The sequence below is a fragment of the Poecilia latipinna genome, unplaced genomic scaffold, assembly GCF_001443285.1.
Source record: "Poecilia latipinna isolate Pla-1442-1.1 unplaced genomic scaffold, P_latipinna-1.0 Scaffold1180, whole genome shotgun sequence".
NCBI lineage: Eukaryota > Metazoa > Chordata > Actinopteri > Cyprinodontiformes > Poeciliidae > Poecilia > Poecilia latipinna.
The window spans coordinates 128158-193755 of record NW_015113796.1 but is presented as its reverse complement, the minus strand read 5'-3'; the positions used below and the strand labels follow the sequence as shown (position 1 = coordinate 193755).

Sequence of the window (65598 nt, the reverse complement as noted above, 5' to 3'; positions counted from 1 at the left end):
TAGTCTTCACGCTAATATTAGCATTTTGGCTTATGCATTAATTTCAACATACTGAATGGTACAGGTGCAGTTTAGTCAACATGTTTCTGACTCACCACAGGTTATTGACTACATTGAAGCTTTCTTTAGAATTAATGCTAAATTTTTGCATTAGAACGCTTGATTAAAAAGCGACGGGCACACTTTGGCATGCCCCTCAAAATTTCTGCGGAATTTTCTAGTTTTTTTCATTATTATTCTTCCTGCTCATGTTTAGAATCAGCTTTGTTCCTAAAAAACAAACTTTGCTGCAGTGTTTCTTGGTGTTGTACTTGTTTCTTTTTAGCTTTTTCTAGCTAACCCTTTATATTTTCAGCTGTCAAACACCTCAGCCTCTCAGTGGGGTCATAAAATTTACATGCCAGCCAACATAGCACACTAACTACAGGTGCATGAATCATTATGACTCCAGATTTAAAGTCACACCTTTGAATGTTAGGAAATACTTTCCATTTTGAGGAACTAAACACACCCCACGCCACTAATCATGACAGCAGTCTGATGCACAGTGGGCTGCTTGTTCAAGGATATCACGGCCCCCCGTCATGACACTCGTCCCCACATCCCACGCAACGACAATCACTGCAGCAGTAGAATAAAATTAACCTGCATTACAACTGTGTTCTCCGGCGATATTTGGAAAACCAAATAGAAATCTCAGACTGTACTGGAGTACTTAGAAACTTTCACTAAGACGTGGAACAATCTTAATTTTCCCAGCGTGTCTTCAGGCTGTGGCTGACGTTACCTGTAGGTTTCAGCAACACTGGAATACCCTGACAGAAAACACACTTTGAATCAAGTATGTTTGTGTCAGACTGCAGTACATGATGTTTCAGTCTAACTCTACCTGGTAAAAACATCAAAAATGCTGCTCAGATATTCAGACGCCCGACATTCCTTTAACAGGAAGAGCCAGGTGCCGCGGCGGCAGCGGCGTCTACTGATCCTGTTGGTCTCGGGGCGCCTGCCATGGCAACCAGCTGCTGCTTATGCAATTAGCACAAGAACAGAAACTGTGACACATACTATAAAAACTGCTTCTGTATGTTAATAATTGACCAACTTCCAACAAGCAGCTGGTTTATTTTTATTTTACTATCCAGTAGCTGTTAGTTATTTACCAGAATGAACAATTAAGTGACAACGCTATCATCCATTTGTTTTATTATCACTACATTTAAATATTTTTTCCGCTATCAAGCAGAAGTACTTAAGAGTCTTATGTGTGTATGGAAACATAGATGACCTAGTTTGTTGTTCTAAAACTGCATATTTTCCCCAGCAAAGCATCTGTGGTTAAAATAATTAAAGTGACGCGAAAGAGAAAGTACATGGTAGCATCCAACGCCGCCAAGTTTATGTCAGATGTCAGTAATCTGTGATTCTGTGTAGGACAGACAACTAAGAAAGAAACTCAGCTGTTTTTGGAATTTCCAATTTCAATTTAGAAAAAAAATGTGGAGTTCTGGTTGCTTTTTTTTTTTTTTTTTTTTTGCCTTCATGAATTACAAAACTAAAGCCATAGATTACATAAACTGTAAAGGTTATTTTAGTTTTTGATTCAATAAGATAAACCTGTCTAGTACAGAGATTGATTACACAGTGTGATAAAGATCAGACGAAAGATTTGGGGGGTAAAAAAAAAAAAAAAGGTGGCTGTTTAATGGTTCTAAGCTTTAATGGTTCTTAGCAGAAAGTTGAGTGGAAGGAAAAGCTGTGGTGGGAAAATGGCTCACTGTCACTGAAATAATTTTAAGCAAAGCAAACTAAAGAGTTTAGAAGAGACTCAAAATGTGTATTCAGGACAAGGTCTGCAATGGTTAAATTTATTTACTAATCCACTTGTGAACAAGAGAAAAGAAAAAAAAAAGCATCTTAGTAGGACAGGAGGAATGATAGAGGCCATTCTCTGTAGTATATGAACATATTAGTACACAATATTCTTCTCCATTACCAATAATGTATTGCTTGCCATCGAGCTATAACATTTTTTTTCATTGAATTGCTGATATTCTAATTTAGTACTATTTGACCGTTTTTCGTCGTGTTCTTTGTTTAAATTAATAATTTTAGAAACACCTGATCATGACAGTGGTGAAACCTCACATGCACAGCTGCATGAAACTGTTTTTTATTAATTAGGCAGTAGGAAAGACAGCCTCCTCTCCACTGTTTACTTAGGAAGGACCACCAAGCGTTGTTTATTACCCACACATAATGACTCCACTGATTATATGTGGGAGGCTACAAGTGGGAGTTAGTCTGAGTCTAATGAGTTTTGGCAAGCTGACCTCCTCCTGGGCTCAACGATCTGATGGCTCAATCTTTCCTGCGACACCATTACTGCTGCCTGACTAACAGGACTGAATACAAGAGCTGCACACCTCTGAGCTCAGAGGAGAACGACAACAAGGATGTGTGTGTCTTTATGTAAACTTGTTTTCATAGGAAGGTTTGACACCACCTGCGGTAGGCAAATTTACCCACTAACTCCGTAAACATCGGCTTTTAGACCAACATCTGCACTTTTTTCATTTCAGATAAACAGCAGCAGGAACTTCTATTGCTCCCAATCTCACTGTTGTTTTTGTTAAAAAAAAAAAAAAAAAAAAAAGAGAGAGAGAGAGAGAAACGCTGACAATGCAGAGATAAACAAACGCACCTTCCTCATCGATCCACTTCATGGTGAACTGCTGGTCATTGTCCATTGAGCACATGTCTCTCACCTCACCAGAAAGGCCTTCATAAGAGATGGACGGTTCAAAATGTGTGATCATGATGTCCCTGCAGGGGGAAAAAACAGAAAGAGGAAAACGTTTAAGGAGCTATGGCAATACAAAACATATGCCATCAGCTTGGGCATAAATCTCACAAATGCTGGCATTGAGAAGAAGAAAAACGGATCAGTGTTGCAGCACATTTTCAAATTAAATCATTACAGTGACACATTTAATTCTTTAAGGGAGTAAAACTCAAGTAATTTTAAGAGTTTTTTCTTTTACTGTCTTCAAAACCAAGTTTACAAAACACTTCCTTAATACTTTCAGTATCTTCCACACCTTCACATTAGTTTGCTTGAATTTTGGCCCATTCCTCCCAACAGAACTGGTGTCAGAGTTTGGTTTCTATGCCATTTACTTAGCTTAAGTCAAGTCTAGTTTATTTTTAAAGCACATTCCAGCAACAAGTTCAAAGTGCTTTATGCCATAAAAACATAATACATTAAACAACTATGAAACAACCAATAAACATTACATTTTGTCAAATGCCATCAGCAAAACCATTGCCCAAATAATATACATCAAATATTTATCAATGTTCAATTTATTATTGATGAAGGCAGCTCTGAACAGATGCTGCCTTTTTAGCCTTGATTTAAAGGAACTCAGTGTTTCGGCTGATTTGTAGTTTTGTGGAAGTTTGTTCCAGATTAGTGGAGCATAATTACGCCTTTTCAGCTCTGCACAAATAAACTTTTTAGTGGACTCTGGACCATAATTTTAGATGGTCTATTTAAATGCCTAATTTCATTATAATTATATATTTTAAAACTGTAATAGAGCAATATGCCAATAAAAACTTAAGTGGAAGAGTTTCTGTAGTATGAAGAATATTAAATCAATTGAGAAAACTTGAGGTTTAATCCATTCAATAGCTATTTATTATCCTGTCTTTCTTTCCTTGTTAATCATTTATGGACAGCCTATCTGGTTTAAAATGTCAGAACAATTAAAAAGCTGCCAACAGTTTGGATGAAATGATCAAAACCAAATAACTTATCTGGGTAAACCCAAACAATCAAAGGCCTTTTCATTTTATAGCTAGGCAATTATTTTTTTAATTTGTTGTCAGCAACACACACCGACACTAAAAAAATTAAAACACTCCATTCATCTGAGCCACATGCACTCACAAAATACAACACTTGGCTGCAAGTCTCAGACTTTGAGTGTTACAACTGCAAATTTATTCATTCGCACAGAATGACGAAAGTTCAAGAAATATCAGCAAAACAAGATCAAGGGACACAGAAACTCAAGAATGAGTGGAAGCAACACATTTATACATACGAAACCAGTTGATTTAATGTTTAATTTATGATCTTAATGGATGCAAGTCTGGAAATACAAAGATTTTCTATAATCTATTATCCCTTTCCATAGTTATCCAGATCAGAAAAATACTTCAGATTGGATATTTTTCTAGATCTAAAGGAGCTTTGGTTCAGTAACTAACTCTCCACCTCATCCTGTAAAATTTGGTGGTAACATCCTGTTTTAAATTTAAGGTTCTTCTGATGGGAAATTATCACAAAAAAGTATTTAACTAAAACTATGAGGTGTAGATCAAATACACGGAATAGGGGTTAAAAATGACAGAAACGCATCAAACTGAGTAAGAAATCATTTCTCACTTTTTTATGACAGCAAGAGTATTGATGTTATCTGACCACAGCACTGTGGGTTCCCACAGTTTACAACGGATGGGGGTGGTACGTACAAGCTTTTACACGTCTGCAGGCAACGGCGTTAAATTCAAGCAGCCGAGCGCGGGACGGCCATCAGGACAGAGATTAAAATGAGTAAAATCAGCAAACAGATGCGAATAAAAAGGGGATATTGTGTGAAATCTGTCTTGGCTTTTGTGGAATGACCACCAGGAGGAAGATCTTTACTGCCATCATCAAGACTGACAAGGGCTTTTCATCATCTTGAGAGCTTTAGAGCAGGACGGTAAAATCCAAACAATTTGTCAAGGACATGTAGAGTCCAGTGTGAGCACAGAGTATGGAAGGTCAGTAAATGGTAAATCCATGCCAGCACATAAATATACAACAGGTAGTGATTTATTTGCTTATAATCCAATTTCACATAAATGGCGAGCGTGTGAAGTAGCTTGTCTTGGTAATGCATCTTCCACACAGCAGATATTAAAACTGGCTGGCTGGCTGGAAATCACGCACGTAGAGCAAATAAAGCACTCTGAGCAATAACACGCTGACGTTAAGAGTCGGCCTAATGCTCGCCTCGCCCTCCCTCTACTTTCTCACCCGCTTCCTCTTTCCTGATGGTGTTAATCACTGCCTGGAAGGGAGGCGGAGGAAGACTGGCAACTACACACCGCCAGTCTGATCTCACCTCCAGGCCCCGAAGCTCTTTATTTTATCCTGCAGCTTTGAAGACGTCAGATGGCAGAAAGCACACCATAATCACAGAGAATGGTTCAAACACAGAGAGTGCAGATGATCTTAATAAAGCCTCCTCTGCGTCCAGTGTAACTGGACCCAAGTCTTCACTGCAGAGTTACATTTTAGCTCCTTCTAACAACTTCCTCAAACTCTGATAAGGGTCACATCTCCTGCAGGAAACTGGAACACCAAGCAGCTTCTTTTTTTCCTCAACACTAGTTTGACAGGTTGTAAAAAGCTGTTCTAAGAAAAGCAGGTTTTTAGAAAACCCAAATTGCTTAAACATATTTCATTAGTGCTCCACTAACCCAACATCAAGAAGCATTAAATTGGTTTTAAAGCTAAATTTAAGATTTCCTGTGCAACGCACCATCTTAGTCCATCATCCAAAGAAGAGATGCTAGAATAGTGCTGATCAATAAATCAATAAACAATATATATGATAATAGACATATGATCAATATCAATAGATAATACATCTGATAGAATATTCAATACATAGAAAAAAATCCAATCCAATACCACAGAGCATTCTGGGGAATGTAGGCAGAAGAAATGCTTTGGATTTTCTACATTTTTAATTATTTCTGACATGAGAAAAAGAGAATCGGACATAAATAATGAAATTAATAAATAAATCAACATAAAACAATCAAAACAGCTTAACAATGACAAAAAGAGTAATGCCAACATAGCATCCCCAAAAGGGAGCAGGAAGCTTTTGCTATCATTCCTCACACAAATGCTTTAAAATAAACAATAGCGTGGAATGAAAAATGTAGTTTAAAGAGGAAATGTCGCATCACCAAGACAAATGTGAGAACGAGGGGTGAAACAATAACAAAAACTCACAAGATGAGACACAAACAGATTTTAATAAACAAAAATTCTATATTTCTATTGATTTGGTCACAAACTCAACAAATTGACGTCTTCAGACATTAGGACAGAGCTTAGCTCATAATGTACACTGTGATTGTGACGTAGCTCAACCTACAGTCCAGCCATTGGTTGCTATAGCGATGCAAAAATTTTATATTTATTTTAATTGTACTTTTTTGTTGTTGATTGCCTTTTCAAAGACTTTAAAGTTGGTGTTTAGGTACTATGAACAGCAGTAAAACGTAAATACCTGATAAAACTTTCAAACTTCCTGCCAACTTTAAACATTTTTAAACTGAAAAACACAGTGGACCACTGGATGACTGCTTCATAATGCCCTACCACCAGACGGAGCACACTTTCTGAGGGAAACCCTGCACAAGCAGAGATGTGTGTTGAACAAATGGGATCTTTTAATTGTTGATGACTAAGAAGCAACAGCATTCCAAGTAGACGAGACATCTCTCCACTCGGCAACATCCAACTGTGCCGTTAATTTACAGAGGGAAGGAGGAGAGGGGAATAATCTGAACATCATGATTGTTGTCATGACCTAAAGAGAGATCAGGGTGACTTTCTATCTCTCTGCCAATACTGCAACGCAGAGAAAGTAACTACTATACGTGATTCATGAAAATCATACACAGAGTAGACAGAAGTTTACACAATAGGCTTCAGAAATCCTGTTCCTCATAATAATACTAAACTGTGCTAATCTGGACCGCTGGATGCTGTGGTCTCTAGGCAACAGGGGTCACCTACAGTGTTAAACAAGTGGACAAAATCTGGAGAGCAGCAGCAGCCAGAAACAATCCAGTCAGTCATGTGGACAAGGTCGCTCCTGAGAACAACGCACACATGTTCAAAACACCATTTACTTCAGTCACGACTGACAATTCGTGACTAAGCTGAACTTATTATAGTGCAGTGTTCTTCTGCTTTTAAATACAAAACAACTATATTAACAAGCAAGGGAAAGAACAAAAGCAAAAGTGAGGGACTTCTGTTCAAATGTTACAAAGCTTGTTCAGTCCATTTAGAGTGAGTGATAGGGCTGAAACGATTAACTGGATTAATTGTGATGAATCAATTATTGAAAAACTAGTCAACTAATTTAGTAATCAATTAATCATTAACTGGAGTATGCAGACTCAGAAAAGGTCATTTGCTGAAATAAAAAACATATTCAGAGCAGTAATTAAACCAAGACTGTACAAAATAATATACCTGAAATAATCATTAGTTGCTGCCCTAGTGAGAGGAACCGAGACAATCATCAATAAAAGCGTTTTCATCTCATTCCAACTTTAAAACAACATGACAAAATTGGCCGAAATAAGTGGGCCTGTTGCAATTAGTAATAAATTGCAAGATAAATTAAAACAAACTCAAACTCAAATTCCATTTGCATGATTTATCGTTTTTCTTTCGTCTCTCTCTTTCTACCAAAAAGTCAATGACAAAAGTCTTCATTCTGATCTATTGGTCTCAACTAGCCTTTATTCAAGGACAATTTTGTTTATACACACTTCTTAACTCAATTAGTTTGTTGTTTTGGTTTATTTTTATTTTGGATGTTTAAAAAGTCTTTTGGTTATAGTGTTAAATGTTCATTAGAATTTAATCTTTGAGGATGTGTTCTTGATTTGTTATGCTATTACTGCCACTATGTTACTTGAAAATGGTCTCAAAACAACAATGTTATTGTTTGTCACAAAAACCTCAGGTAAAATTGTTATCGTGACAGGCCTAGACAAGCTCCAAACAAGGTCCAAGAATGCAGAACAATCCGACATGCAGCGATGGAGCTCCACTGAAAACAAGTTGCGTTATGGGCTAATGGATGGCTGCGTGACGCTTGAGGGGGTTTTCAGAAGGAAATAGACTAGGAATACCTTTTAATTTAAACAAAGCAGTGCCTTCAAGCACTAATGCAAACAGGAGTCTTTAACAAAAAGAAAAAACTTCTCCAATAGCAGGAAAATAATTGAGTTGCTCCATCAGGCTGGTGTAATCTCTGTACCTTGGCAAGCAGCATTGCTTCACTGAGGAATTTTAAAGTTGAGCTGATGCATGAAGGGACTTGATTTGAAAGTAACAAAATGACGCGTGCGCTTTGTGCTAAGAGTCAATTGTTTTAAAACATAAATTATCTCGTTCTTCTAAAAGAGTTCTGGGTGAAGAACTTTTCAATTAGTGCGAAAGCGCAGCCTCGTAATAAACCGACTGGTGAAACAGGTGTTAATTGGACTCCATGCCTGACATGGGGTATTAACTACAGGCATTACCTAAAGTGTTTCTCCAAGAAATGGGTATTATCTTTGAGCCACTGGGGCTTCTAAAAGGCCTATCCAAGCCAGCAGCAATAAATACACAAATAACAATAAACAATAATGTTCTGCAAAGCGCCGACGCCAAGTGCATACTGCTGCCTCCAGCTGCACAAAGGGCCTGAAATGGATTTTAAAATCCTGCACCCACTGCGCACACTGCAAGCGATCACTTCTCCAAACATTTAATTCTGTTAAACAGGTTATAATGAACTCTTATTAGTTTCCAATGCACAGAAAATTTATTGTAAGGCAGCTGTGTGTCTGCAAAAGCATAACAGATTATATGGTATTTTTTTAAGCCGTCTAATCACAGCTTAAACTTCTGCATAAAGATTTTTTTTTCCAGGTTAAAACTGGAGCGTTATTCATCTATTCTGCAAGAAAAATAATTTCTATTTAGACGTACTGAAAGACTGCCGTTTTTACCTGCTTACACAGCAAGAAAGTGAAAAAAAAACCAAAATAAAAAATGTTTTGTTCAGTTTTGTCTCATCATATTGTTATCCCTTTATGAATCTTTGGATAATATGTGGAGAAAAACTAACTAAAAAACAACAGTTAGCATTATGAGAGCAAAAAGAAGATGAGTCAGTGACGGATGGAGACAACGACAACCAGACACCAACCTGCACAAGCTGGCACAAACTGGCAGTCTCAGAGAAAAAAAAACACACAGAAATATTATTCACACCCTGAGACTAATACTCCTCGACACAGCCATCCACTGGCTCATTCCTGACCTCAAAATAATAAAAAATATCCATTAAAAAATTATTTGTACCTTCCTCAATAACCAAAGACATTTATCAGTGTTACAGAACATAAACCTGTTTTATAATTGCCACTTTTTGCAGGTTTTTACTGGTATTTTTGATTATTTGTCTTGGAAGGCCTCCTAACAATGACCCTAATCTCCAGCTTCCTCCAGAGATTCTTCATTAGATAGGCCTGTTACAATAATCAATAAATCAATTAATCGCATGACAAATTAAAACAATCTCAATAATTTATATTAGCATGATTTGTCATTTTTCTCTTTTCCTATCTTTCTACCAAAAACTGGATGATAAAATCTTCGTTCTGGTGTTTTGATTTTAACTAACCCTTGTTTTTTATTAAAGACAATTTTGTTTTGTTTATTTATCTTGGATATTTAAACTCCACCGTTTAATGTTCATTATAATTTAAGGTTTACTGATTTTTGAGAATATGTTCTTGCATTCTTTTGCCATTATCATGACTCAAAACAACAATATTATCAGTTATCGCAATAACTTCTGTGACAATTTATCATCCATCTAAATGTGTTATCGTAGATTCAGTTTACGTCTCAGGCTGGGCCACTTCAAAATGTTAATGCTACTTTCAGTAAGGAAAAAAACACTTTGGTAAGGTTAAAATAAATATTTAAACCTAAATCTGCAAGGAGTATGAATAACTTGGGGCTGACCTATACATTTACATAAGAGGATATTACTGCACAGTCTTCGAAACACAAGAATAGGTTAATTTCAAGCTTAAAGCTGCCGATTATTTCCTTTAACAACATCAGTGAAATAAAACTACAAGTTTCTGACAGATTTAAAACGGGACAGAAAAATCTTCTGGCATGCTCCCCATTTTAAGACGCCTGGGGGAATGGTATTTACGATCTCTGAAATGGTTCTTTTATTGCACTGCTCATTCCTCACATTAGATGTTTTCTAACTTTAGGCTTTGTCTGAGCTAAATAAGCGATGTTATTCACCGTCACTTTATTCTTCTTCTCCCAAGACATTTTTTATCCACATTAAAGGTCACAATTATAAACAAAACAATATTAGAATATTTATTTCTAAAAATGGTCAGCGTTACGTTAACAGGACTTCCTGAATATCTTAAGATGCATGTCATATTTGGAGTGAGGGATATTTAAATTAAGATAAGTCACTTTATACCTTGGATGTGCCTAAAATAACAGATCATTTTTGTAAAATTAACTGTTTTTAGTCTGCACCTTCCATCTACATGTTTCTGCTGAGAAAAACTGAGATTCTACCAAAAACTTATAGAAGATTTAAAAAGAAAGAACACACGTATTTTCTCCATTTGTACCAGGGATGAGCTGGTTATTGGTACCAGTACAAAAACAAAGAATTTCAGTTTCAAAATCACCAATAGTCTTAACTTTTTTTTCATGAAAAACATTAGAAAATGCAGGGCTGATGAGAGTTTTCGGCTGAGCACTGAAACGCCGCCCCTCCCCTACATGTTGCTGTGCACTGCCGGTCAGCCGAGTAACACAAGACTACTATAGTTTTTCTTGTGCTTGTAAAAATGTAGATAAATTTGGGTGTCTGGAAACATTTTCAGGGTAAAAAAAAACACTCAAGATCTTGACTCTAAACTAGCGTCAGCCACCATTATGAGCCTCAAACTCCTCCTGTTAATAATTACAAAGTCTTACCAATGGCTAGATGACGTCAAATTTATGTACTGTAAAATCAAAGCCATAATTGTAATAATAATGCACATATGTAACAACCAATATATTATGTTATTTTGGCAGTACTACAAATAATTGTTGGAGTCATTCTTTTAATAAAATGGATAATGTTATATATTCATGCTTTAAATTATGAACTGGAAATTGTCAAACCAACACAGGCCTCGTTTATACATCACAATTTTATTCATGAACATTTTACCATTAAGCTTTGGTTTTATGTAGAAGAGATTATTATAAAAAGAAAAAAAGCAGTGTGACACATTTAAATAAAACATAAGCTGCGATTGTTTTGTTGTTTCAGAATACCTTCAGGTTGGTGAAAACAACTGAAATCATTTGGGTACAAAATCTAATTTGTAGGGGCATTTTGGTTAATTTTTCAAAGTAGAAATGTTGAGATCATCAACTTCTGACTAAAATAAAGATTGAATAAATATAAAAATAGGGAACATCCTATTTTAATCTCGTTTCTTAAATTTTTGTCAAGCTGGTAATACATGGAAAACCTGCCGTTTACTGAGGTGATACTATCATCAAAAGTTTGGGACAGACTGGTTTGGCACCTCACCTGTACGCTCACGCAGAACGCAATCTGAACATCTGCCTACATCTTTATATACTTCTCCGTTAATGCATCCAAAAAGAAAGACGCACAGACATTTACTAGGCTCGCAGCTATGTTCGTCGCTGGGAACATTGCTGAGATTCCTGAAGAAGGAGGTCATAAATAGTTAAGATTCCTCCCAATGATCACCGCACATTACGGCGTTCTTTAGGCGTGTCGAACACAAAAGGTCCAGCTGACCCGTAAGACATGTTTTTCAAGATTTCAGTCACTACAGAGTCAGCTGGGAGAGAGTATTTAAGAAATAACACTGTGATCAAAAATGTCACCTAAAAATACAATAATTATTTCACTGCCATTTGTAAAGCTATTGTTGAGCACTTCAAATGAGACAAAAATATGTAGGCGATGTCACTTCTGAGCTGTAAAAACATTAATTTGTTTGCTTTCATTAAATTACTCAATTATGAAACAATCAGCAACTTTGCAGCTGCCATTTGTGCTCCAATCACGTTGAATGGTAATCATGCTGAACTGGCTCCTCTCAGTTCATTTCTATAACTTAATGAAAACATACCTAGAATATATTTTTTCTTCATTCCTCCTACTGCAAAATATTCAGGTGATGTTTGGGTTCGGCTTGCCTAAAAATGAGCAGGATTTCTAAACAGTATGCATGAGGACGCACAATATATTGTAAATGTATCATTATATTTATATGCACATTGCAAATAATTTCAGCAGCATGCATTAATACATTTGATGGCATTTGTTGTTTAAAGCAGTATAAAAGACTGAAGTAAAGATGTGGTAAAGTCAGTAAAAAAAACAACAAAAAAACTACAAACTGTTTCATTGTAAACAACATTTTCTATCAGCCTTGTGATTGAGATGGAAATTATATTGTTTTAATAGTTGTTATCATTAGTGGTTTGTTTAATACGAACCTATATCAGAATGACAGTAACATTTTTACTTTAACTTGCTACAAGCCATATTGCTTTAGCAAAAATTAATAAATATTATTTTGTTTTCATAATATGGTGCAGCCTACTTGCATACCAAAAACAGCTTTACTAAGAGTGGAATAATTCGCATTTGTTTTTACCACTGTATGGCAAATCGTCTACATTTCCTTTGTTTTCCAGATTAAATTTACTAAATTTAACTGGGACCAAAATATGTAAGGACAAACTGTGTTAAATTCTTCTTTTTCGTGAAAATTATACATAGAAACCAGTGTAGCTGTTGGAACGAAAATATAAGTAAATCAACAAAAGAATAGATTAAGAGAAAGCATCGCTCCAACATGTAGATTTAAATACTGTACATTTCACACCAGCTGAATATAATGGGCTAACTTATAAATAAATAACACACAATAAAGCTTCTCTGTTTAATTACAAATTACACAAACCTTAACTTTTATTACATCTTATCGACATTTCATGATACGTCGACTTGGAAACACCGTACAAAGCTTTACCAACAAGCCAAATCCTTATCAATCTCAGCTGGAGACAGCCAACTTCAGTTAGCAACTGTTAGCAAGCCGAGCTTCAAAGCTTTGAAACTGAGTTAAAACACATATATTCCCCACTCGATTAAAGCCCCCGGATATTTAGTGTCTGGCTGACACATTCCTGACATTCCACAGAGGGACTGGCTGTGGGTTGACAGGACGCCTGGACAGTTTCAGCTGCCCAAAGTTTACCGAAACCCTCTGATAGAGGACCAACATTAGCCAGCCGTTAGCTCGTTCAGCTAATGCTAGCCAACTGATTAGCTTCCAAGTGTAAAACTTTCCGTAATTAATTTATTTAATTAGGCCCAATACACAGTGGATAGCAAGTCGAGTTCTTACCCTTTATAGTAAGCCTTGACCCGGACTTGGTGGGAATTCTCTCCGGGGTGGGACATGGTGCTGTCCCGCAACGTCGGCATCATAAGCTCCGCCGCGGACACTCAGATTCAGATTCACCGATACCTCCCTTCCCTCTTCAGCGGTGTGCACCACGCCCAGAAACACTGTGATTCAAGGGTCCCCCGACAAAAAAGGGCCCCAAATGAGTCAAAAGATAGTGAAAACAGAGGTTCCGGGGTTCCTCGGTTAAATAAAATTAACCTGTAAAGTAAAGGAAAACTTGCGGGTCCACCAAACAACTCCCTACCGCAAAGGCCTAGCGACGGACTCTACCAATAGAAGAATGTTCAGGGAAGCGAATAACCAACTTGAACACTCAAATGGACACGACACAAAAAAATAATCTAAATACTTACGCGTATCTAAAGATTAATAGTAAATAACATTTAAAAATCAGCCTATTAGAATAACATATATCGAAAATAAAACGTTACTATCCTTTTAGCATCGTTCTGACTGTACCAACTCCCGTTTTCAACAGTATGGTGCTGCCTTCGAGTTCCACACAAAAGCTCGGAAATAGTTGAAACCTGTAAGAGACGTCTCTCTTTCAGGTTCTCTGGCACGGAAATAACATAATTGACCAACAACAAAGAGGTGTGTTATTTTAAGTTTCATTTTAGAAACACCTCGCTAGATTTGGGGTGCTTTTCTAAATTGAAAGACGGAAGAGTGAAAATGGGCATTAAAATAAAATAAATAAAATGATCTTGACTGGTAGTTTTAGAAATTGTTTACATTTTTCAATGTATTTACATTTTTATTATTTCATTTAAAGGTAATATTTATATGATTGATGTAATGCACGTTCTAATGTCAAATAAACATACAAAACAATATTATTTTCCTTTCCTTAGATGTGGGAAAATAGCTGAATACTATGGCGAACAATCATTTCAGTATGTGGCAATTTTCAGGGTAAAGACCACTTTAGAATTTGGTTATTTTCTGAGATTTCAGAGTACAATTGAGCAACTATCCCAGTGTAGTATTGCAGACTACACTTGAATGTCGCACGAGTTACAACCATTGGCAGCAGAGGAGGTTGAGGATGAAATTCAGACATCCAGACCCAGTAAAACATATTTTTGAAAAACTCAAAAAAACAATTAATTACCCTAAAGAAAACAGAACTTCCTACCGGTTCTGATGGAGGGCCACCTGTTTATTACACACTGAAAATTAACCCATAAATTAATGAATATCCTGCATGAAGAGGTTCCACCCAGATAATATATTTTATAAGGAGATTTACGCTTTATGTACATGGACTGAAGAGAAAATAAGCATAAATAGTGTCTTCATAGGTCTGCCTAAAAAAAATCAGTCAGCTGGAGCTGATCCAGATCGCTGCTGCTCACTAAAACCAGGAATTTAGAGAACATCATCCCAGCTCTACACCCTGGCTCCCTGTAGCTCAGTTGTTACTTTATAAATCACTTAAAATAAATCGTTGTCGCTCTACCAGCCTTCCAGATCACTCAGGTCTTCTGGACCTGCTCCATTCTGCGTCCCAAGAACCAGAACCAGCCATAGAGAAGAAGCAATCAGCTTCTATGCACCACAAATCTGGAACAAATTTCCAGAAAACTGCAGAACAGCTAAAACACTGAGTCTAATAACCCACCTGTTTAGAGTTGCTTTTGACTAATAACTATTGATCAATATATTTGATGTGTTTATGCTTGATAATTTTGATTAAATGTAATTTTGGTTGTTTCATAATTGGTCAATGTATTATATTTTTATGACATAAAGCACTTTGAACTGCCTTGTTGCTGAAACGTGTTATACTAATAAACTTGACTTCACTCCAAGTTCGCAGAGAGGGAAGACTTCATCTATTTGTCTCTTGACAAGGCTATCTAGATATGCAAATTTTCGAGACAAATGTTTATTATGTGCTAATAGAGCTAAGTATGGTGGACGACTTATGAGGCTGTGGGTTTTTTCTCTTTCAAAGGCTTAGGGAACTTGTTAGGACACAAAATACCATGGATAATTAAATACCAAGGCATTTTAGAGGAAACATTTAAAGCTTTTTTTTTTTTTACCATAAAACCTGAAAATGGGTCATTATTGGGTCTTTTAGAACAATAAGAATACAAACAAAAGGCCAGTGAATACAGAAAATGGTTACAAAATGACTCTTCTTCCATGAGTGTCTTGATTCCCAGATGTAAATGTGATGGAAAACCTGTACGGTGAGCAGAAGAACAAGAAAAATATAAGGGACGTATGGGAGAGATTATGCAATTTCCCTGTTGGCAGAAGAGAAAAGGTTGCGATAATTGTTGGATCAGTGACTTCGTAGAGATGAATCATTTCTTAAAGTGAGAAAGTATTCCCTGTGATCAACAGAAATATCTCAAATTTTCAGTGTGAGATTATTGCAAAGCTACAAAAGATGAATTTATTTCCAAGCATTTTGCGTATTTTTTTGCCATTAGGTGTATAAACAAAGAATTGTTTCTGTGAGGGGAACAAGGCTAATTAGTGAATGCCGTATAGCTGATGGTTCTGGAGTTCACTCAGATTTGTTGACTCGAAGCACAACTGGAGAAAGAGAGACTTGGAGAGCTGACTCATGACCTACCAGAGGCGCATTGCTAAAAGCAGTGACCTGCGTCAGAGTTGGTGGAAAACGTCACCCACTCACAGTTTTCCACTCACACTTTCGTCCAGGCTTCAGAAAGTCTTTGAGATGCTCAGATTGTCTGTTTGCTGCTCTTTCTTGCAGAAAAATGAAACACCTGAGAGCTGTCAGGCTGCATGAAGTTAGTGTCCGCTCCCTCATTTCTGGTTTCTGTTTAATATTTTTGCTGTTTCCACTCAGGTTCATTGTTCACTGCACTCAAGTGTCTCACAGTGTTGAGATTTCGTTTTTGGGGCTGCAACACAAGCCACATTTCAGTCTATTTCATGCAAGTAAAGGTGTTTTAAAATTAATTTTAATGAAAAAAAAAATGCAAGAGAGAGCAAAATTATTACAAGATAAAGACAAAATGTATTATGACTGATGTCACAGTGTTATTGGTGAATGAATGAATGAATGAATGAATGAATGAATGAATGAATTAATTAATTAATTAATTAATACATTTGAAAGCTCATTTAAATTTGCTGCATATCCACTTTTATGCTAACTTCCTCTTGATATTTTACCATTTGGTGGAAAAATACAACATATATGTGTTCACATGTATCACATTTATTTACTTACATATCAACAGAAAATAAATTATTTGATAAAATATCTATTTAAGGGTTTATACCCTTTCTCTTTCTGTCTTCAGACAAACAAGTCTTGTGTAAAAATTTCAGACTTATTATTTTTATTAAAGCAGTTTTGTGATTAGTTATTAATTTGTTCAAAAACTATTCTCTGAAAGATTACTTGGATCATTTAGAAAAAAAGAAAAAGTTGTCATGCAAGTTTATAAATTATTTTATTCTGATTTTTTTGTGGTGGTTTATTTGTCATCAGCTCATTTTTAAAATTAATCAAGAATGCTAAAATATTTACTACCAACAGTAATAAAAAAAAGTCTAAATTATTTTAATTTTGTTCTTGATTTTTTTATTGTTAATGTGACATCTATATTTTGACTTAAATGTTTTTTAATTACTATATTTTCTTATTTTTATCAGTATTAATGTCTCCTTTATTTAAAAACAAATCTGTCACTTGTATTTCAGTAATTAACCACTAGAGGGCACTGTTTAAAGTTTAAAGTAAAAACAGTTCAGTCTGCATTGATCTCCGGTTTGTGGTTGGATTTTTATTCATGTTTATTCCTATTTTTCATCATATAAACTGATGATTTTTTACAGTTATTGTTAAACACTATGGAAATCTACCAAACAGACTGTAGATGGTAAATAAGAACACAACGTGATAAATCTTGAAAAAATATTTTGAAAAGAATTTCTACTTACTATATATTCCTGACAATGTATTGCAAAAAATGTGGAAGATAACTTGAGATAAAATCTCTTTTCAGGGGAAAACCTGTCCAGGACACACTCCAGAGTGCAGGATACAAAATAAAAAAACTACTATTTAAACATCATGAATTTCACTTACACACAATGCAAATAAGAATAGAGCATAAGGTTAAGACTTAAATTAATTTAAAAGGGGACTAAGAGTATAAATAAAATTTTTCAGTTGTCAAGAAGTTTTAAATTCATTGAGGGGAAATGACTTTTGCAAATTGTGCAAAAGAAAAAGTTTTTTAAGTTCTGAACAAATCTTAGGGACACTGAAAGTGGATGTGATGAGCAGGTATCGTTCTGACCTTTTTGGATTTATGAGGCTGTATTAGTCTAAATTACAGTATCTTCACCATATAGATGGAACTTTACATTTAGCAAATTTCTTTCCAAGTCCATCCATCTTCTTTACACTCTTGTCCCTCAGTGGGGTCGGGAAGGTTGCTGGTGCCTCTCCAGCTATTTCTTTCCAAGTCATTTATAAAAATTATAAAAGGAGCAAGAAAAAATTAGCAATTTTTTTCATTTTTATTCTCCACTTTGTGCTGATTTATGACAAACACTAAGAAAATACCTGAGAGAAGTTGGCCCAACTTCATCAAATCAGACAAAAAGGGTGTCAAACATTTGTGTGACACTTGTGTAGCAAATATTTTCATTTTGCCGGTATCATTTTAAAGACATAAAGAAATGTTTCCAGAGGTCATAAAAGGTCAACGAGCCCCCCTCCCCCACTCACCTACGTTTGTGCAGCAAAATGTTTTGTTTATACTGCTTTGGCTTTGATGATATTAATAAAAGTTTAAAGGCCAAATGTCAACCAGCTCCCCTACTTTTACAAAATCAAGATGACCTTTAAATTTTCATTAATATCTTCAAAGCCAAAGCAGGACAAACAAAAAATTTGCTGCACAAACATTTGACGTCATTTTGTCTGATTTGAAGAAGGCGAAGGGACCAACTTCACTCACGTTAACAAAATTCATTAAGTTTGTAATCATAACAAAATCTGAAAAAGCTCACACTGCATGAACATGCTGTGTGTGCAAATCCTGGACTCACTAATGAGGACAGGATGTTTACTGCCCAAATCTGTATAGATATTTTTTGTTGATTTTTTTTGCAGTTACATTAAAATGACTCCCACACAGAAACAATATGCTGAAGTTTCTTTATTTGAAACAGTTCCCAGAAAGACTTACAGATCAGGATACAGATTAAAATAGATTCTGAAACTGCTTTATAAGTGCAAATGAGTACATTTCTCTACTGAAAAATACTACAGACGACAGAACACCATTCCTGCACAGGGAATGTGGTAGCTGGATGTGAAACTCGTCGATGGAATGTCTGAAGTGTGCCGTGACGATCGCAAAGTTACACCGAATGTACAGACAGAAGGTTTCCATGCACGCCGTTTGGTCTACAAGACTACTGTGCAAAACATGTTGCATTTTAAGACTATCAGTATTTCTGTAAATGTGAGACTGAAATGATTGAGCTGATGGCAGCTGAATGCTCACGATGAGGTTGATCTGTTTTCAGGCACTGCAAAGGCTGAGTCATACATTCTCAAAATCAGGTAATGCTTTATTTTAGTAGTTACTGTAAATTCAAACCTATATTAAGTTATTCTCCTGCTCAAATAAATGACTTGGCACCAATGAGATGTAGAACAGTTTCAATAGCTAGCAGGTGATCCAATTTAAATGACATGTAAAATAAAGCGCTACCCTAAAGCTCTATATTCTGTGCTGAGGCTTTAAATTTATTGCATCGACACTCAGTCCAGACATGCATGTAACTGCATGAATAAATACACCTGAATCCATCAGAAATCTGATAATATCACATGTATTGTGAAGCTCAACGGGAACAGAAAGCGTTAAATTGAAAGCTAGTCTTTAAAATGACAAACCAGGCTACAAATACTCAAAGGAATGGGAGTCATTTCCTTCCTCGCCAACATGGTTTGAAATGACAGCAAAGTACATTAAAATATCTAGAAATCATAAATTAATGTATATATATATATAAAAAAAAAAAGAACTGAGCCTTCTTCTGCAGAAGCGGCTTCAACATGTTTGCCTCTTAGATTCTCATCCTTCCCTATGGGATGAAAATGGTGGAAGATTTTCCCGATATGCAGCGGCGGCAGCAGCAAAGCGCTTGGAGACAACACTTATCTCCTCCGAGAACAAGCAGAGCAGAAGGGCGGGACGAAGCTTTAGAGAGAAAACGTCTTGGCTGGATGGCGGCTCGGCTCAGGGGACGCTGCCGGATCCGAGAGCGTCCTTCTCTGCAGACATGGACCTGAGCAGCTCCTCCACCCAGCGGACCTCCGAGGCCACCTGCTCGGCCAGCGCGTCGTAGCGGTTCTCCAGACGCCCAAACTTGCGCTTCAGGTTGTTTGCCGACTGCATGGTGAGCCGGGCGTCCTCCTGGCACTTCCTGCGCTGAGTCTGGGAGCGCTGCAGCTCCTGGCGGATGTGGCTGAGGTCGGCAGAGATGCTCTGGTTCTCCTCCTTGTACCAGCCCTCCTTCTCCTCGTAGATGGACAGCAGCGCTGCCACGTCCTCCTGGCAGGAGCGCTGGTTGCGCTCCAGCTCTTTCAGGCCCTCCTCTGCGGCGGCGATCTCCTCCAGCACCTGGGAGAAGCGCTCAAAGTTCACGTAGGTGTTGTTGGGAGGCATGCTGGAGTGCGACTTGATGGTGTACTCCTTCAGCCGAGTGGTCTTCAGGCGACGGCGCTCCGTTTTGTGATCCCGATCCTCCTGGCGCACATTTCGCCTCTTGATAACCTGAAGAAATCAAAGATCGGAAACTGAGAAGACGCTCCACAGATGTTACGACAGAATGCTTTGCCAGACTAAAACCTCCAGAATCCTCAAATCATCTCTAAGGAATAAACTGAAAAGGTTAAAGATGATCTATTATCCTTCCCCGTTAGGATAAATCGATGTCCATTAAATTTTTGCATAAAATCATTCTTAGGTGATGAGATTTTAGTATGATTAGTTCTGCCTATTTTGACCTGTTTTAGGGTCTCTTGTCACTTTAAATCCACATAAGCTGCTGCTGGCAACGCCTCAAATCACTATTATGCTTGCATGTAAAAAAGGCTGCAAAAAGATGCAAAATCATACAACCGTGCATCTTTGAAAAGCAGAAGTAGAGCCTCCTGCACAACCACCAAGAACGCAGCAAGTGGTTTCTGGATGGTAAGTCGACAACAAAACAGCAGCAGCCATTATTACAGCAGTGAAACCAGCTGACCAAATGTGCTGCAACTCTGCTTGGGTTGCTAGGTAAGAGGATGGTCTCGGCTGGGGTTGCTAGGTAACAGGATGGCCTCGGGTGGGGTTGCTGGTGACGGCACAGTGCCTGTCAAATGTGACACCACGTTGAAACAGCTAATTTTCCGGAAACCAAGAAAACATTAACTTATTGATAAACAACAGCTGGCAGTTTTATTTAAGTTTTTTTTTCTTTTTTGCTTGTGCTGTTTGCAGAAGCAGGAGAGACCCAAATGGACGTACAAAATGTGCAAAATGAGGACTTAGCATAAAATCACATTGCTAAGAGATCACGTTTAAATACAGAATCTAGAAATGTCAACAGAGATAAACACGTACTACATAACCGCATAGCTAGACGGACAAAAAGATGGAAGAATAACTGGATCACTGGTTACTTAGGATAACAGATAAAGAAATGGACTAATGCACTGACAGAAGGATGAGTAGATAAATGGATGGAGGAAAGAAGGCATAAAGGACTGATCAATAATGGACAGAGACAGACTAATTGGTAATTATATTATTGGTTGCATGGATAACAGATTGATGGATGATAACAGGAAGAAAGGATACATTTATAGATGAATAACAGACAAATTAATGGACTTATTAATGGATGGAATGGTGGGTAACAACAACTCTCTCTCTAATTTCTTAATCTATCCAGACTTGGAAAACATTTCCTGAATTTTCCAGCTGGAGTGAAAACCCCGAGATAAACTCCCTGGACTTTAAATGAGACTCCAAACATCCCATAAACAGTTTCTGTACAATCTGCTCACCTGAGGAGAAAATTAAGAAACTACAACAACAATAAAAGCATAAAAAAACCTGATTAAACAAGTCAGTAGATCTACTAAGCACCATCCCTAAGTTTTAATGAGAACAGTGAAATAATTAATAATTAAAATGCCAACCTTAATCCAGGGATGCTCCAGACTGTCATCAATTGTCATTCTCTTCCTACACAAACAGAAATCATTCATCAAGTCACCATTTCTTCTAAACTAAAATCCAGTAACTTAAGCAATGTGAATCCATGAGTTTTATTTATCTTATTACTTTGGGTCTTTGACCAGCAGGCGGCGTATGAAGTCCTTGGCCAACTCGCTGGTGTTGCTGAAATATTCCTCGTCAAAGTCGTAGTTGACAGCCGAGATGTTGGTCAGAGTCTCCTGCTTGGTCTCGCCGAGGAATGGCGACGCTCCGCTCAGTCTGGCAGACAAAACGTTTCCCGTCAGCGCTCACTTTAGAAATGATTCGACCGAATGCTATGATGAGAAACTTTACTCACAGAATGTATGTGATCACTCCGATGCTCCTGCAAGCAGGAAGAGATGAGTAAAGATAAATGGCAGGTTGGTAAACATCTCTAGATGAGGAGAGGGAAAAAAAAAAAAACGATTCCTCACCACATGTCTGCCTCCAGGCCGAGCGGCTCGTAGTTGACTATTTCTGGTGCTGTAAAAAGCATGAAAGAATGAAAGCTTTAATTCAAACCAGATGTGATTTGAAGCCAAACATTTTCCACTTACGAGGTTTAAACTCGGAGTGCAGCTGTGAGGCCTTACCGACAAACTCCGGAGTCCCAAAGATGTTCTTGAACTCGTTTCCAGCTTTGATCTGGTGAGCGATCCCAAAATCAATCAGCTTAATCCGGGGGTTGGGAACGTTCTTATCCAGCAGCATAATATTCTCAGGCTGAAGGATTGAAAAAAGAAAAGGATTTTTACTTTTAGGTGACCTATTATGTTTCCTTGTTAGGATAGGCCTGTAGGATATACAGAACATGTTCATTACATCTTTTTGCACAAAATAATTCTTAGATAAGGTTTTAGTTGCTCAGTCCTGCCTATTTCAGAATGGGATGTTCCACCACGTCTTGTCGCTTTAAATCCATATGAGCTGCTGCTGGCCACGATCCTCAATTGAATGTTTACTCTCACATGTGAAAATGGCTGCAAACGGATGCACAATTATACAACTATACACCTTTGAAAAGCACAAGTGGAGCATCCTGCACAATCAATAAGAATGCAGTGAATGGCTTCTGGATGGCAAGTCAGCAACAAAACACTTGTCTTTTCCAATCAGCCATCAGGTAAAACCAGCTGACCAAATGTACTAGAGCTCAGCTTGGGTTGCTAGGTGACGGGCTGGGGTTTGGCTGGGGTTGCTAGGTAATGGTGCAGTGCCTGTAGTATGTGACTTAACAATCGAAACACCAAAAATCAAACTTATTGCCAGAAAATGGCTGGTTGTTATTTTTAAGTGCGAGAATTAAAGCAATGCAGATATTTTTTTTCTTTTAAACAGAAAAAGTAATATAAACACACAATGACAATGATATTTCCAAATATAAAACACATTTCATCACTACTAATTTGGTTAAAAGTGGCAAAAATTATTTTTAGGTCTAGTTTCCATAATTTTTCCACTAAAGTGGATAAACGACCTGCTTAATGGATGAAAGGAAGAATAGAGGGATTGACAGGTTAAGATCTGCTGACTTGAATCCAATGATTTATTTTCTTTCCCAGACTACAAAGGAGCTACGAAACGCATTGGGAAGGCAGAAACATCACTACAGGGCTAGCTAGGAATTTTATTTATTTATTTTTTTTTAAACTCTTCACACTTTCACTCTACAGTATAATTTCCAGTATTACTTTTGAGCCTAGTTTCATTTCTTTCATGGAAAACTACCAGGGTTAACAAATGAAGCCCTCAGCAGCCTTTAATCTCCCACCAGTTCCCCTCGGATGGCTGACCTTCAGGTCGAAGTGAGCGATGCGCTTGGAGTGGAGGTAGTGGACGCCGTCCAGGATCTGCTTGAGGAACTGCGTGGCCTCCTCCTCGGTCAGAGACTCCTTCTCGGCCAGGAAGTCGAACAGCTCCCCGCCGGACACCAGCTCCAGGATCAGGATCACGTCCGTCTTGTTCTCGAAGATGTCGTGCAGCGTGATGATGTTGCTGTGCTGGATCTCCCGCAGGATGTTGACCTCGCGCTCAATCTCCTCGCGGCTCACCCCACGCCGGCTGGACGACAGGCGCCGCTTCTTGATGAACTTGGCCGCGTATTCGACGCCCGTGCTCTTCTCCTTGCACTTCCGGACGATGGCGAACTGTCCACTGGAGAGAGAGAGAGAGAGAGAGAGATTATGATTTAAAAAATCATATTCTTTGCTAATATTTTAGGTAACTGTATGGTTGTAACATCATGGCAAATATTGTTTAGGACAAACATTCTTATTTACAATAATCTTCTTCATAATGCCACTTACTTAAAAAGTGTGATTTATGTCAGTAAACTGCACAGTAAGTAGATTTAATCATATTTTATAATTTATTGATGCTTTCATGGAACAAACAGTGGAGAAAATGGCAAAAATATCATTTTCTATCATACTGCCAGTTTTGTTTTTTTATTTACCTTCAATAACTAAAATTAATCATAACAATAAATCAAAATCCATATCATAAGACATTTTTCATTATATGATACATGCACATTCCACAGTATCTGTCATAATAACCAATTAATCAATCAATCGTTTGATAAGCTAAAATTAGTTCAATAATTTCCATTCAGATGATTAATATTTTTCTGAAGATTTACAGAGACTTCATAAATGGTTTTGTTTACAGTTTCGGTTGTGTGTTTTTATTTCCTTTCCATTTATATTTTTTGTGCTTTATTTAGTACGTTTTAAATCTCTTCCTGTTCCAGTGTTAAGTGTTACTTGTAAAATTAAAGTTTATTGATCTTGCATATTTCAATTTTCTATATCAAAACAACAAATATTATTGTTTATTGAAATAATCACAGGGACATTTACTGGCCTATACCTCCACTAATATTTGATTAAACGATCTTCAGGAACCACAAGCTCAGTTTACAATCTTTGGGGATTATTTTGGCTGGATTTGTCGTCCATTGCCCCACAGGAAAGGGAAGAGTTCCTTTAAACAGTTAAACAAGCCATTTTCACACAAATGTTCAATCAGGTTGATGTCAAGAGAGTTAGGGGGGGAGGCCGTTCAAGAAGCTTCAGATTAACATTTCAAACACAGTTTGATGTGGAACATTTAACTATGTGTAGTTTCCAACATCTGCCAGGTCAAAGGAAACTGGTTGGGATGTTTGGGATCAAACCAGTTTCCACAAACATGGAGATGCAGGAATGCCACAGATGCTGTCTGGAGTGAAGCCAGTTTAAAATCAACATAGACCAACATTAAATACTTATTTATGCACCCAACTGATGCAAGCTGTAATCAGTGCAAACTGAAAAAGCCACTTTAATTATACAGCTGAGGAAGATTTAAGTGCTTCATTAAATGCCGATGCTAATGCAAATAATGAATATTTGAATATTGATTAAGCCTGTACCTTACTGAAACTCTAAATGTAAATTATACTAACAGATATTTTCTTAAAAGAGTGAGAGACTCCTTTTCAGACAGACAGAAATCTTGCAAACAAAGCTTAATATCAGCGTCATTTCAGGACAAGTCCATCACTAAAGAACCATTTTAATTGCACTTCAAAACAACTACATGGAGTGAAATGTTATTTATAAAGAAGAAAATCTAAGTGAAACCAAAGTGGAAACATAACAGCAGGATCCGTCCCTGTAGGATTGTTAATTCACATTTGTTTCAGGAAACAAAAACACTGACACTGTCCCGATGTTTAGAAACACTCCACCACAGCAGAAGCGGAAAGGGACAGCGAGAGCCACTGACGTCACAGTTTTTGCTGCATTACTGCAGAAAGAGATTAGCCAAGGCGGGAAGGTGGGTCAATCTCTTTATAAAAAAAAAAAAAAGATGACTCGTCTTTAAAAGTGTCCAGTGCAGCATAAAAGTGCATTAAATTATATTTTATGTTGCTGATGCAAACTTGTTATGATCTCAGTTTTTTTTTTTTTTTTTTTGGCAGCCTGGAGTTCATACCTGACAGATCAATAAACTGTGTGGTCCAGATACGCTCATAATTACAAGAAATAGATCACTGGATTTTAGCTATACAGCTGAGGAAGCCTTATTAGAGTTTCATAAAGTGCTTTGCATGCATTTTGCCTGGCACTAAAGGGCCACTGTACTGAAATTAAACACCTGAAAAACATGTTTCTGTCAAGTGGGAATGGTTCCTACCTGCCCAGCTCCTCTCCCATCTCGTAGTAGAGCTCAACATCTTCCTGCCTGAAGCCAGCCATGGTGCTGACGACGCTAACGGTGAGGGGAAAAGGTTCTGCAGGTGTCCTGCAAAGTAAAAAGAAAGTTAACTATACAGATCAGTCAATGAAAAAAAAATAAAATAAGAAATAAGGGTTGCATACATATAGATGCATCACACAATTAAATAGAATATTAGATGTTTTATTAATAAAAAGGATTCATAATAGACATGCTTTGCTGTCTATTATGGGAAGTCAGATGTTCTTTGAAAGTCCTTAATCAACAAAAAGGTGCATGCTAATAAAGCTGACTCTTCACAAAGCGCTGCATCTTAGTATAATGATGGAAAGTTGAGTGGAAGGAAAAAGTTGCTTTATGTCCCTCTTGAAGTTCCATAGCCATACCTGCTGTGGCTTTTACATAGAAAAACAGCATGGATGGCAAACTTCATAATTTGCTCAAAGCACCAATATATAGATTAATCACCACGGTATCACTGTGCTTGATTGGCCAAAAAAACTTGCCTGACTCAATTCAAATAGGAAATATTTAGAATATTGTCAAAAAAAAAAAGTTAACACTTTCAGCAATACAATTTTAAGAAATAACATTGTGTACTGAATCCATCCAATATGAATTTTCCTTTTTGAATTTAAATACTAAAATGGATTCAAATTATCGCTGGTTCTCTAAAAGCAAAACATTCCCTTATTTTTTTTAGATAGTAACCCGAGTTATAAAGCAGCATAAGAGTTTCCTGCCAGAATGGACGTTCAGCTGCTCTCCTTGCCCTGCCTCCTGTCCTCCTTATTTGGTTGTAGTGAAAACACAGCTTTAGTTTTCAGACACTTTGGGGCTGATGTCAGACCTCTGCATACCAGTCTTACTTAGATCACCTCCTGCTCCTGCTTCAGCAAACTGACTCAATTAAAGGGCCCGGAGCAACTTCACAAAGAGATGTTTTACCTCTTAGTTCTTCACGCTGCACAAAATATACCTAAGTTTAAAGGTTTTTATGAATGACACAATTTCTGATTAACGTTTTTGTTACGGTTTAAAAAAAAAACCGGGCTTTTCCTGAGAAATACAACCGATAAAACAACCTAACGACAAACGTGTTACAGATTACACGAATCAAACTGAAAACCACACATATCCCGTTATTTTATTCATGATTGAAGGAGTTTCAACGCATTAACAAGAAGAAACAAAACGAATCCTGACAACGGAAGACGGCTAGCTATAGCTCGGTACATAACCTAGCGTTAAACGCCGGCTGTCGTTGTTTTATTAATTTAAACCTCACAAACCAAACTACGAAAACTCAAATTATGGCAGCAAAATACACAGCCAGTCAGATTAAAAGAGAAAACATTACAGCAATGGATACTCACCGTACGGTTCGCTACAACTACTGCATTCCTCATCCAACTAGCTGAGTGGATCTCCTGGTTTATCATCTTATTGACGTCAAGACAGAGAACTTCCGGCGTCTAACTTCAAAGTAAAAGTTTTTCAGAGAATTTCATAGATTTTTTATTTCATTAATTTAAAAATGAGAAGGTGTTTAACATTAAAATAAGATACAAAAATGAGAGTATACCAAGATAAACTGAAAAAGTAATAAAAAAAGTTAAAATAAAAAACAAATAAAACAAGAAATTGCTTTGCAAATATCAAGGGGTAAGTGCCAAAATTTAAAATAAATATGCATTTTAGTTATATTTCTATATGTGTTAATTTAAATGACAAATGCATTTATTATATCAACTAAATTCAAAATATTTGTTTACAATAATGTCTAAAATACAGTTAAGTAATCAAATGTGAAAACCATTAAGAAGAATTTGAATTCACCGTATTTCAAAAGATTATATAATCATTTAGACATTTATTAAACTATTATAACTGGTTGGGATGGTAACTATAAATTTCTTGCGTGACGGATATAAGTAGCGTGAATTTATACAATGAATTCATATGATTTATTAAACAGTCAGATTTTTTTAAAGTCACTGACAACCTCTTATTGTTAAGTTTGAAATTCTTCAGGTTCCGCTAATGATGGCTGACTTGACACAGGTAAAATATACACCAGAAGGAAGGACATATGGAATGACATCAGGATGAAAGGCTACTGCATCATGTCTGAATAACAAGAACGAGCACGCAACAACAAAGATTATAGAGGGGTCCTGCTATGAGCTGCGCATGTGAAATACCAATGACATTGCAGAATAGATGAGGGAGAATTACAGCTGCCTGTCTTTTCTTTTTAACTTATTCAGTCTTATGGAGTTCTGTTTAGCTTTGTAGTCGTACCGATAAAACGGTAATTGAACAGTATGAAACGCGGGCTCTTAATCCTGTTAATAAATGCAAACCCCCCTTCTCAACTAAAAAGTATCGTCAAAAGTTGAAAAATGTGTTCCCTGACCGGGAATCGAACCCGGGCCGCGGCGGTGAGAGCGCCGAATCCTAACCACTAGACCACCAGGGAAGATGACAACTGCGACGCAAGAGCAGAAATTGAAAATGGTAACACAACACATTAGTGTGATGTTTCATTTCTATTTATGTTTTGGGGGAAAAAAATAACCCACAGACTGTTCCATATTATATTTCCGTTGTAAAAGCTATATTTTACTTTATTTTAATCTAATCCAATCAGAATTGAGCTCTTGATTGCCTCCAGATGAAACCAGCCAATGAAATAATGACTAACAGTGTAAAGGGCGTGGCTTTTCCCAACAGCATCTGAGAGATCGAGCTGAGCGGTTGGTCGGTTGATGGGTTAAACAACAACAAGCTCGGCGATATGAGGGTTCCCGGAGTACTGATTTGGGCCGCTTTCCTCATCCAGAGGGTGAGAGTGATTAAATTTGTTTCACCAAAAACGGTATATTTGTACAAGCAAGTCTTCTAGTTGACACAGTCGGGGAGCTGTACTGTAATCGATTTTTTCTGCATTAGCCTTAATGCTATGTGAACGTTAGCTTGCGGAGATCACCGTGGGCCCTTGAAACCCACAGATCACCGGTGGATAGGACATTATAATAAAGGAGGGTCGCTGCTGATTCAAAGCATCTCTGAAACCAACACAAGCACAGAATAATCCGGAAGCGAATAGAGATTTATTTGCTAATAATCTACAACGTGCCGTTGGTTTTAAAAATGGCAGCGGGTCTGAAATCTGAGCCGAAAGGAGTAAAATATATTCAGATGGCTTGCGTTGCCTCTAGAAAACAACTATAAAACCAACTCGACCCAGGTTAGAAAACAGTCGTGGTAAACTTTTAATTACTCTTTCCGAATCAGATTTAAACGCTTTTCTCTCTTTTTTTTTGCACTTCTCTTTTTGTGTCTCAGTCATAGGTTATTTGAAGTTATGTTAAATTAAAATTAACATGAATCTTATATTGTTAGAAAATGTCTTAGTTATACAGTAAAAACGAAACTACAAAATGGAAAATTGGGTTAAGAGGAGCATAAAACCCTGTTAAGGTAAGGTAAGGTAATTTTATTTATATAGCACATTTTCGGCAACAAGGCAATTCAAAACGATTTACGTGAGTTTATTTGTGTCATAATTTCTCAGTTTATTCCTTCTATCTCTTATGACCAAAATGAAACAATGTTTTTCTGCCTACAGGTGGTGGGAGAGTATGGCATGGCCCATTTCAGTGATGCGGGCAAAAGCAATGGGAAGGACTACTGCATATTCTTCAAGTCCCAGTGGGCACGTCTACCTCAGGACCTTAATAAAGCAGTAAGTATCCTGGTGACACAACATTCTTTTGAAAAACTACTCATGCATACCATTTGTACTTCACATTTTGACATGTCACAACCACAAACTTCAATGTATGCTGTGTGATGGAGCAATACGAATTGGTGCAGGATTGTGAAGTTGAGGAAGAGAAATCTAAATAGTGTGGCCAGCAGTTTTATTCACAGGCCTTCACTCTGAAATAGTATCCTCTGGATAAATAAAATCCAGTGCAACCAAAAGTCAAAATCAGTAAACCAACTTTTGAAAAATGTTATCTCCGTATTTAGTGAAATGCCTTCAATAGCTTGTTAGAGAACATGGAGGACAAGCATTTTTTGTCCTCCATGACAAAAAATGCAGAGTTGCGTTAGAAAATATCTCATTCACATATCACATTACTCATATAAGCAACCAAGAATGGAAACTAATCCTCAAACTGAACACACCATTTCCACAGTAAAACATGGTTGTGGCAGTATCATGCTGTGGGGTTGCTTTCTTTCCACATTGAAGCTGTTCAGAGTAAATTAATGGAGCTAAATGCAGAATAATCTTGGAAAATCCTTGTTAGAAACTGCAAAAGACTTGAGAGAAAAGTTCAAGGTCTATGAAAACCTTTGCAAAACATCGTATTTACTGTGTGCTTCTGTTACATTGTAGTAACAAAAGTTACATTTACGGTGTAGACATTGGAAATTTCTGAGATTCCAGCAAAGAACTTGCAGAAAACCTCTAAATCCAAAATAAAGACAGACATTTGTGCTTTTCTGTCCTGTTAAGAAATAACTTCATTTTTGGCTTGTAAGATTATCTGTAGTTTCCAAATCAATGAAGCCATAAGCTTGACGCTCTGCGTGTTTCCTGTTCTGTCCACCTGACGACAAAAAAAAGAAAACCCTGGCTGGATCCTCTTGACAAAGTTCAACTGTTTACTTCAAAAATAAACACAATACAGATATAACTTATTTACAAAAACAATAAATTAAAGTAATAATATAAATGAGGTAAAAAGAAACTGCTTAACTCTCTGATGAGCAATTTCATGTGCAAATTTACAATTTACTCATGAAATATTTTTATATATTTTTTTAGAATAAAATTGAACAGCAGCTTTCTCACGTATGAAATAAGAGTTTTTTTTTTTTTTTCCACTCCAGTTTTGTTTTAATCGCTCCGATCTTTCTCCACCACAGTCCCATCTTCAGATCTATGACTTGACGTCGTCGGTCCTTTGCTCGCCCTCCGAGGTCCCAGAGGGGGGCTTTCCAAACCGCATCCCCATGGTGATGAGGGGCAACTGCACCTTCTATGAGAAGGTCCGCCTGGCCCAGATCAATGGCGCCAAGGGCATCCTGATCGTCAGCAAAGACAGGCTGGTAAGATGTTCACTTACAGTCACAGTGTATTGAGCAGATTCCAGTTCACTTTATTGATCGTGTGTGTGTGTGTGTGTGTTTCACTTTATTGATCGTGTGTGTGTGTGTGTTTCACTTTATTGATCGTGTGTGTGTGTGTTTCACAGACTCCACCAGCAGGAAACGAGAACCAGTACGAGGAGATAGACATTCCTGTAGCTCTGCTGAGCTACACTGATATGCTGGACATAAGCAAGGTGAGGATTTTCTTGATGACAAATATTTCAGGGTGTTTACAGGTGCTTGAATTTCAAATAAAGTGTTTGCAACATTTGGAAAGAAAGTGCTTGATGATCTTTCTGCAGAGTTTTGAAATAAAGTTGTAATAAACTTTCATGTGAAAAGACGCCTTGCATAAAGTCAAGTGTTTATTTATGTTGAGCGGGAAGGTTTTTTACCTTAACACAAACCAATTTGTTCAATGTAGTGAATATTTATTATTCCTAATGAGGTTTTGATCTGTGTAATTGCAATAAAGGATTTCTTATATTTTGTACATTAATGTTTTTGAGATTGTTTTGTTCCCAGACCAGTCAGTCGTATAAGGTGTGTGAGACATTTTGTTATATTTTAGTTCACTTTGTATGTAGAATACTAAGACAAGACATTATTAAAAACAGAATAAATGATGTCATAAAAGTGAATTAAAACCAAAGCTGTATCTCTAAAGTGTGAGGTTGGAAATGTTTGAAAATTTAACCTTGAAGATGGTTGGAAAATGCTTTACCCTTAGATTTAAAATATTTAGTCACCCAGGCTGATCTCATTGTTTGTAACTCGTCCAGACTTTCGGTCAGGGGAGGCTTGTTGCCATGTATGCTCCCAATGAGCCGGTGTTGGACTACAACATGGTGATAATCTTCCTGATGGCGGTGGGGACCGTGGCCGTCGGAGCCTACTGGGCCGGCAGCAGAGATCGCAAGAAGTAAGTGGGAATCCCCCCCTCCGCCCTTCAGAGTGAGCAGAAATATTTTTGCAAATACGAAATAGTAAAAAATGCAACCTGTGTAGTTTATCTGAAGCTGTTTATCGGGTCAGATGGGGGTCTCTGACGCTCGAAACGTTTCATAAAATGGATGATCAGGAGCAGTAAACGTCGACTCGGTTCGAGACTCTTCAGCCTCTGATCTTATTTTCAGGCGTTACATGAAGCATAAGCGCGACGACGGCGCGGAGAAGCAGGACGAGGAGACGGTGGACGTCACCCCCATCATGATCTGTGTGTTCGTCTTCATGTGCTGCAACATGCTGGTGCTGCTCTACTTCTTCTACGACCACCTTGGTACGCCACACAAACATGGGAATTCAGAGAGAGTGCAAAGAGATGAATCATCTCAACGCTCCTAGAAAGTAAATTTGAGTTAATTTTCTGCCGTTGATGTCTGGTTGTTCAGCCATTTGGGTCATCGCCATCTTCTGTGTGGCCTCCTCCGTCGGCCTCTACAGCTGCCTGTGGCCTTTCGTCAGGAGGATTCCTTTCTGCAAGTGCAGGTGAGGCTGCAGCTGAGGTTATACTGATGATTAAAAATGCTCCTCATTCGAAATAAAATGCATCTATAATCTGTTAGAATAACATTTCTAATTGCACTAGAGTCACATTTTGTTCCACTAAAACCACAAGTTTCAGAATATTTTTGTTTAGATTTGGTGTGATGGACCAACACAGAGCGGTGGAAGGAATATGATGAGTCATGGTTTTGATTCTTTTTAGAAATTAAAATCTGAAAAGTGTGGCATGTATTTGTGCTGTTCAGTCGCTATGAGTCAGCACATTTTTACTTCAGTTACAGCTGCCGGTCGGTAAGATTCTTGACCTTTCTTTACAAAATAACTATCTGACGATGAGTATAATTCTTAATATTTTTTTCACAGATTCTTTGGATTTGACTATGCCATCACTAAGCTTTTACTTTTCCAGCCTCCAGCAGGTTTTCTCCTTGCTCTGTGTTCAGCTCTATCAATCCTTCTTGCTGAAGAAATGGATTTGAGCTGTCAAAATCCATTCCTCCAAAATGTATCTTATATTGAATGAACTTCTTAAATTTTGTGGTTGTGATGGGACAAAATGTCTCTCCAGTAATTAGAAGTATGTAGTCTTGCAAATTATGGGTGGGATTTGTAAAGAGAAACAGATGCTAGCATGAGTTGTGAAACGTAAACGGTTAAGACAGAGAAACAAACAAATCCTGCGGCGACGGTGATCGTTAGCGGGAGGCTAACCGATGTCTAAATTATGGAAAACAGGATCCCAGAGAACAACTGGCCGTACCTGCACAAGCGTCCGCAGATCCGCGCACTGCTGCTGTCGGCCATCTGCGCCAGCATCAGCATCGTCTGGATGGTGTTTCGCAACGAAGACCAGTGAGTCTGAAGCCAGCAGATGTGCTTCCTGTTTGACAAATGAGGGGAAAACATGGGGCTGGGCGATATGACTGAAAATCTGATTTCTTTTTATGTAATATATATATATATATATATATATATATATATATATGCCAGATCCTATATTAACTTTTTTTTTTCTTGCTTTCATTTCTAAAAGAGAAATTACAAATGACAGAAAATATTTTCAAATTGTGGCTTTTATTTAAGTCGTCTCTGCTGTGAGTTGTTTGACAGAGTGTTAGGGACAGATTATAGATGTTCAACTACGATAATCTACTCATAATAGCAGAATAAAAATGCAATTTTACCAGAAAAATATTCAAATTAATAGAAAAAAAAAATGTTGCTTTAATGAGAAAAAAAAAAAGCTTAATTACCACGATCTCAAATTACCAGCTCAGTTTGTCTGGTTCTTTATAACTGTTTCAAATACAAATTCCTGTTACTGATAATATTTTCATGCTGATATATTAAAAGATTTAGTATTTCTATTGAGTATGCAGTATTATTTGTAAAACTTATGCACACTGCAAAAACACAATTTTACCAAGTACTTTTTAGTCTAGTTTCTAGTGCAAATATTTTAATTAAGTCTTAGTTGAAATATACTAACTTACAAGTAATTTTGAAGCAAGATATAGAAGAATGTTCTAAATAAATAATTCCTTAATATTGGTGAAAAGTTGGCAGTTTATCACTTATAGCAAGACATTTTTCTGTTATAAGTGAAAAAAATCTGCCAGTGAAACTAGAGATTTTTCATCAAGATTAAGAAATTATTTAAAATATTCTTCTATATCTTGCTGAAAAGTAACTTGTAATTTAGTTTTGTCTTATTTTAAGCGTGAGAAAATATTTGCTCTAGAAGTATAAATGGTAAGATTTGGTGTTTTTGCATTGCAAAATTTCTCAATTTAATTTTTCTGTTTTTCATGTTAGTTTTCATAATATTATGAACTTATTCTGGCAATTAAAAAAAATACAAAAATCATAACCTTGCACTAATGCTTTCAAAGTCAAGAAATAGAAGCTGTAAAACACGCTTGTCAAACAAAATGGCGGGCCATAAGCGGGCTGACATCATTATGAATTATGGAAACACAAGGACTTTTAATGATTGAGGGAAAAAAATCCACATTTTCAATAAAACCAAAATTCAACAAATCAGTTTTACCGATTTATCACCCAGCCCTAGAAAAACCAGAGTTTCTGCTTTTCTAATAAATTCTTAATAAAGTGGAGACACGTCGGTCGGCTGTGTTGTTGTTTGTTTTGGCGCCGCGGGCTGATGGCGGCTCCTCTCTGCTGTGCCCTCCAGGTGGGCCTGGGTGCTGCAGGACACGCTGGGCATCACCTTCTGTCTCTACATGCTCAAAACTGTCCGGCTGCCCACGTTCAAGGTGACGGATCGGAACCGTTCACAACGGCTCAGCCGCCTGAATAAAGTCATAAATTTAACCCGTTTCTTTCTCTCCGGCAGGCTTGCACTTTACTGCTGTCGGTTCTGTTTGTTTACGACGTTTTCTTCGTATTTATTACGCCCCATTTCACGAAGGTACGGTGACTCTCGGCTGGAGTGAAAACAAACCGAGTCGTAGTTTTCTGTCTGATTGTCCTCCTGTGCGTTGTTTTTCACAGAACGGGGAGAGCATAATGGTGGAGGTCGCGGCTGGCCCCTCGGACTCCGCTCCTCATGAAAAGGTGAGCGCTCTGATGATGCTGCTCTTCTGGGTTTCAGCGGCGAAGCGAACACTGACTCTGTTTGTGTCTTCAGCTGCCCATGGTGCTCAAAGTGCCCAGGTTAAACTTCTCTCCTCTGGCTCTTTGTGACCGGCCCTTCTCCCTCCTGGGCTTTGGGGATATCTTGGTGCCAGGTGACATTTTTAAAATGTTTTTGCTCACGTTTTGTTGGTTAGCTTCAACCTGACGTGGAGACGGCTCTTCTGTTCCCCTCTCAGGTCTCCTGGTGGCGTACTGTCACAGATTTGACATTTTAACCCAGTCCTCCAGGATCTACTTTGTGGCCTGTACCATTGGTAAGTTCGTCTGCTTGGATTATGATGGGATGGTAAAGAAAAAACATTTATTTCATAGTCTGCAATAAGATATTAGGATGAAATGAACGCAGACCTAAACCTACTACATTTCCGTTTTGTTCAGATCCACATTCTTTTAATTTTCTCACACGACAACCACAAAGTTTAAAGCATCTTAATGGGATTTAATGAGATCGACACAAAACAAAGAAACAGCATAGTTATGACGTTGTTATCCAGGGATCGTATGGTGATTTAAAATGCTTTAATTTCATTTGTGTGTTAAAGTTTGGAAAGTGCCTGATATTCAACCTGCACAGTTTAATAATGAAGTACAATCTAATGTTTGATTAAAAGCCTAAATTTGGGAAAACATTATTTTCAGTTGACATAATAAAAAGACACATTTCTCAGTCTGAAGGTAAATCAGATAAATCTTTTCTTATTTTAGGTTAGTTAGAATTACCAAAATTATCTCTATTTGCTAAATGCAAGAAAACATAGCAATAATATTTTCAGGGATTTTTTTTCTGTAACTTTATTTGTTTAATGTGTTTAAACATTCAGTTTGGTCATAATTTACTAGGATTGTTCCAACATAATAAATATTTTCTATTCCTAATGACTCAATGATTTATTAATCTGTGTAATTGAAATAAAGATTCTTATATTTTATACATTTTTTGTTAATTTAGGGTTTTATTTTCAGTCCAGTCAGATGTAAGGTATGTGAGAGAGACCTACCTCTCGCATACAGTCTACCTCGTCCCTGCTGTATAAGTAATACTTTATTTGACGTGCATAAGGCTGACATGACGCCATCAATGGATTCAGCTTCTATGCACCACAAATTTGGAATAAACTTCCAGAAAGCTGCAAAACAGCTGAAACACTGAGAGCTTTTACAGCTAGACTAAAATCCCAGCCGTCCAGAGTTGCTTTTGAAACAATCAATGAAACATTAATCAATAATCTGATGTGTAACAATGACAAAATGTAAAGTTTCAGTTGCTGACTTTGTACTTTTATGATGTGAAGCACTTTGAGATGCCTTTTTGGTGAAATGTGTTGTACAAATAAACTTGATTAGTTAACATGAAGGAGTCTTTATAAATGTTTGACTGTTTTAAACCCTTTAAAGCAAAGTTGCGTTAAAAGTGTCATTATTTACCGAACGTCACTTCCTGACCGTCATAAACATTCACAAAGACTCCTTCATGTTCATGACTTGGTCATGTTAGTCTTATGCACACAAAACATTATTAATAACAGTAATAAATGTTTTGTTTTCATCTCCATTGCATGATGCTGGAAAAGTTACCTTGAAAATGCTTGGAGATTTCTTGAGCTTTACTGCTGGAAACCCTGTAAAGAACGATTATTTTGGTTTTGAGCCGTTTTTCTCCACAGCGTCTGTACAGAACCGTTACTAAAAGCCAGATTTTTCTCTCCTCTCCCGTCAGCGTACGGCATCGGCCTGCTGATCACGTTCGTGGCTCTGGCCCTGATGCAGATGGGCCAGCCGGCGCTGCTCTACCTGGTGCCTTGCACGCTGCTCACCAGCCTCGCCGTGGCGCTGTGGCGCAGGGAGCTGCGCCAGTTCTGGACTGGAAGTGGATTTGTGGTGAATACCAGTTTGATATGACTGCCTACTGCGGAAGAACAAAAAGACTAATTAAAGAGAGAGAGCGACAAAAGACAATTAAAAAAAAAAAAGCGACAACCAAAAAACATTCCACTTTAAAAAAGAAAAGCCATGCAGAGTGAAGTAGAATTTCAAGTTGAGTAACACCAGCCACTCCAACGTCATCTTTCTGTTTCGCTGTCCCTCCCCTGGCCTTTAACTGACTGTGGGTGTGCTGTAGTCAGCTGTCTGTGAATGTCACTGCAGGTATCTGGGCTTGGCTCTTTACTTTTAATTAAATCATGCTTACCTTACCTAAAGTCCCTTCCTGTTGTGTTGATTTTTCTCAGCAGCTGAGCCTTTACTTTCTGTTGAAGCGAGTGATCATGCAGCAGATCATGATCCTGAAATAACCTGGCATGTTTATCTCAGTGAAACTCATGATCTCCGTGGGATTTCTGCTTTTCAGTCAACAGCAATGCCTCTGACTACAGTTTAACCTCAGAAGAGCTCCAGAAATTTGGCATTTTATTGTGCCAGAGGGATTACTGTGAATGTTTTTCTGTTTACCTTCAGGTCCTCTGTATCTGTTCTCATTGCATAATTTTTTTTTTGTCTAATAACTTTTCAGATGCCTTCTTTTACACACATTTTCTTTTCTGTCCCCCTCTAGCCTCCCATAGTCCTCGCACCGATCAACCCCACAATGACCGCCGAGCCGCAGATGGAGGGACTCCCGTCCAAAGCGGAGCAGCAAACCCCGGAATCCACCGTCGAGAGCGAAGAGACGCCCGACGCCGAGGAAACGCCCGACGCCGAGGAAACGCCCGATGCCGAGGAAACGCCCTCGACGCTGGAGACGAGCGACGAGAAAATCAGCAACTAGTACATTTTTAGCTGCACTAAATATTGATTTGTTGTTTTTTCCTGGGGTTTCTCAGTGGAGATCCAAGGTTCTCTTGATACAAAAAGGGAAGAACTGTTCGGTTCAAATGTATTGAGACAGAGAAAAGTGAAGATTTGTTTAAACTGCTGGTAAAGATGTGTGAAAAAAACACCTTAAAATAAGTTCAGCTTTTATTGCAGCAGCATGGATGAGAAAAATGAATAATTTTTTACCAAAATTATCCTTGAAACTGTTGATGACAATGGTGGAGATTTTTTTTTTTTCCAGTTTAACAAATTTTAATAGAAAATGTCAACAAGCTTCCCAGGATTTTTGCAGGAGAAAAAAAGCCCAGAGCATCACAGATTCTCCACCGTGCTTAACAATATTTCATTTTTACTTTTGATTATAACTCGTATTTCCTGTGGCTTTGTTTCCATAAGCTTCTGAAATGTCACAAGATTTGTTTCCATACAAATCACCAAGATCAAGACCAACAATTATTTATTTTTTTTCTCCACTAAAAAAAAATGCACTTCAATTAAAGGTTGGATTTATAAAAAATTAAATCTAGACTAGATCATACATATGCAATACAAGTTCATTTTAGTTTATTTTAGCGGTTTTGTCCACATCTGTAATGAAAGAAAATTCTAATGTAAACTCAGCTCACTCTGATCAAAGCGTTTTCTCTCTTATTGATGCTAAAAGATCGGCGACATTAGCAGCAGCTTACAGTCAACTTGGAAATCATGGATTCAACATATGTGTGTTTCGACGGGGAATAGTTTGCAGATGTTCACGTGAACATCTCCAAACTTGGATAATTTGATGAAATAAGAAAATAAATCTCAGCTTCTCAACTGTGAAAATTTAAATCTGTAAACGGATTTTTTTATTTTATGTTTTAAAGAAAAAAGAATCTTGTAAATAATCTCCTGTCGCTGTCGTCTCTAATTTCTGTAAAATGCCCCTAACAGATGAAGTGTGGCTGTAAAGATCAACTCTGAATGTTTGGGTGTCTCTTAAACCGACACCATCGCCAAACTCAAGAAGAACCCAAATGGCTTTTCTGTACTGCAAACAGGTTTAACTGGGCCTTACTGGTCTAATCAATGTGTTGTTAAAAAAAGATGTCCTAATGAAGACAGAGCTGATGTTTCCGTTTTGAAAGGTTGCTGGTTCTGAAACTTGATTGTTTCCTGTTGCATTATAAACTGCAGTAACGACAAACCCTTTAAAACTGAACCCAGAGTTAACAGTTTTGTTTTGTTGTTTTTTTTACATATATTTCTTAAAACTTTTATTTTTTTTTCCTTTTTATCATATTTTGTAACGTTTTATTTTGCATGCTATGGTTTTTAATTGTACATTTTCTATCAAACTATCATAGGACGGTACAAAATGTCGCTCACTGACTGCTGCAGTTTTTTCATGTCTTAAGATTTGGCCTTATTGTGTTGGTGGCGCAGAGGAATGTGTCTCATGGAAAAACTGCTTTATGAAAACAATACTGGACTCTAAACGTGCTGCAGTTTATTGGACAGGAGTGACCAGCTGTGTTAAAACTCATTTCATGCATTTGCACTTTTTTTTTTTTTTTTGCTCATGTATGTTTTTAGCTATTATGATAAAGGATTTTTGGATGTGGAAACTAATAGTGAAACGTGTTCAGTGTTCCCCCTACTCCTGACCTGAGGTCGTAACAAACGGCAGATCTCAGCAGTCAGAGAGGATAAGCTGGTTAATCACAGAATAACCACCAAGTGTGTGTGTCGGTGTGTGAGGCTGAGTTGTGTGGAGGTGAAAATATATTTCATGTGGGCAGCTGAGATGTCAGATTTACAGGACATGAATCACCAGTATACTTTCTGTTGTCACCAAGTGGTTTTTAATGCTTCCGAGCGATAATTATAATAAAAAAAATGTATTTAATGTTTGTTTCTTTGTTTTCCTACATTAATGTTGTCAGTATCTGTATATTGCCTTCAAAAAGGACATTTTAAATTGTCATGTTACCTCAAAAATTATTGTATATTGTTGGGAGTTTATATAGACTACAACAATAAATGTTTCAGAAAGAAAATCCTTTACAAGTAAAAGTCTGTAAATGTGCCAATGCATTTGTTTGGGTCAGAAACACATTTGACTGCAAATTTTTGGACGTGTGTCTCCAGCAGCTTCTCAGTTGGACTTTGACTGGACCACTCCAGCACATCAATACGTGATCTCTGGACAAAATGAATAACATCCCGTTGACACAAATCTTCCATCTGAGCTGTGGATCTCTGCAGCTCCTCCAGAGTCACCATGTTCGAATTAAAGTCGCTGCAGTGAATAATTAGAGCCATCTTTATCCCAACCTGATAGTTTAGGTACATTGTGATTTTATTAGCTGTTGGTATGATTGCAGTTGTGTCTTAATCTTTCCAGTTTTGATTGATTAAATAGTTTTTATAAGGTGATTAAACGCAAGATTCTGTTGTATAACCTAAAAAGATCAGGTTCCTTGATCTTTAATCTTTGGATTTATACAGAGATGAAATCCCACAGAGGTAAATTATGTTCACACTGCAGCCTGGAGTGACCCAATTTCAATTTATTCGGTCAAATAGGATTTTTTTTTTTTTTTTGCCGTGGCCATTCACACTTCCAAATAAATGTGACCTGTATGTGTTCTCCAGTGTGAACTGCAAACGAACTGAAAGTGTCCTGCATGCGCAGTAAAGGGCGCAATAACGTCACACATAGAGGGCGTGCTCAGTGTTTTGCCAACCGCCATAAAAAGTAGTGCTCAGTGTTAGCAAAGTGGATGCTAACGGTGGAGCATAACTTACAATTCTGAAATTGTTGTCCGACCGGAGCCAGCACTTTAGTAACGTAGTCCTCGCTATCGTCCGCCATGGTTGTTGTTCTTCTTTCCGCTTGCGCGTATCAGGACGCAGAATAGTGACGTTTGTCGAGTATTAATGACGTTCAGGTCGGATGAACGTGACTTGGCCGATCAGATTCGGGACACATTTGAAAAGATAAGAATCGGGCCTGGGTCGCTTTCGCAAAAAATCCAACCCGTATTGTGCAGACTGTCATGAAAAGATCAGATACAGATCACATTAAGGCCACAAAAAAAAAAAGAAGAAAGAATTGGGTCACTTTGGGCTGCAGTGTGAAGGCAACCTTAGACTCTTCAGAATCATATTGAAAATGTAAAACCATGCTTCATTTTCTCTATTCAGCTGGACCGATCGCATAAAATCCCAATAAAATACATCAATTATTTTTATTATTTGGTGGTAACGTGACAGAATGAACATATTTATGCTGACGTGACAGAATGAACATATTTATGCTGTGTGGATTTAGACGCCTGTGGTTTCTGGGGCTGAATGAGTCTTTTCATGTGCAGAGATGGACAGCAGCCTGACAATGAGTCTCTTGTGACTTCAGCAGTTCCTCAAAGAGAACAGAGGGAGTATCTATTTACTCTGGATCGCTTGTCTGATTCACTGGCACACTCCTTCACAGAGTGCACACTCCGCCAACACAAGTATAAATATTTCAGCTGTGGGATTTTTAAACCATTTTACCTTTACAGGTTCTCCAAGCGCTGATGTCCAGCACCTTCTTCCAACTGGGCAACAATTCAGGCTTTGAATGCAGAATCTGCAAAAGAACAAACTGACAGAGGAACAGCTGACGGAGCAACAAATGGAGGGTTTGATTAGTAAGAATAAATAGATGGATAACTGTGAAATATAGAGGAAATATAGAGGAATAATGAGCAATGGTGCGTTCACCATTGCTCAAACGTGTTTTGAGCATCAGGTGCTTCTGGTTTACATTCAACGTTTATGTGGAGCGTCGGACACACCCGACACTTAAAACGGTTCAAATCATTAGATGCTCGAAACGCACTGCAACCGCCTTCGACGTGAATCCACGCAGACTTTGAACGTAAATTAGACGCCCCTCAAATTGCGTTTGGTGTGAACGCAGCATAAATAGGATGTTGGGAAAACAGTGTCTTCAGTCAGAGGCTTCTTCAAATTTGCTGTAATGCAGACTGCTACAAAATATCTTACCCACCAACAGCCATCAATAACTTGAATAATTTGAATTAATAGGTTACGACATTTAATTTCTCTTTTGGATCAATAAAATATTCTTGAATTGAATGTATGCAAGAATAAAGGGATGATAGAAGAAAAAACTGTTGAATAATCACTGGATGAATGGATGATTATTGAATAAATAATATAATACAACCACAAGTGTTCCATTAAATTACATAAAAGTTCAATAACGGTAACGCATAAAGTCTACTTTTGATTTCCCTGCACTTCTGACGGTTTAAATAAAATGAAAAAGGAAAATGTGAGCTTGGCCTCATTGTGGAAGACGAAAAGGTGCATAAAATATCAAAATAATGCATCATGAAAGCAGCTTCACATTGATTTGAGTTCTTAATTTAAAATGTTTTAATTGCATGCCGTTCAGTTGACGTTTGACCATTTTTACACAAAACCAGTTCATGTTTACAAAGTTTCAACCAGGAACAACATGATGATACCAAAACATGATCAGGCTGTCAGAGGCAGAATTGTTATGAACTCAAACGCGTTTGTCGGAAACTTTAAATATCTGTCAATACTGTGTGAAAACTCAGTCTGCACAAACTGCTTCCATCTACATGGATTGTTCATTTTCAAGAACAAGTCGGACCAATTTGTACACAAACTGAGAAGCAGAAGCCTGAAGATCTTTGTATTTACAGACGTAAACTTGTTGAACCAAAGTTGTACACACATTATTACAGCTGTTAAAGTTAAAGCTTAAGAGTTTAATTAAAATAAAAATAAACTTTGGGTCAGAGTCTTTGTGTATTAAAATAATCATTTAAAATATATATATTTTTCATAATTACAAAAAGCCAAACTTTTTGGATTTTTTTTTTTTTTTTGGCAAAAGTGCAACTCTTCGAGGATTTCTCATCTGGATTAAAAATCTCTTCCTGCTGCTCACATCCAAACTCCTCCGTTAAACAACGATAACCTTTTCTTGTTCTGTCGTATTTATGTCTGTCGGGAAGGGAGGAGGCCGCGGTGGAAGAGAACCAACGTTGTTCCACTTCGGTGCGATGAACGACTGAGACGGCTTCACGTTCTGGGAAGCCGTTCTGGGAAGCCGACCAGATCCTGAAGGTGGTGACCAGGATCTGGGCTTCAGGTCACCAGATCCTGGTGTCCTGAAGGTGTCTGAGGGAGGAGGGGAGAAAAGCTTTAAAATACTTCCCTGCAGCATACAAAACATGAAATTACATCCACTAATGTAGTTACTGCTCAAGTTAAACTGGTGATTTATACTTCATTACAATAAATTATATTGTTAAAGCTACTTAAAGTCAACAAGGTGGCATCTCCTTTAAAGGCAGGATATTAGATTTATTTATGACAGAATTTATAAAACTGTGCATCATTACGTTTGTACTTTTGGCAAAGTAAGATAAAGCTCTCGAGTGCAGCGTTACCAAGCAAATTTGTAATTCAGTACATTTGTGTCTGTGTATGTTTTAAGTCAGTTCAGAACTGTTTTTCTGTATCGGATCGTATCGGCCGATGTAAACTTCAGATATCTGTATCGGTATTGAAAGTGAAAAAAGTGGATTGGTGCATCCATGAAGGTAATCGGATAACAAAGAACTAAAAAAAATGATATTAATGTTAGAGAAAATCTACAAAAATGACATCAGAAGTTGTGGCAAAGCTGATATTTTTGGAAAAATTTCTAACATTTTGGAAAAGTTTCTCTAGGTTCATACCTGCACTTAAGACTCTTTTTGGACTTGCGCTCATTTGGGCTTTAAGACTGCCACTGTCTTTCCCCATCACCCGGATCGGGATCACCTGGGTTACATCTATATTGGCTGGAGGAAGAAAACAAACAAGAATGATGTTGTTCAATAGACAGAAAGTATCTGCAGCTTATAGACTGCTAATAACACACAATAAACATTTAAAACGACTAACCCAAATGAATAATTTGGGGTTTCTGACCTGCACTGTGGGCTCTCTTGTGGGAGCGCTTTGACTTGGTTTTCTCCTTCTTTTTGGGTTCGGCCGCCAGCTTCCTGGGAATCTTCTGCTGCACCTCCACAGGGGTCTGCACCTGGTTGGTGGTGCTCATCAACTGAACCGGCAGCATCTGCCTGCTCATTCTGATGCTGGTGCTCCGGGGAGGAACCCGCGGAGGAGATTCTGCCGGGTCAGGAGAGTTACTAGTAAAGACCAGTGGATTGGGAACTGGGGTCAGAGTCCCTGCTCCGTTTACTATGCTGCTCCTGAATGATGGGGCAGTGGAGAGCGCCGGAGACTGGGAAAAGAAAGGACAATGTGAGGAAGATGTTAAAATCATGAAGAACACAACCAGAGTTGAGTAGTAACTAGTTACATTTACTTGAGTAACGTTTGGGAAAAAGTGTACTTTGAGGAGTATTTTTACTGCGGTGTACTTTTTACCTTTACTTCAATAATTGTATTATGAAGTTTCACCACTCTTGAGTAAAATTTCTGGACACTGAGAGAAACTTCACTGAATGAAGAAAAAGATTCTCCAGACTTAAACACACTGACAGCCGGTTTTAAAGATTTACATCAAAAGAAATTGATTGGGAAATGTATTTCTTTTGCCTGATTTTGTCATTTTGTAATTATGTCATTTATATAAATTATTTTCATACCAACATTCCCAAATAACTTTATATTTTGATCTGTCTGACGTTGTAACTCTTAAATATGAAATGATTTGATCAGTTACTCAGTACTTGAGTCGCCTTCTTACCAAATACTTTTTACTCTTACTTGAGTCATTTCTTGGATGGATACTCTTAACTTTTACTTGAGTAAAAATATGTTGAAGTAGTGATACTTTTACTTGAGTACAAATCTTGAGTATATTTACATGAGATGAATGATGGATGTGATTTTCTCTTTTATTCTCACCCATGTCGGATCGTCATAATGGTTGACAAGCTTTGCCTTCATCTTTTCCAAACGTTCCTTTTCCCGTTCAATCATCTCCCTCTCCCTGTCCAGTTTCTGTGTGGTCTCCCTCAGATTCTCCAGGTCCTGTTGGTACGTCTCCTGACTCTGCTTCAGGTTCAGCTCTTTTTCTTTTAGTTCCTCCTCCTTCTTCCTGCACTCCTCCTCCCGCTGCTGCATCTTGGCGTTCTGACTTTCCATCAGCAACTGCTGCTTCTGTCTCTCTTTCTCCCAGCGCTGCTGCTCTGCTCGATGCTGGTTCTGCTGCTTGTGCAGCTTAGCCAGCTCTGCTCTCTGCTTCTCCAAGTTGCGCTCTTTCTCCTTCTCAAGCAGCGCGTTGGTGTTGCTGCGGACGGGCAGCTTGCTCTTTGACTGGGAGAGATTCTGCAGTTCGATCCTGCTGTCCTGCTGGGCGATGACGGCCTGCACGAATCAAAGCGCTGATATTTTATTTGCAATAGAAATATAACGACGTTTTTAAACTGTACATGATTCCATTTGTGGCCTTGTGAGGTTCGACTTGCCTGTAAGCTGCAGAGCTTCTGCGCCAGCGACTGAACGCTATCGAGCACCTGCAAAGCAGCAGTGAGACTTTTGTTTATGAACGCAGTCACATCTCCTAAACTCTTCACAATCCTACTTCTATTGCCACTCTATGTGACAGATTAACACAAAGTTGTGAAGTGAAATTGTAGTGATGCATGTGTGGCAAAGTTTTGTACTTTGCTCTTTTATTCAGATTTCTCTTAAAAACCAACGAGAAAAAGAAAAACAAAAACAAGCGTAACCAGTGGAATCAGAGAAATAAGCAAGAGGATCGTAGTATGATTTGAAGAAATAAATTGATAAATATCTATTATAATAAGTTTGTTGTCAATTTTGTAGAACTGCCATTTTATTTCAAATTTTAGGTTTAAAAATAAATAAAAAAAAAACATGAAACCTTTACAAAAAGAGTAATATTATGAAAACCGATGTAAAAAAAACAAAACAAAAACTTTCCAACCTAAAGACAAAAAAAATAGGTTTAATAAATATTACTTGTACTTTTAGTGTCATTTTGTTGGGGAAATTCAATAAAATAATTACATTAAAATATCTATATTTACAAAAAAATGATTTCTTTTTTTGTCACTTTAAGCAAATTTATTAACTCCTGTGGGACGTCGAGAGAGAGAGAAACCTTAATATTTGAAACTTAATGTTCAAAGAAGCTCTTCCTTTAATATGAAATCTGTAATTTCGATACAATATTTTCCACAAAGTGGAAGCAGATGGACAGGACTTTTACTTTTATTATTTGTAAAAGAAAACAGATGTAAATATATATGTTCTTTCACTTTATAATTTTCCAAAACTTTTTGTTGGTTTTTCACATTAAACTGCCAGTAAAAATACTAAAAAGAGAAACTTTAAAAGGTATGGCAACAATTGCAAGGCATGTTTGTGAAATCCAATTTGGAAAATGTGTTAAAAATGGATCAGATGGTGTGTGTGTGTGTTTCATTCTATTATAGTATTTTGTAACCTGTCAACATTAAAGGGGACATTTATATTTGAGCCGTACACCGTCCCTTTTTAAATACAGTTTATTATTGCCATCATGGTGGAGTTACCGCTGTCCCAGGGAATCCACCGAAGGCTGAACCACAGAGCAGCTTTGGGTGGGATCCACTTTCATCATCATCATCATCATCATCATCATCATCAGTCTGGAACAGAACAGAGGAAATGTATAAAAACTGAACGTCCAGTTTAGATCTTTTACATGCGTCCCACTTACAGACTTCCCCAGGTCTTCAGAGATCGACATGTTCTTGAGCAGAAGGTCACAGCTGCTGTATCTGCGTGGCACCTTCTCAGCTGCATCTTCGTCTGACAAAACGTTACAACAAAATAATCAATTGAAAAAGAAAAACTCCTGTGATTTTTGAGATCTTAAGAGAGAGAGAGAGAGAGAGAGAGATCTTAAGGAATAAATCAGTCAATGATTTAATTTCTCCAGCCAGAGCTACTTTGGGATGCGGAGCAATGACAGAAATAAGAAAATCCTCAAAAGAAGAAGTCAGCGGTATGATAAAGTATCTAAATGCACATTTTCAAGGTGTGTTTCAGCACATATGTCCAATTTTTTCTGTTTTAGGTCAGAAATATTAAATACATTATTTGCATTTGCTAAGTGCCACAGAAAGGTGTGAAGATGTTTTAAATAATATTTTATTTTCAGAAGTTTACAAACTAAAATCTTTATGTAATTTATTAAAACCCAGATTGTAACATCGTGGCATTATAACTGGTGGACATATTTCAGGCTTTAACATCATAGAAACATAAAAATAAATGAGATGTGACATCAAAAACAGAGACATGTCCTGAATTTTGGCAAAAAGCATAAACATTTCAATCTGATCTAAACTTAGAAAAAAATTATAGATTATAATAAACATCTAGCTTCAAGTGAGAAGGTCTATCCTTACTAAAAACAAACTTACATTTCATGCTTTTAGCTATCAGATTATCCAGAGAGCCTTTGAAGGTCTGTGCCCTCCTGACACTTTGCTGTGTCTCAATTTCCCCCTCAGGAGCGGCTGGATGTTTAATCATCATAAAGAGCAGGTTCTGTAACTTTTCCACTGCAGACAAAAGAAAAACCAACAAACAAACATTATTTAATCTCTCTACTTGAAGAGACGACTTTAACTGTAGTTTTTCTGGTCTTACCCTCTTCGATGGCCCCATTCAACAAGGGCTCCCCCTGCTGGAGGTCAGAAGCATCGCCTCGCAGCAGCAGCCCGTTGTAAAGGCTTTTCTGACCCAACACGTCATGATAAAGTTCAGCAAAAATTTCCTGTTTCTTTTCCAGACTTTTCTTTATCTGCTCGTCTCTTTTCTGCAACTTATCTGAAAAGTAGAGCCAAACAGATCCATCTTTAATTCACCAAATGTAAACACAAAGTAATACAGATTTCTTACTATTTAGGTAAAAAGCAAAAATAGAAAAACTGCTTGGATTTTTTTTTTTTCAGATATTTACCATTTTAATATTCTTTGCCAAAGTTAACCAGGTATTTGGGTTACAGGTAGGATCTGTGTAATCTAAATTCAGGGGTATTACCTTGATACTGCTGCAGTTTAGTAACCATTTCTTTGTGCACTTCATTGTCTCTGCAACTGAAACACAAACATTTCACCGATAGACTTTATTTCAAAGCGACAAAGAAGCAATAGTCATCTTTCCAAACAGAGATGCTTTAACTTTTATCTGATGAAGTTATATTCTATTTATTAATTATTCTTTAACAATTCAGCATCTTAAGATCTACTTCTGTCCCTCTCACCTTTCTGCCATGTCGTGTATGAGGTCCATCCAGGTTTTGCACTCCTCTTTGGAGCTCGTGTAGAGCTCGTACATTTCTGGCGAGCCGGAGGGACACGCACAGATGACGTACATGGCTCTTTCCTCCATGGCCACTACCCTCACAATCACTCCCTGCAGGTAGATGACTGGCGGTTTGCTATCCTGCAAGAGACGACGATAATGTCCTCTGTTTGCATTGGGATGTAGCCTTCTTTATAACAACTCAGATCCGACATGTGGCACAGATTTAATAGACTCCAGCTTGGTTTTTAAAAATGCTGTCATTGTGACTTTACATCTGCTCAAATTAAGGTTTTAATGTGCAGTGAAAAAGTATTTGACCCCTTATAGATTCCTTCATTCTTGTTTTTCATTTTACCAGTGGTGAGCACAACTCTGACAATCCACCGACATTTTTCTTTTTGGTTTAATGCTTTAGCATTTTTGCTAACGTTAAAACTTTAATTTTTCTGGATGTCTGCTAATTCTACAGCGCTAATTTACTAAGCAATTCCTAAGATTGCCTCAGATAGGCAATCTTAGGATGACAGATAGTTGTGATATTTTTGCTTTCTGTGAATAGTTTTGGACTCACCATGGCAGCAAATACAAGCTTCTGATCTTTTTCCTGTAGCAGAAGCAGCATATCTGACAGCAGCACAGCATGAATTTCTGCAGGGGAAAAGAGAACAGCATGGAAATTTAAAAAGACACAGACAGTGCTGCAATTGGAGACAAGTTTCAGGAATGAATTCTTTACATTTTACACACTCATTTGAATGTTATCTAGCAGAAAAACAAACATTGTACCTGGTCATAGACAGCAGCATACTGACCAGTAAACTGAAAGTTTAAAATAAACACCTTTTCATACAAACACACGTCTTTTACTTCTAAGACGGAGGCCAGAGTCCATCACAAACCTTTTTGTTTACCGGACAACTTCCAGGTCAGGGGTCCTTCATGCACCAGCGTCCTGTTGCCGTGCCTCAGGTCGTCTCTCCAGAACCAGCGGCCATCTTTCAGCTTGGCCTGAGTCTTTTGCTCCAGTCGATTGATGATCTCTCTGAGGCGAGCGGTCTTCCCACATTCACTCAGCTGGGTGTTCACCTGGGAGATGGTGTGCTTGATCAGCTCCAGAGCTTTCTCCAGCTGCCTGTGCTCATGTGTGTCAGCTGTGAGAAGCAGTACAAAATAAATTACCAACCGATTAAGAGAAAAAAATATTTTCAAAACCGAAGCACCAATAAGAATTGTGTGGTTAATTTCTTATCGCTGGAATTTTTGATGCTTGAAAAGACAAATACCAGGATTTGGCCAATTCTGACTTCTCTTTAGGGGCTAAACTGAAGGAATATAAGTGAAACAGAAGTGAAAATAGTTTTCTTAGGCTTTCCGGCCACAGGTGGTCATTAAATTAGACAGTTCCCTTCAACCTCTGTGGTTATCATGACTTCATTTTAAGCACCTTGCCAATACTGGTAATGTCTAATTTTGAGCATGTATCACTCTGTAACAGCATCTACACCCAAGAGTGTTGTTAGTGAGACCTGGCAATGCTTGCGCTGCATTCAAGTTACATTCAGAACAGGGAAATTCTGACTTCCCAGTTGGAAAAAAAATCAACTGGAACGCCCTACGAAGTCAGATTTCCCACCAAAAAACTGGGAGTAACTCCGACTACCTCCAGTTGCGACTTGTTAGGAAGCTTCTTGGTTAGACAGCAGTAAGTTATGGTGGAAACATGTTTATTTTACAAGACACACATGTAAGAGTAGCGCCTGCAACTCTAAACTGAACACCATTAAAGGTGGTGTTTGCTTACAGAAAGTAAAGGTTAAAACGATTATAAGAGGTATTCCAAACAATGTTTATGTGCGTCGCCATGTTGAAATGCCGACTTTGAAATGAGAACGTATAAGTATAATTTCCAAGTATTGGATCTATAAAACAATGCATGCAAAGGTCCGATGGAGCAGAATTTTGACCATTTCCTGTTTACATTTCTCAGTGAAACTCTGGTTTTTACCAGAACTGAAAGAAGGTAGCAGATAAATGGATCGGGGAGGGATCCTTTACCGTCTGTGTTCTGGATGATTCGCTCCAACAGAACCGGATATTTTGTGATGCGTTGAGTCACCAGCAAGAAACATTCAGGAATCGTTAATCTTCGCGCCAGAGGCAGCTGATCGATTTTCTGTAAACAGCAAAAAGTGTTTTGTTTTTAAACCAACTTCATAAAATGTAATATCTTATACAGTATTTATTATTACTTAAACTTGCCAACATCTCCATACGCTTGTTGATTGGTGAAGACTTTGCTGAATTTAAACATCATAGATGTATTTTGGTTAAGTCTATGCTTAATATAAGTTGTTTAAAATCTGTATTTTTCTTTCCCAAATTCAGCTCAACCTCTGCAGACTCTCCACTGACAAACCGGCTACATTTCAGACAGAAATAAATAATAAAATCACAGTTTTAATATTGAAGAAGCCGTTTGGATGACAGGTCTTTGTTTTTTAAATAAAGACTGCATATAGTGTCAAATACTCACTCTAATCAAAATTTGCAGCGTCTTGTTGCTCTGCATTTGCTCCTTGTAGTAGCTGACAGCTTCGCTGTGATGGCTGCAAAAGTCGCCGTAACCCGTCGCCATCTGTATTCCCAGATTACCTGAAAACTGACACCAAAAACGAGAGCTTACCGATTCCGTCTTAATCTCTGGGTTTATGGGAAATTAAAAAAAACAAAATATCACATAGAAACCCCTCAGAAACATATTTTATTTATGCCTGAACAAAACGTAGTTCACACATTTTCACCTGCCACTCAGTCAAATCACACAGTCTGCAGTAGGCAGAACAAACAGCCACTTGAAATGTAAAGTCTACCAGCAAAATGTTATGATTTGCTCTTCGTCTTAGTGATGAAGCTCAGAAATGAGGCCAGTTTTAATGTTTTATTCACAGGTAAAACCCTGGCAAGATGACCAAAAGACGAGGATGTGCTTATCTTTGAGTGAACTAAGCTGCTCTCAGCATTTGACTTTTAGATCAAAGTCAGAAATTCAGTTAAATATCAAAGTCACAAACTTGAAAACTTGCTTGTATTTTACAGAAAATCTACAGAAAAAACCCAGAGGCTTCTATTATTACTACATTATTTTGTCGAAAGCTGAAAACTGTGATCAAAAACAAAATGCAATCGATTTCACAGCTTTCATATAGAGTAGGGAAGCACGATATTCGGACGATATCAGTTGTAAAATTTAATATCAGAAAAATTTTCCGTCAAAATAATTCACTAATACAAAAGGTGTAGATTTTACATGATAAACCAGCGTCAGTGATGCCTGCAGCACAGCGTCATAAGAAGCTGATAAGTACTGAAGGTTTTCATCAATTTGAGTTTAGTTTTATGAAGATTTACCAGTTTGCACTGTTTGAATCTTGTCATTATCTTAGAGAGAGCAGATGTTATGAATAAATTTGACATTAAACATAATACAAGTTGAAAGGGTCACATAATTTTTAGCTTCCGTATTTGCATTTGGCAGAAGGTTAAAATGACAAAGATAATGCAGCATATTAACTCCACAGTAGAGAAACCATATAGTTTCAGTAAGTAGGTATAGGAAAAAAATATCGATAATACTGTTATTGGTTATCAGCCAAATGAGTTTTAGTATATCAGCATATCGGATATCAACCAAAAATCCAATATTGTGCATACAGCCTGTAAAGGTTCCCTACATGTTCAGATTTAACCATGGCCCATGATTAACAAATGGGAAACTCAAAAATTTGGCTTAAAAAAAGCATCAACTGTGAATTAATTTAAGGCAACAACCCAAAGACCTTATGTCAGATCATAGAAAATCAACAAAGGTTCTCATGTTGGTGTGTTAAAGGCACATCTCAAACCCACTGCGGCAAGATATCAAACAGAACTGAGAGCCTCCACCCGTTCTGGGTGTAACAAAGATGGCTGAAGGCGGCATGATCATCTGTTCATCAGGTTAGATGCAAGTGTAACATTTAGTCATTGTCCTGTTCAGGAAGGAGGAGCCATGTTTTCTGTCTTGTTTGTGAACAACCTACAGTGAGAAATTATTTTATAAGCTGCAAAACAGAAAGAAAGACGCATGGAGAGAAAGAAAAATATGAAATCTTGGGCTGTTCTGAGATAGCTAGCAGAGAGTAAATCAACCATAAAAATCTGGTCAGTGCATTTTTAGTTGTTTTTAACTTTTGTAAAAAATTAACAACATAAAACATAAAAAGACTGAATTGTATGCAATTATTCCAGCATTCTGGAGCGAACCCACCCGCACGGCACCATCTGCACTTTTATCTTATAAACATCACATGAACAGAAACATAAGGGTGGAAATGTGTAGGTGAGTAGAAACAGCATGAAGCAGACAAAGAATAAACACAATATATTTATACAAATCACAGCTAATAGACCAAACTCCCTGACAGATTTTGTTATTTTCTTAAAGAAATTTCCATGACGGTTATTCAGGACCGCTCCTTTGCCCTACCTGATCGATGAGGACATCCGCCAGCTCTGTGATGTAGTAGTTATTTGGATTGTCCTCATCCCGACTCTCATCTCTCCGGGATTTGAGGGACTTGAGGAAGACATAGTGGAGGCTGAGCAGAACCTCCAGGCTGGGGAAGAGCTTCTCCAGGTTGATGATGGATTGGAACTTCTTCAGCTCATACATGTAGATGTGGAGGAGGATTTTCAAGGTTCGCACATGGTTCATCTCAGTCTGGATCAACTCTAGGGAATTGACAAGGGTTTTGACATTAAGCAGCTGATGTTTGCTCAATATTTAGCCTGAAACTTGGGGTAGAGGAGGCAGAAATGTTTCTATATAAACACATCGTCTAGAACAACACGACTCTTACAAATGCAAGACGATTTTAGGGTAATGTAATGAGGCAGTTAGTTTGACAGATGACTCCTTTCCAGGAAGAGTAAGACACACCCCAGTTCATACGTTTTCAACGTCTCTTTCAGCATACCGTAGATTACGTCCTGCCTTTTGACAGCCTCTTTGTTCAGAGACATCAGGTAGTTCTGGTCCACAGCCGAGCTCCAGGACTCCGCCTCCAGACCGCGGGAGTCGCTCTCCAGATCAGCTCGCAGCTCAGCATAATGGGAGTCTGCTGACACACACCGACAGGACCCAGACAGGGATAGTTCACACACTCTGTTCAGGCAGCAGGGATTTCAGTTGTTTTAAAGAACTTATGAATGTACAACTTCTGCAAGTTGGCATCTATTAAAAAAATAAAATAAAATTCCATAAAAGAAAAAAAAAACTGACAAAAAACTTTGACTTTTATCAGGAGATAAATGTTTATCTCCTGAAATAAAATTCACAAAATTTCTACAGAAATTTAAAGCAAAATTCAGTTTCTTTAAGCTTGATGACGAACAGTTATGCCAAAGAAAAAAAAAGGGAAGAAAACTACATTTTTTTAAAGGACAATGTAAAACTTTTTTGGTAACACTTTATTGACGGGGCGTGCATAAGACTGACATAACACTGTCATAAACATGTCATAACGACATGGAGGAGTCTTTATGAACGTTTATAATAGTTGTCATGAAGTGTCATTCAGTAAATAATGACACTTTTAAAGCAAAGTTGCTCTAGAAGTTGCATAAAAAGTGTAAACTTTGCATTAAAGGTGTCATTATTACCGAATGACACTTCATGATAACAGTCAGACATTTATAAAGACTCCTTCATGTTCATGGCTGTTGTTATGACATGTTTATGAAGGTGGCATCTCAGTCTTATGCACACCCCTTCAAATAAAGTGTTACCATTTATTTTTATTTTTTTTAGGTTTGAAGGAATATAAATCCACACCGTCATAAAATCTCTTAATAAAGAGGACAATGCCATTTTTCAGCTTGAGAGAGCACAAATTCATGTCTAAAGAAAACAGAAGCTGAATGAGGCGAGACAATTTACATGTTTTGTTAAGGTGATAAAACTATTTAATAACATTTTTAAATTGCAATCTATTATAGGGTAAATATTTCATTACGTTTGCCACATCATGATATTTAAAACTAACAATTCTCTGATTAAATCAAAACAATACAGAAATCACTTTTTTAAATTCTTCCCATCTTTGTCTTGCATTATAAACTATTTCCATAAAGGCTCCATAACTCTTAACCTTCATCTGTTACCAACTGACCTTCTGGGTTGATTGGCTCAGCCAATAACGCAGATTCATCAGCGAAAGGCTTCACCCGCTGGCCTTCAGTCTCATCCATCTGCGCCCGGCTGGGTCTAGATGGCATGCGATGATAAAAGGCTCACCAGGTAAATAAAAACATGCCAGCACAAAAACAGAATACCTCAATACTGCTGCAACTAGTGAAACATGTTGCAGCAGTTTCAACATGCTGCAACATGTTGCAGCATGTTGCAGCATGTTGCAACATGTTGCTCGAGCACTTTGCTCAGTGTCGAGCAAAGTAAAATCCATCAAGTGGAACAAAGCTGACTAAAATTCAGATGTTTCGGATGACACATCCACCCGGCCCGGAATACACATGGAAAAACCCGAGGCGCTGAATCTTTACGGGAAGTTGTTGAGTTTCTGATGAAGATTTTTTTTTTATTTTTAAACCAACCTCACGCTTGCTGGTCTGTATGAAGAGGACTCTGGTGAAGAGTTGGACGTTTGGGGAGGAAAACTGCCTGTCCAGCCATTAGAAGGCGACGGACAGAAACTCTCTGCAGAGCTGAGAGCCAGAACAGCAAACAGAGACAAAAAAAAACAAACTGTGAGAAGCAGAGCAACACAGGGAAAAAAGATAAACACCGAAAGTAAACTGGTGAGACATTCACTTAAAAACATGAAAAAAAAAAATCCATGTTGATATTAATCAATGCTTATATAACCTGTCTCAACAATAACTGCCGTTATTGGTGTCATTATATTTTCTGAACTATTCACTTTTAAAAAAAAAAATGTGTTTAAAGGAGTAAAACTTATTTTCCTGACTTGTGACACTTTAAACAGATAAACTATCTGAGCCAAGGAAGAGGGAGTGTAAGCAGAGAGTGAAACAAGCTGCAGCAGAAAGAATCATGGGAAGGAAACTGGTTTGACAGACTGTGACACCACAAGTCAGAACAGCTGAAAGGGAAAAATACAACTAAGGGCAAAGCTGACCTGTGGTAGCAAGCTGGGAGCTGAACAATTAGACAAATATGTTCTAGACTCAAAGTGAGAAAACTCCAATATTATTTAAATTTAAACTAAAATCTCTGCAAAAAGGTGCAAAAATAAAAAAAAGAAACATGAATTATTAGTAGTTCATTGTTGCTTTAAGCCAATTTGAATGACTCACCCTTCTCATGAGAAAGTTTTCTTTTTCTTCTGTTTCCACAGTTAAGCTGAAAAAAAAAAGGAATGAAAAACATGAAATAAAGAGTCCATCCATATGAGGGATGTTAAAATGCCGATGAATCTGATTCAACAGTAGCAAAGCATGGAACAAACAAAAACAAACAAATATAATTTATGTTGTAAGCTTCCTCTTATCGAAGAGCTTATTCAGGAAAGCAGTAGCTGTTTAAAGTTAGACACACCTAGAATAAACACCGACGTTTGACCAAAGAAATTGAGGAACGCAAACTATTGGTCACCAGTCCAGGACATTGTTCATCAGGCTTTTTCTGAAACATTTTTCAGGCGCCACCATTCTGACCGTTTAAACACCAACAAGAACTGGACTTTTTCAGCTTTAAGAAAACAACAACAAACACTTTCCTACACATTGGCACTGCACAAAAGAAAGAGCTCTCTCTTGTAAATGAGATCTTCAATCTCACTGGGACAAGCTGTACCAATAAAGCTTAAATAACAAAATAAATAAATGATTGGTTTAAAGGTGCAGAGTATTAGGCGCTTAATTTACTCAGAAGTTGAAAGTTAAAGGTTAAAAGTTAGAAGGTTTATCACCAAACTCCCAAATTCAATCCGATATGGCGGCCTTGCATTGGCAACTTGGGGCTAGTTTAAGTAAAACAAAAAACTTTGGACAATTTGCCCCTTATATCTCCCACACATGCACAAAGTACTTTAAAGCCTTTTTGAAAATGTTTCAAAGGTGTTTCAAGGTAAACAAAAGCAAACCGCGAAATACATTATTACCTCGATCTACCAAAAACAATTAGCTTGCTCACAGACAAAGTGCTTGAAAACAGTATTTGACTCTTTTTTTGTCAAACTTAATGTCCAGGATCAAACTAATTTCAACATAAGGCAAAGGTCCATACTTTGACTAGGCCATTCCTGTTTGCGGCAGAACAATTCATCCATTAAATTACAGGGAGTTTTCAGGTTCTGGAGGAAGCCAAGCCATCCCAAACCATCACATTACCCCCACTGTGATAAAAACAACAACAAAAAAAAAAAAACAGATTATTTAGACAATTATTTTAGGAAGATGGTGGTATTAAAGTTTTGAGGATCTGGAACATTTATGCGAGACAAATACAGAATAAATATAAGCTTAGATACTTCAATCCTATCGTTTTTTTAAAGGAGCTGGAACATCGTTAATTTGGTTGTGATGTTGTTCCCAGATGATTCCCAGTTTTATGGTTTTCAGATTGTTCTGGGTGACCTTCGAATTACTTTTTGTTGAGATGTTTCTGAGGAAGTAAAAATCAATTTGCTTTATCAACTGATTGTCAAAGCAGTTGGTGGCATTTGTCCACATTTACCTTGAAATTAATTGATTTAGATTTATTCTAAAGACAACTGAGGGTAGCCAAAGTATCACTAGTGTTACCTGTGGCTCAGTGTGAGAACCAGTGTGTTTGCAGAACATTATTTAAAGAATCCTGCCATTAAAATTGTGGTCAACAGCAAACAAATTAGAAATATAATCTACCAGAACCTTTATATCAAACCGTGCTGATAAAGGCTTCAATAAGGTCTTCAAAGTAAAAGCAAACCCTAAGACTGTTTTATAATCGTTTGAAGAAGTCCTGCCCTCCAACAGCAAAGCAATGATCCGTGTCCAGATGCTGAGCGCAGTTCATGCATACATGAGGGTTTTCTCAGGGTTAGATTACAAATATAATATTACACATACTGTGAAGGAACCACACATCTTCATATTTCTAAGTGCCAGAGCCCGTTTTCCTCTAGTATCATTTTCCTTTCTTTAAAAAGCATCCCTCCAAGCTTCATGCTAAGTCATTCTCCACAATGTGGTTGTTTCCAGTCCCTTGTTGTTTCTGACAGCCACACCTGCTACGATTCACCCAAACTGGGCGGAGAAAGAGTCAAGAAGCATGAATTACAGGTCATACCCTGCAAGAGAAAAACTAGACCAGCGAGTCGGCCAAGTCTGCTGCAGAGGACGGACGGATGGAGAAAGGAAAAAACAACAAAACAAAGTACGCTACTAGCACGAAAGCAGTTCCACTGTCAATGGTCATAATCATAGTATTCCCACACGAATTACTGCATGAAAGTGAATCGGTAACAGGTGTCATCATGTCCTGTCATAGGGACACAAATAGGAGAAAGACAGCAATAACAGCAAAACAAAAAGATGCACCCACTACATGACATAACTCCAGGCTGTTTACATTGCTGCTCTTTGATGTCAACCTAAATTGTGAGGAGAAATGTTCATTTGTAGTTTTCCATTGACGTCTCAAAGAGTTTGCAGAACAATGTGCATATTCTATTTTGGTTTTCTTATTAAACATCCCAAAGTGTGCATGCAAAGTTTACTCATGTTGCACCAAAACATTATGAAACCAATGGCTCAGCAGTTATACATTGCACTTTTCCTGCTGCTTTCGCCTTTAACAGCCTTGACCACAGTTAGTTTACTTATTAACCTCAAGATAAATGGATGAACACATGCTGCAATCTTTGGCTTTAAATGTGGTAGACTCGTAAAGTCACTGAGCATCTGTCAGTGTCCAAAAGTAAAGAAATCTATTCACAACTCCTCATCCTAAAGTCGTAGGGAACTTTTGAATAAACGTTTGAGATTGACTGGAAAATGCAATATCTCACACAGAGACCCAGAAAACTTGCTAAGCCTGGAGGTTGGGCGGTAGGGCAGTCATTCATCCAGCAGCCCATCATGTTTTTCAGTTAGAAAATGTTTACAGTTGACAGGAAATTTTAAAAATATTACTTGATTTTTATGTGCTATTGAAAGATTGGAAGATTAATATGTGAATACCAACAATAAAGTGTTAAATAATGTAAACATTTTAAAAGTATTTAAGTAAATAAGCAATGCTTAGCCTGGTGGGGGCACAAGTAAAGCCTGGTGGCCTGCCAGGCTTATAAAACACTGGGGGAAACCATGGGTACCGACACAAATTTAATAACAGACAAGATGAAAATGAAGGCTTGTTTGAAAAGGTGGTTAATTCATTTGTTTTTCCATCAGTTTGTCTTGTTCAGACTTATGAAGCAGCTGCAGCCTGAGGCTGTCTAATTAGATCACATGGCTAACAATCAGGAATACACAAAATATTCATCAGTACTGAAAAATAAACTTTAATAGAAAAAGAATCCAACACGAGACTTTAGAAATCTAAACAACAGTTAGATTAGCGTTAATCAGAATAACAAAACAAAACCAACTGTGGAGGAAAATAACACCAGCTGAAGCGGAAGAGGCAAAACTCTGACATACTTTCTTCTTGTGCAGCAGCAGTACTACGAACCAACACAGAAACATGCCAAATTTTACGGAACCAATACGGCGAACAATAGCTGTCAATACTACGACAGGTATGCAAAGCCGTAATTGGATCCCTTTGTAGTGGCTTGTGGTAAAAGAGCTGCGTCTCAAACACACAGCCGTGACATTGCCCTTTCTGACTTCCAGAGATATGATCCTGTTTATAATTTTAACACTAAATGCTGGCAGATGGCGGCCATGTTGGATTCTCGGCCCATGGTTGGGGAGGAGCTTCCAGATTTTCCAGTCAGTTGACTTAAAGATAGCAATCCAAAGTTTCAAGTTCAAACTGAACACGGCATCGTTTGGCTGGGAATTTGTAACTCTGATCAGAGTAAAGTGTCAGACACAACTTAACTGTTGAAGCAGAAAAGACCAGGCGCATTACTCTGAGCATAAACAATTCAAACTAATATTTCTCAGTATTTTATGAGTTCAAATCCAAACAATGTGTTTGAGAATCTGACCTTGACTTAATGACTGAACTTTCTTTGACCTTGAAGATGATATGGATTTGAAAGATTAATAAAAGTACAACTTCCCAACTTCTAATGAACTAAAATATGTTTTCATCTTATACAAAAATGAGATCATTATAAAATCAAAGTCTAGCGTTTGAATTACACATCACAGCAAAAGGTAACACAGGGCCTAGCTAAAGTATTCCTTCAATTTTTTCACATTTTGTCACATTGCAACCACAAACTATGTCTGAAAAGGAAAGCAGGTGATATTTATACAAGTTTTCTAATCATTTTACAACTTTTACACATGTTGTGCATTTGTACTGTATTGTACAATGCAACTGCTATTACAGCTGCAACTCAGTTGGAGTATATCTGTACCAGCTTTCCATATCTTGACATCTTTCTCTTTGACAAAGGAAACAGAAATTTATCTGGATTTAGGTCTGGACTTTGACTGGACCATCATAACGCCCGAATCCACCTTGATCTAAACCATGCACTGTTGTTGCTATGATTATAACTGCCTTTGCAATTTTGCATTAATTTTCAAGGTCAAGATTAACTCTCCATCGGATGCTGGAAGCTCGAAACATTTTCTTTTAATCTTAAACCAACTTTGATTTGCTTCTTAACTTCATCTCTAGTGTTTCTTTCCTGAAACTTATGAAGGACTGATTCTGTTGCAACGACTAATAAATAAATACATAAATAAATGAAGACATAACTTAAGAATTAAATAAAAACCATGAGGAAATAAAAATCTACTGTGATTGGTCAACAAACCAGTCAGCTCCCAAGAATTCACACAAACTTCCTGTATAAATAAATAAATGTGTAAATAAACATGGAAACAAGTTATTACAACATATACACCTACAATTATTTCCTTATTTATTTATTGTTGATTTTAGCAGGATCAATCCACCAGAGTAAACAAATAGTTGCTGTGGATTTTATTTTTTTTTCCATGCACCGAAAATAATTCAGAAATAAATCCAACTGAATACAATACGTTTATAAAACTTTAAACTATATTTATTTATTTTAGCAAGAAAATATAAACACACTTATTCTGTAATGATGTTGAACATGTGCAACAACAACAGAGGGAATGGGAAACGGCAGGACGAGATTACTAAGCGCTGCACTGGAATGGGAATGCTAGGAATGCCAAGGTGAGGGTATCTGACCTGGATTCATAACATTTCCCATCGACTGAGTGTCAGATGAGCTCGGCGGAGGCAGGTGATCTGAAGCATGAGAGTGAGAAACGGGAGTGGCAGAAGGTGATACTAGCAAACCCGTAGCGTGGCCCAACGGCTTCCCAACGGTTAAAGGCTAACTTTACAAAATCTGACACGCAACGGTGAAAATAAATTGAGTTTGATTAAATTATTAAATAACTCCAGCTCATTTCGAGTTTGGGTAAACAATAAAAAAATAAAAATAAAAATAATGAAAATCACTCGATTTTATCTGTGTTTTTTAACTGAAAACACACAAGTGACGTTACGTTTTTTTTTTGTTTAAAAATAAAATCTGCTAGCTTCGTTTGTCAGCGCTAGCTACCTACAATCTGTTTTCCTCCTACAACGTTTTAACACAAAAGCAGTCACTTTACCTGGAGGCAGGAAAAGCATGCAGTAGGAGGAGGACGCGTCGAAGGCGAAACGCAACTTTCTGTTTACTTCCAGGCGAAGGTTAAGTTAATAGATCTCTTTACAGATCCAACTAAACAGAAAGGAAGAAATAGTAAAGATGTCTTCGGAGGAACAAGTGCACAAATCATTAAAAAAACGGTAGGTTGGACGATGAAGGGAGTGTTTTAAAAGAAATCCCAGCCTCCTCTCCTCTCTAGTCCGTCCTTTTTCCAAACACTCGTTAGGGGCAGTGAACGCAGCACCTATGTTTGTCGAACAGCGCTCTTTACATGGAGCTATGGCAAGACGATTGTCTATTTACTCAATATTCTTGATTTTGGGTGTCAACCAATTAACCGCAATTAAATCAGCATTACATACTAATTTTTACATTTAAAAACCTAAAAAAGTACTGAAAGCATCGTATCGTTTACTTTATATTCAATTTATTTGTATTTTTTTTTATTTTCCCAGGTATCTCAAAACACTTGAAGTTAAATGATACAATTTGATGCAAAAAAATCTTTATTTATCCTAAATAAAAAGATAAAATAAAATAAAAGGGCAAAATAAACATTGCCGTAACTCATGTCATCCATGTTTCTTCAAAAAGGGAATTGCTACGCAGTGGGCAAGACGGAACACCGGTAGCAGTCAATCTCGCAACACATCTGAAGAAGCCTCTGACTGAAAAATCTTATTTAAGCCTTTGATATGCTAATTAGCTGCTCCAAATTGTTGCCACGGCTAAATTGTAATGCATGTTCATCATATGACATCCAAAATTTGCAAGGTTATTTAAAAATTAAGTTAATCAAAACAACCTGATTAGCCTTATAAGCACAAGGACAATACCATAATCAAAATTGCATCCAAATAAACAATGTATTGAATAATTTAGAACATCAAGAAAAGTCCAGCTAGTACTAAAGATATATTTTAAAGACTAATAAGCTAATGGATTGGATTTCGACCAGTGCAGAGCTTGTTCAGGAATGTCATGCTATGGGACCTTGTTAGAATCTACTGTGAAGAAATAGATGTGTTTTTTTTTTTTGTTATGAAAAATCAGCATTCCTTTGTGTAGAAAACTCCAGCAATTAGCATTATGCTAAACACATTATACTAAGTCCGGGGTAGCTTTGGATAAGTGACAATGTTCTTCAGAAATACTAAAAAATTGAACCCAAAATTAGGTCCTAATTAAAGAGGGGTTCACTTTTATGCAAAATTTACTGTTTGTGTTTCACTGCGCTATGCTTTGCTAAAATTTGGAATGGTAAAATCTGCTGTTAATGAAAAACAGTGGATTTTTGTGTACGTGTCACTTCTATCTTCATCATATTCAAGACCGTGTTTATTTACGTTTTAAACAGCAGGTGGCACTGTTACACTTCTTAAAGCATTTCATTCAAATCTCAAGTTCATCAATTCAATACGGGATTCTTATTAAACTCCTGAGTCCTCCTGCGTGTTTTACCATGTGCTATTGTTTACTTTTTATAATTACTTTACTGTTTTTTTTCTTAAAAATTAAGGAAATTAAAAGAAAATGTAAGTTATTAAGGCCAGTTCAAAGTCCTACCAGGAGTGACTAACCAAGAAATTAGGAATTACCCCCCCAGTCTGACCTCTTGCCAAATATCATGAAAGTATGAGCCCTTTAAGAGCCTTCATGATCTTGGTTTGGGCCAAATTGAAAATGAATTTGACAGCCCTGATACAGGTGGTTGTTTTACATAAATAATGGATGAAAAAGTACTAGTTATGAAGTTACATAATCCAACAGCAAAACAAGACATTATGGTTTATAATATGGGGGGGAAAAAAATCTTTCCACTGGGAAATTATTTCACTTATAAGAATTATTGATTTAAAACAAGCTCATATATCGTGCTGAAAAGTTATTTTTTCATGAAATTTCACCAAAAAGTACTTGGTAAGATTTTGTGTTTTTTGCAGAGTAGGTTAATTGGTTTCTCTAAATTGTCCTTTAGATGAGTGTGTGTGAATGGCTGCTTTGTGCGTCTCTGTGTTGCCATGGCAACCTGACCATAGTGTGTCCTGCTTCTCCTAGAGATATGAACCAGCTGTTATGGACAATGGATGATGGCTGCTTCTTTTTGACTGGAAGTAACATTAACGTCCTAGATAAGGGCAGCTAGAATCAATCTCAAATAAAACCAGAAATAAAATCATAAAAGCCCCGGGATTAATAATAACAACACACAGGATTTCCACCGGTGTATTATAAGCCTGGCGGGCCACCAGGCTTTACTTGTGCCCCCACCAGGCTTAGCATTGCTTATTTATTTAGGTCTTTTTAAAATGTTTGCATTTTTAAAGATTTTATAGTTTGGTGTTCAGGTATTAATCTTCCAATCTTTTAATAACACATAATTATCAAGTGATATTTTCAAATTTCCTATTCAAATTAAACATTTTTAACTCAAAAACACAACGGGGCTGCTGGATGAATGACTGCCAGGCTTAGCAAGTCTTCTTGAAGTAATAAGGTAAAACCAGCCAATCACATATATTTTGTAAAAAGTTGTGTAGCAAATTAACTCAGTCTCAACAGGTATGCAAAGAAGAAAAAAAAAATGCACATTTGTCACAAATGCACCTTGCTGCATTATTTACAGCACTATTTTTATTTTGATCTTGATAAGATGGGCAGACATTTTAAAGCTGGAGACACCAAACACTCCTCCTCCTGGGCATCACACTGTAAAAAGACCAAGTGCTGTTGGTTGATCACAAGTCAGAAAAAAAAAGCAAATTAGTAAATGACTTTCTGGATTAGAAAAAAAAACAACAAAAGAGACTAACATGTAAAAACATTATCTAACCGGAAATACCTCAAGAATGACAACATATCTATGTACAAAAACATCAATATAAGATTTATATATATATATATATTTATATTTCTTAACTTCTATACCCACTAAAATATACCAACAAAGCAGCTATTGGTAAATCTGACGAACCTGTTTGCCAACATGTCTCTGAAAAAAAAAAAACTGTTTAAATATCCTTCAGCTGTAGATGTGAAAACTCAAATACATGAAAGAAGGGGAAAAAAGGGAGGGAAAACAGAAATAAAAGACATGTAAATAAATAAAAAACAAAACAGAACCCAAAAGAAGTCCTGTGTTTTTATCCTGTGTGCCATTTTTGGAATACTGCAGTGTGAGGAGGTAAGCCACTTCAGCCAGCTTCTCTAGTGGATCAGTTTGTTCCAGGATGGATCATCGTTTGGACCATCCAGTAGTCTCTTTTGTTTCATTTTCAGTTCGTCATCCACATGCATTCAAAGACTCCGTTCCATGACAACCGATGTAGGCCACAGACAAAAAGAGAAGGGCACTTTTTATTCCCCAAAACGAAGCAACCCGGGGGACAGACTGAGGGGCGAAGAGGGACGCGGCCTGGACGAAAAGGAGGGACAGTGGGTTTAGCAGCCTTCTTGTTTGTCAAGAGTTTGTTTCACAGTTGAATCCAAAATCCACCCAGTCGAGCACAACATTGGCAATATATATATATATCTATGTACAGTATATAAAGTACAATCTTGAACAACAGAGAGAAGCAGGAGGTTCGTCCTTAAATACAAAAAGTGTCTTGTGGCGTCCGCGTGTGGACTCGCTGTAGTGTGTGTTTGTGGCATCTGGAGAGAAAAATAAAGTCCTGAGATGTGTGTTGAGGGGTTTCTGAGGACAAAGTGATCAAAGTGTGATCTATCTATATGTATATATATAAAATGAGAACAAAAATAGATTTTATTCTGTAGCGTGGACGTGGTTGTCGAGGGATGTGTTAGGATGGGCTGGACCGCGGCAGCGCTAGTATCCGTCCGTTGGTTTTGCCCCCGTTCATGTGCGTGAAGGGGATGTGGTGCTCCTCGTAGCTGCCCCTCAGGCCCACGGAGGACGCCTCGTCCCTGTCCGAGCACTGCTCCCTCTGGGAGTACGACGACGGGTCCAGGGGGATGCTCTCCATGTTCTCCATGTCCAGGTCGAAGTCCTCGCTCTCTGGCAGCTTGTTGTCCTCGCTGTAGAAGAAGGAGACTTCCCGGAACGAGGGGTGCAGGTCGTCCTTCAGCATCTCGATGATCTCCTGGAAGGTCGGACGCATCTTCGGGTTGTACTGCCAGCACATCTGCATCAGGTTGTGTCTGCGGGACGAGACGGGGAGAGTGAGACCTCACTGATGTTTTACCCTCTATGATCCAAGTTTCAAATCTCCACCTGGATATTTTTGCTTATTTTAATTGTTCTTTAAATGTCCTGAGTAAA

General features: G+C 37.6%; 4 protein-coding genes and 1 non-coding gene across 9 annotated transcripts in view; 1 reads left to right on the top strand and 4 right to left on the bottom strand.

The window, feature by feature from the left end:
• Positions 1-18573: 18573 nt before the first annotated feature.
• Positions 18574-27383, bottom strand: dapk3 (death-associated protein kinase 3). Of its 2 annotated transcripts, XM_015053456.1 has the most exons (10): positions 27296-27358; positions 26663-26707; positions 25878-25985; positions 23489-23849; positions 22289-22418; positions 22130-22178; positions 22012-22038; positions 21780-21932; positions 21635-21680; positions 18574-20219 (listed from the first exon to the last, which is right to left on the bottom strand). In XM_015053456.1, the coding sequence occupies exons 3-10, from the start codon at positions 25937-25939 to the stop codon at positions 19683-19685; spliced, it is 1365 nt and encodes a 454-aa protein (XP_014908942.1). In that variant the 5' UTR covers positions 25940-25985; positions 26663-26707; positions 27296-27358; the 3' UTR covers positions 18574-19682. The 2 variants fall into 2 exon arrangements, with proteins under 2 accessions (XP_014908942.1, XP_014908941.1); XM_015053455.1 differs by lacking the exon at positions 26663-26707 and having other exon boundaries at positions 27296-27383.
• Positions 27384-28329: 946 nt separating this feature from the next.
• Positions 28330-28401, bottom strand: trnae-cuc (transfer RNA glutamic acid (anticodon CUC)). Its single transcript has one exon. It is a non-coding gene; the product is annotated as a tRNA-Glu (tRNA).
• A 247-nt stretch (positions 28402-28648) lies between these two features.
• sppl2 (signal peptide peptidase-like 2) lies at positions 28649-40101 on the top strand. Of its 3 annotated transcripts, none has more exons than XM_015053452.1 (16): positions 28649-28767; positions 29554-29670; positions 30867-31049; positions 31196-31285; positions 31874-32013; positions 32228-32370; positions 32483-32579; positions 33333-33449; positions 34792-34873; positions 34954-35028; positions 35112-35174; positions 35248-35347; positions 35432-35509; positions 36973-37133; positions 37807-37946; positions 37983-40101. In XM_015053452.1, the coding sequence occupies exons 1-16, from the start codon at positions 28720-28722 to the stop codon at positions 38017-38019; spliced, it is 1671 nt and encodes a 556-aa protein (XP_014908938.1). In that variant the 5' UTR covers positions 28649-28719; the 3' UTR covers positions 38020-40101. The 3 variants fall into 3 exon arrangements, with proteins under 3 accessions (XP_014908938.1, XP_014908939.1, XP_014908937.1); XM_015053453.1 differs by having other exon boundaries at positions 37807-37920; positions 37957-40100; XM_015053451.1 differs by having other exon boundaries at positions 37807-40100.
• A 2372-nt stretch (positions 40102-42473) lies between these two features.
• On the bottom strand, positions 42474-61601 carry LOC106960375 (rho guanine nucleotide exchange factor 18-like). Of its 2 annotated transcripts, XM_015053450.1 has the most exons (22): positions 61279-61601; positions 55813-55858; positions 55090-55200; positions 54648-54742; positions 53454-53594; positions 52964-53208; positions 50972-51097; positions 50494-50611; positions 49338-49589; positions 49010-49086; positions 48395-48576; positions 48172-48227; positions 47778-47957; positions 47549-47689; positions 46840-46931; positions 46673-46768; positions 45581-45628; positions 45018-45479; positions 44073-44388; positions 43838-43942; positions 43251-43274; positions 42474-43187 (listed from the first exon to the last, which is right to left on the bottom strand). In XM_015053450.1, exons 4-22 carry the CDS (start codon positions 54724-54726, stop codon positions 43057-43059), a joined length of 2871 nt encoding a protein of 956 aa, XP_014908936.1. In that variant the 5' UTR covers positions 54727-54742; positions 55090-55200; positions 55813-55858; positions 61279-61601; the 3' UTR covers positions 42474-43056. The 2 variants fall into 2 exon arrangements, with proteins under 2 accessions (XP_014908936.1, XP_014908935.1); XM_015053449.1 differs by having other exon boundaries at positions 42474-43274.
• A 2317-nt stretch (positions 61602-63918) lies between these two features.
• Positions 63919-65598, bottom strand: part of insra (insulin receptor a) — a 76869-nt gene continuing 75189 nt past the window's right edge. Inside the window, exon 21 of the mRNA XM_015053448.1 lies at positions 63919-65477. Coding sequence (XP_014908934.1) covers positions 65120-65477 — 358 coding nt within the window. The 3' untranslated portion in view covers positions 63919-65119. The remainder of the gene's footprint in view (positions 65478-65598) is intronic.

Excerpts from the sequence above, each read along its gene's own strand:
- dapk3 (XM_015053455.1), bottom strand. The coding sequence starts at position 25,939 with ATGGCTGGCTTCAGGCAGGAAGATGTTGAGCTCTACTACGAGATGGGA. Across the intron at positions 22,419-23,488 it reads TCGCTCACTTCGACCTGAAG|CCTGAGAATATTATGCTGCT; the intron begins GTCAGCCATCCG and ends TCAATCCTTCAG. Across the intron at positions 21,681-21,779 it reads CTGCTGGTCAAAGACCCAAA|GAAGAGAATGACAATTGATG; the intron begins GTAATAAGATAA and ends CTGTTTGTGTAG.
- sppl2 (XM_015053451.1), top strand. The coding sequence starts at position 28,720 with ATGAGGGTTCCCGGAGTACTGATTTGGGCCGCTTTCCTCATCCAGAGG. Across the intron at positions 35,029-35,111 it reads TTACGCCCCATTTCACGAAG|AACGGGGAGAGCATAATGGT; the intron begins GTACGGTGACTC and ends TGTTTTTCACAG. Across the intron at positions 37,134-37,806 it reads GGACTGGAAGTGGATTTGTG|CCTCCCATAGTCCTCGCACC; the intron begins GTGAATACCAGT and ends GTCCCCCTCTAG.
- LOC106960375 (XM_015053449.1), bottom strand. The coding sequence starts at position 54,726 with ATGGATGAGACTGAAGGCCAGCGGGTGAAGCCTTTCGCTGATGAATCT. Across the intron at positions 50,612-50,971 it reads CGCTGCAAATTTTGATTAGA|AAAATCGATCAGCTGCCTCT; the intron begins GTGAGTATTTGA and ends TGCTGTTTACAG. Across the intron at positions 44,389-45,017 it reads ATTATGACGATCCGACATGG|TCTCCGGCGCTCTCCACTGC; the intron begins GTGAGAATAAAA and ends TTCTTTTCCCAG.